Genomic DNA, 72,089 nt, shown 5'->3' with positions numbered 1-72,089 from the left:
AGCTCAAAATCAAATTGCATTTTCTGTCTTAAGCAGACATTTCGCTTGGAACTGATTAATTTTGTGACACCAGAGATCAGAAGCATGATTGGAAACCCAATAGAAAATATTGCTACTCTCATTTAGGCAAAACCATCTGTTTATGGAATAGGGCAATTTGTGATATATTAAACTTTGTTGCCATATTTTACAAACATTTTCTAGTACAATAAATATGGTATTCTTTTTTAAAATTTGCACACCACACGGTAAAACTCATTTTAATTTTTCAACATAGAAATAAGCAGCTGATAGAGTATTAAAAAAAACCACATGAAGTTGAAAGTAAAGCTAATTCTGTCTGGGTTCTAACTGTAATAATACCATCTTTCTGAAAGACATGTAATGAAAAGTCAGTGATGACTGAGAATATAAGACCAGATTCATCATTTACCTCCACATTATGTAGTCATTTACACCAGTGCAAAGTTAGTGTAAAAAGAACCAAATCCGAATTTCCCTTTCCCTTCTGCTGGTAGCAGTGTTTTAAACTTGAATAGGTGTAAAGGATAAGACAGTTGAGAATCAGGGGCCTATGATGTCTTATCAGACTTACAGTTACTTATTTTTGAATATTTAAATTAGGTGCTATTATTCTCAATATTACACTGAATAATGTCATAGAAGAAATTGTGCAGAAAGCCAATAGTACTACACCAAATCCCCTTTGCTGTGGTGTGACTACTTGTTTATATTTCTTCTTCATTCCCAGATGTGCTGATTTTTACCCCACCAACTGGTGGCAGAAATGTATGCCTTTATTTGATTATGTTCTTTGCCAAATTCACTTGCATATGTCATCAGACCTTGGAATAGCAAATTTGTTAAAGGAAAAATGCCGAAGAAGTATTTTGATACAGGACATTAGTTCTCAACACGGGCATTGGGTGTGTGTGTGTGTCACAAACAGGTCTCAGAGGGTTATGAGCATTCTATCCTTCTCACCTTGATAAATAGAAGGGAGTTCCTGGCTAGGCCTTTGATCCTGTACCATTCAAATCAATGGGAGGGCTTTTTAATTACTTGAATGGGAGCAGGATCAAGCCCTAGATGCAAAGAGGATCCTGATATAGAAAAGAGACTCATGATGTGGAAAAGGATGAGACCAATTTGCTTAATATGGCCCCAATCATGCAATTACTGCGGATTCTGCATAGGCACACTATTGCATCAACAGAGGACGCCGTTGAAGTCTGCAGGTCTCTATGCAGGTGCAGCACTGCATCTGCACACAATCTCTTGCCAGACTGGGGCCTATATTTGTCTAACCCATGAACAAAACTCAGGAGAATGTGGGCCAAAAATCTCTGGTTACTTCCAACTGTTTGCTTTTTGTAAGAAAGACAAAAATGAATAATTTTTAATCACTTTATTTCTTGTTCAAAATACATATGAAACAAATAGAATAAAATTATATTTCAAATGTGTTCTTTTCTTTTTCTTTTCTTTTTTTTATAAAATTATCACAAACTGTACACTTCATAACATCTTTTGAGGTTTCATTGTTACATATTTTTTCGGAACTGACAAATAGATTTACACTTTCTAGAGAATACATTGTAAAAATACTGAAATGTGTTACATCTCTTAAAGGCTAGTGCAAAAACATTTACTATCAGTAATACAATTATATGCTGTCAAGTTTCACAAATGGCTGTTTAGCGCATACAAAAAGCCAGTAACACGAGTTCCAAAAGGTTTTTATTTTCTTTCCCCTCTATAATGCAGAAGCCATAGATATTGACTCGAACAATGGCTGGGTACCAAATCACAAACTGCATTTAAAAAGTCACACCATGAACACTGAATAAAGGGTACCAAAACAGTCAAGTATTTAATTTTAGATCCCAGTCAACCCATACCACATAGCAAGAAGAGGCGAAAGCTTAGAAGAACTCTGCAGTTCTTCATAGGCTACATAGATTTGGCAAAAGTTGTGATCTAATTGTAAAGATTATTTTAAAGGTAGGCAGCTTATTAGAGTTTTGGCTATTTAGGGCCTAATCCAATGTCCACTGAAGTCAGTGGAAGGATGTCAATGGGCATTAGAATGGGCTCTTAATTTTAAAATATTTTAAATTCATTTTTTATTTTAGCCCTCAACTTTTCCACAGGCCAGGAACCCAATAGTAACTTCCTACCTTTCAAATCGTTCACTCTTGAAAGCGACTTCGCTATAAATAAACAAAATATTCTCTTGTGAAAAAAATAGAATCCCAAAGGTTAAATCCTGTTCACATCACCTCATTCACATGAGTAGTTCCACTGAAATCAATGGGCTGGAATATGATTTGTGTTATATACTCTCTCAAAGGAGTAAGAGGTATTAAGAACCCCCTTTAGCTCCTACACAAGCTAGTTGGGCTCTGATTTGGAGTGCACAGGATTAGGTGCCACTTAGTTGGAGGGTGAGGAGTAAGCAGAGATGGGTGGGGAATGGCTGGAAACTTGGCTCCACCTCCCACATCCTGGGTAGTGCAGCTGAGCTGGCATGAGGGCTGTTGTAATTTACGGCTAGTATAGGATAGCAGGAGGCTCTGATGCAGCACAGTCCATCTCTATTCAGCAAAGTACTTTAGCAGGTGCTTAACTTTAGGCACATGCCCAAGTCCCAATGACTTTAATGGAACTTAACTTTCATGTTTTTCTGTATAGGAATAGACTTAAGCATGTTCTTAAATCTCCTAAATTACCGTCCCCAGGTTAAAGTGGAAAGAGAGAAGGAGCTGGGAATTGGAGGGGGGTCTTCCTGGTCTACTCCTGAGGTGGTGTGAGTAGCTGCTACCCCTGGCTCAGGGCTGTGCCTATAAAGCCCCAGAGAGCCCATTGAGAGTGCTCATGTGAGCAAGGCGGGCAGTGTTTAGACCTACATTTGGAAGAAGAGAAGAAAAGAAACTATCTGCAATATATATCATTTCTTAAATTGATAAGTAGTTTTCTACTTGGTATCCTTAGCAAAAGTATATTTTATTTCCTATTTTTCATAGAAATATATATTGAAAATAAGTGCTCCGTGTTTGCTGTACAACGGGATTATCTAAGGATTACGCCGGAAAGATCTACTCTGTCCAGACACACGCTGAGCTTCACGACTAATATGCAACAGATGGAAAACTGTAGGCTACAATTAAAATAAAAGAGCCAATAAAGATATGTCTGACCTCCACACCAGGCTACAGACACCAGACATTTTTATTTACTGAATCAGGCCGTTAGGCTTACATTGCTTGCCAATGCTAGTAAAATCCACACACAAGACAGGCAATAGTTCATACCCTAGAGATGCACTGAAGACTTGAATATAATCTGAATTGGCAGCAAGCCACAAGCATCAACAGTGGACACTTCAGAATTCATTCTGCTTGCCGGATTCGTTTCATGACATTTTTACGTTACTTGTATATTTGATCATATGCAGCCTGGTCCAAAGCTCATTGAATTCAATGGGAATCTTTCCACTGACTTCAATGGGCTTTGGGTCAGGTCACTGGGACTGTGCTTCGGCACCTTGTCATCTGTCTTGGTGTCGCAATGAAATGACACACTAAAAAGAATAATAGAAAACTGGACACTGCCTGAACACTCATTTTACTGGGTACAAATAATGGCAGAGATGTAATATCTGACCTGGACATTTAAACAAAACCCCAAACCTCTCATTTTAATGAATATAAGAACAATTACTTCAAATACAGAAAGAACAGCAACTTACCTGCTTTAAAAACATCTTGGTTTGAAAGAATGTTACAATTTTTACTAAAATGGTAACAGATTTTAATAAGCTTCCTTTACCAAGGCAAAATATAAAAAAATGTGCATTATTTTAAAAAGTATATTCTTTTAAAAAAGCTAAATGGAATAACTTTGTGCTCTATTCTTTCAATAATTATTAAAGCTACAATATTGTGTTATTTTGTGGTTTTATTGGGTTGAGGCGGGTTTTTTTTTTTTTTTTGACAATGGAAAGGGCTGCAATTTTTTGTCCTACAAGTTTTTACCACTGAGAAGGCTTTCAAAGTACAGTGTACAGCTTTTTTCTTAGCATCTCATCAGAATAAATATTTTTGCTAACAGATTTTTAAATCTTTTTTTGCATTGTTATATTATGAATAGATCAATGGTATCACTTTTAATGCTGCTAGATAACAAAGTATCAAAGTTGTATCTCTTTTAGTTGCAACAGCAGAGACAGCAAATAAAGAAGTTCTAAAAGATGCCTTGAAATGGATTTGAATGAATCCCTTTTCTCTGTGTGGATCACTAACAACCCTCCTTGGGCGGGATTTTCATTTACTCCATTTGTGTATGGAGTGGTTTCAGAAACAGGCCTAAGGTCTTAAGAGGTTTCCCCACAGGCACTGCTTTAATGTACACCACCTGGCTATAATGCACAATGGGTGTCGGCCAGTGGTGCCAATTCAGATTTTTCCTATGGTAGGGTGGGGAGGGTTCCATTCCCCACCTTTCCCCCTACCTCCCAGAAGGGCCTCTGTTCTAGTTCCTGCTCCTCCCACATGGACCCCGGGTCTCCCTCGGACAAGGAGTCTCCCCTTTCTCTTATCCACACTGTGCATGAGTTGGTGGCACCAAGAGTCAAGCAGGCTCCCCAACCTCTGGGGTACAGGAATAGACTCCCCCATGTGCCAGATTGCTACACTGACAACTCACTGATATTTGGCCTGGCCTCCCATCTGTAGGGAGGAGCAGTTGGGTCAAATTTCAATGGCATTGTGACCATGCAGCTGGAGCGAGGCTCCAGACCACTTCAGCACCAGCTGTACTGATTCGGTACAAGACCACCACTTAAAAGTGGTCAGGCCATGCCCACCCTGGTTCCGTGGCCTATGGAACTTGAAGCAAGTGCAAAAACCCTGGGGCTGGGGGAGGCATTCACTCCCCCCAATCCCCAGCTGACACCACTGCCAGGTAAGAGTAGCCAGAGTGCAGTTGTGTGCCAGCCAAGGCCACTTTTACCCTCACCTGGAGCACAAAGGTCTACCAATATAGATTCAATTGCAGGACTGGGTCTTAAACATGGTGAAGCAGTATATTTCATATTCATCAGTCTGACTATACCCTGATAATAAACGTGTAATGATTTGGGGGGAACCTGCCAGATGAGAAGGTTAAAAGGTTCAACAAATTAGTCAAGCTTCTGTGCTAAGGGAATAATTCAAGTCATTAGACTCTCTTATCCTCTCTAAAGCTGAAAAGGAACAAAAAAAAAAAAAAAAAAAAAAAAAAACCAAACAAACAACCCAACATACCATAAAGTGCTCTTTGGAGGTTCATTCTAATCTCCTCCCTCATTTTCTGAGATAATCAAGGCTCCCTTCGGATAAAGAAGTCCACTCACACACACTCATGTGCTAAATACAATAAAATAATTACATTTGGCAATTCTATATCCCCTTTCATCCAAAGGTCCTCAGAGCTCTCCACAAACATTAATTAATTAAATCTCACAAAACCCCTGTAAAGTAATGGCTCTATTAGAATCACTTCACCTCTGCAGAAACACAGTCACTTCTGGGGTGAAACACGCACTGGTTAGCAGCAAACACTGCCATTTTGCAACTGTTTAGGACAAGAGAAGAAGAACTCAGTATGCAATTGAACTTGCATATGTAACTTTAGATAGGAAGAACAAAATTAGTTGGAGTTTGTCCTGGACAGCAATCCCATACCTCTATTCATACAGAAAGAGCCGTTGGATATTAAATGAGAAATACACTGTAATCAGGAATTCAGTTTTGTGAGTCCTCCTCAATAGGTGCAGGATGGCTATACCCATTATCTTCCTTCTTCAGGAAGCTGTCACAGAAAACCATTGATCCTTCTCCAGTGAATCATGGTCATCAGAGATGCAGTAAGCAGCATTACTCCCCCCCCTCCTTCCCTTCCAGCAGGCAGCAGGAGAGGGAAACACACTATCCCTGTGCTGCTACTTGCTGCTAGATTGAGTGGCATGGTGACCCCTACATTGTTCTATGGCATTAGTCTAGCCATTGTTCAGATTGAAGAATGGTATCTTCTGAATCATATCAGCACTTGCAATAAGTGTTTCCTAGTGGGTCTTCCATCCAAATACTGACCTGCTCTGTAGGGATTGGAAAATGTGCTGGGCTCATAGCATAGAAGGCTGGTCTGTTCTAATCTGTGCCAGCTGCCAATGCCATTAGAAGCCATTACAGCTGCAGGGGATCAGTGGGTCATGAGGAAGCCCTGGCGATGTCCCTTTTGCCCAAGGTATGCTGCAGGGAGCAGGGGGGAGGGTAGGCACCATTGTGACACCACTTCACCACCTTAGAATCCTCTTTGCAGGGGAGCTAGAACTGCTGGGTTTAGAGACACTGCTCTAGGAACAGGCAAAGTGCCTGCAGTATGGCTCAGGCCAGCTGGCACAAACACAAGGCCGTGGAGAATTAGACCCAAAATATTCACTTTTTTTATGGAAGTGGAGCTTGCTGCGTATACATTTTGTGACTCGGTCTGTACACTGTCACGTTACCCCTGCATTAACGTTGTCACTTTTTTTTTTTTTGGACAAGCTTTTATAAAAATCAAGTGCTCTTCAGAGGCTCAATTGGCTCTTCTCCCCTCTCACCATGAGTTATTGACTCAGATGCTAAAAAAGGGAGCTAAATGTCTTGTTAGGCTGTTAAATCCTTGTTTCCCTTTCTCCTTCATTTTCATGCAGCTCTCAGTCTGGACTCATCTGATTAACCAACCCAAGCCCCCACCTCCATAATCTCTCTCTCTCTCTCTCTGCTACTAAAGGAGCTTAGCTTTCCAGGTGAGGCATACCAAAAATATTACTCTTACATTTAAAAAAAAAATCTCTCTAAAATATTTCTACATTTTTATTATTGGGGGTAAAATATGTGCATCTACAACAGTGTGTTTGGGCAAAAACTTTTATTGGTGCTCATTTGGGATTGCCTGCATAATATATAGATGGCAAAGCTTCCTACAAGTGATGCAGCGGGGTTACAGGACTAACAGCAACTCTGTCCTCTTCCTGCACGCGCCCCCTCAGGCCTCCGGGCTTTACTTCTCCTGGGTGGAATTCCACAAATCCCCCATTCTTAGACCAGGCCCTGGGCTACAGTACTCTGTGTATTGACCATTCTTACCCTATATGTCTAAATGGGTTTAGTTACCTGTGGTTCTTCCCTTTGGGAGTCTGTGACCAGTAATGTAGATAATGACCAAATCGCCTTCATAAAACAAAAGGATTGTTTATTTTGGCAGAAGAAAGCATTTAGAGAAAAGAGATTTTAAGATGCCCACAATTTACACACACGTCTATTTTACCTAACTGTTTACCAGACCCTGAGGTAATCTAGGCAGGCCTAACTTCTTCAGACCCTTCCAGCAGGTGCCTGCACCTTAGTCTGGTTCCGATGAACAACTCTCCCATCTCCAGAGAGAGAGAGAGAGAGAGAGAGACCCTCACTGCTATAGTCCTTTTGTTTTTGTGTTCTCAGGCTGTGGGCTTTCTAAACAAAACTAGTTTTGCAGGTTGACTGGGGAGGAGGTAAAATCTTCAAAGATAACAGTTCAGACATTGTCCCTCAACAACCCTCAAGCATTTGAGGTGTGACATATCTTGAGCCATTCTTTGCTTTCCCTGCTTGCTTTTCCTCACAGCTCTCTATTAAACATCTCAACAACCATCTCAACATACAATATTCACGAATTATTATTTATTATTCAAAAGCAGCTCTACTGCTGTCATAGCAGCTGTCCAACCTCCTGCCGATTAAACCTTTATAGCACACCATCATGAAACAGCAGAGGTTCTTTAAATGTTAATTACTGAACAATGCCTAGCTCCTTTGTTAAATCAATTAATTTGTATTTTTATTTATTAATTCTATTTATTGTCTTATAAATTGTCAGTAAACAGGACCTTCAATGAAGCTTCCCCGGATGGTGATTTCATCAGATTTTACAAATGTTGGACTCGATTCTGCCGGGAGCTGAGCACTCTGCCTCGATCCAGCAAAGCACTAAAACTCGTGCTTAATGTTCACAGTGCGAGTACTCCCATTGGTGGTGTGGTATAAAGTCTTAATTGACAAGAGCAGCTGTGATGCTGTTTTAAACTTCTGATGTCTGGTGACCGCCTCGGTCCACTTAAGCCTAGAAGATTGAGCCCTGTGCAACATAAGGCTTGGTCTGTATTTGAATGGAAGGTAGTAGGTAGGTGTTCTCTAAGTCAGTAATGAAAAAGTGTCCCAGCAGCAGCATGCAATGTTGTTGGAGGTGCTGTTTATCAGGCAAGACATAAAACCAAGGCCCTGAGCACTTACTGTCTTTAAGAACCTTGTAGCACTTTTCACAAGATAGGAGGTATTAGTTCCATTTCCCCCTTTGGTATGTAAATCCCTCATGTAGTTTCATTTGGATAGATTATTGTCTTGGATTTCCAGCCCTTATTTTCCTGTGTGTTGCTGAACAGCTGCCAACTTCCAATCCAGAAATGAGAGAAGGCATTTCTGTATATAAGAATTAAGTTCATTTTATATAGTGCTTTGGGATGAAATGTACTATATTAATGTAAGGTATCATTTGTCATGAACATGACAAAAGACAGTTCAGCATCTCACTTCATTTCTATATTTGCTGCTCCTGTTTCCCCCCTGCCCAACCTTTCTAGGCTCCCTCTTTATCTCTGCCTCAATAGTGCATTCAGGCCCATCAAGAAGAATGAATGCACAGCATGAATACCACAAAGATTACCTGCTCTAAAGAAGCATTTTGTTCCACCGACTTTGCAGTTGTACCAAACAGTTGTGCACTTCTTATTATGATCTCATCCTGGTCATTATCCTATGTTTCCAATAGCTCTGTATTCCATCATGTTTGACAGTTTTACAATTTTCTGAAAGTTGAGTGCTTAGATTAGATTTTTGAATGATCCTCATAAGCCAACTGGAAGTGAGTTTGTGAACAAAAGGTCAAAACTGGGTCTTGTTTCATATAAGAGGAATGAGGAGCCAAGAACATTTTCTCTCTAAAATATTCAACAGCATCCCTGCCATAGAAAATATTCTACCCATCACTGGCTTATTTGACTGACTTTAAATCATCTCCGGTCCAAAAGCTGCCTCATAATCTACTTAGCAATGCATATTTAGGTCATAATTTATGCCAATAGAATTTTCAAGCCCATTCATTTGAATGCACAAAAAATGTGTACTTTGAGTCAGGGACTCTCTCTTCCTAAGTGTTTGTTCAGCATCTAGCACCAATGGAAGCCTATTTCTCATTGGATTTCTGAATCCTATTGCATTGTAAATGCTAAATAATCATTACATATATATTGTGTGTGTACTAGTGTATTTTCATACGTAGATTTTTGCATGCTCAGATAAATGCTTTCTCAAATTTTGCTGGCATATTTATTGAACTCCTTTGAAAATGTAGCTATTTTAAACACTAAAATAGTCCTGTTACATATGTAATGCTGCTATGGCTTCCCACATGGCAAGTTACTGTAGACCAAGCCATGCTCTGAGACTTTCAGTGCACTGTAGCAGCATCTACATGGGATATTACTCCATGGCAAACTGTAGAGTAACACCCTAGTTTGTTGGGCAGTAATTTGCCATGTAGATAAGTCCCTAGTGAGTGTTAATATAATTTCTCAAATTCTCCAACATTTATGCTCTTAAAAATGATTTAAAACGTTTATGTGTAAAGTATAAATCTACCAATGAAACTTATGCAGCATCATAGACCTTTTATATCCCATAAACCATCTAGGTACATATTTTGTTAATGGGTTAAAAAAGGATAAATCATGTGAAAGCTGGGAATTAGATCATCATCACCCTAGAAAGTGATAGTAATGGCTTCCAAATAGGTAAAATAAAAGCCACCAGAAAATAAATGAAAGTACAAAAGTAAGAGTAAAGGATGACTGGGTAAGGGTTCTCTGGAAACTGAACAAATTGCTGAGCCTTATGGGTAGAAGTGGTTAGGAATTTTTTTTTCCCCGAGGAAAACTTTGATGAAAATTGAAATTGCTTATTTTCATTGAAATGTTACTTCTGAATCTTTTGGTTTTAAACTGAACAATTTGGGGGTTGGTCACTGAAAACCAAAAGTATTTCAAGTTTTTGGATTTTTTTTTTTAATGAAAACCAGATAAGAATATAAAAATGGCCATAGTGGGTCCGACCAATGGTCCATCTAGCCCAGCATCATGTCTTGCGACAATGGCTGGTGTCAGATTTTTCAGAGGGAATGAACAAAACAGGGCAATTCATTGGGTGATGAACCTCCTGTTGCCAGTCCTAGCTTCTAGCAGCCAGATGTTTAGGGGCATCCAGAGCATAATTTTCAACAAACACAGACATTTTTGTGAAAAAAATTCCATTTAGTCAAAAAAGCCATTTTGATGGGAAATGTGTGACCTGATATACTTATGGGTTACTGCAGTCCCTGCCCTGCCACTCAGTCTAGCAAAATAGCTCAGTGGTTTGAGCATTGGCCTGCTAAACCCAGGGTTGTGAGTCCAATCCTTGAGGGGGCCACTTAGGGATCTGGGACAAAATCAGTACTTGGTCCTGCTAGGGAAGGCAGGGGACTGGACTTGATGACCTTTCAGGGTCCCTTCCAGTTCTATGAGATAGGTATATCTCCATATATTAACATCTAGCAGCACAGAGACAGTGCATTTCCCTCTCCGGCTGTGCGCTGGAAGGGAAGAAAGCGAGAGTAATGCTGCTTCCTGAACCTCTGATGATCATGATACACTGGAGAAAAGTCAGAGGCTTTCTATGGCAGCTTCCTGAAGAAGGAAAATAATGGGTGTAGCCATCCTGCACCTATTGAAGAGGAGCGAGAAGGGCTTTCATAGATTCTAAGGCCAGAAATCTTCTTGAGGCAGTGCAGAGGAAAGTAAGCGTCAGATCACTACTGCTTGAATACAAACCTGGTAGAGAAAAGGTTGTCGGAAAAAAGTGGCTAGGTGTTGGGATGATGGAAGGGAAGAGACAAATCAGTGGAGTTTTGCAGATCTACAGTCCTGTGAACTGCATCATCCCAGCTTCAATGACTATTTGTGAACATCTGCTTATGTTTGTTTGCAGCCCCACTAGAAACCCAAACCTACCCTGGTTTTCAAGTCCCACTCAAATTTTTTGCATAGACCTACTGACAGCTTCATCATTGTTCAAACTGTGTTTTACGATTTTTTTTTAACTTATTAGTATGGTGGAAAAACACTTAATTATTTACCCAAGAGACCGGAGTGGCTCATGGGAGAAATTTGCATTTGGGCTTTTCCATTTTAAAGTGTATTATTGTTAGTATATATAAGAGCTTGGAGCCACTTAATCCATCATGTAAATACAGTACATCGGTGGAGTTTGCTGTTCTAAAAGCATTAAAAATTCTGTAGTACAAAAAAAATTCTTATGAAAAATAATTACTGTGCCCAGCCAATTCAACGTAAATTCAGGCTTTTAGAAATATGAGTTTTTCAAATTGCCAGATGTTATTGGAATATATTTTACAAACACAACTTGCTAAATTTGATTGTGTTTAAATCAAAATAATATTTATGACGTTTTGAATATGCAAATATAGGCAATCAAAACATTTCTTCAATTTTTTTGCACCTTGTCTACAAATTAAGCACAATTATGTTTCTTAAAAGGTAGAAGGAAAAGTTATTTATTCATTCACTGAGACTTTCTTTGCTAAGTTTTCACTCTGGGTGAACTTTTCTGACCGAGGTGTATACTTCTAAACATGATGGTCTTCAGAAAAAATGGTATAGTCTAAGGCTCCAAATCCTGCAAGAAGCTACACACATGCATAACTTGTGAGAACTCCCCTTGAAAAGAATGAAATTGCTCACATGGTAAATGAAGCACAGGCTTAACTTTGCAGGATCAATACTCAAGGGATCAATGAAAAAATAAACCGCTTTACATTACTTAAATACATCACTGATAAGGGCACGATATGAGAAACCATCTATAATCTACAGCTAGACTTTTTTTGAAAGTTGGATGCCTAAATTTAAGCATTTCAATTCATATGTAGGCACCAATTAAGCAGCCTGTTTTTTCAGAGGGGCAGAGCACCCACAAATCAAGTTTGGAAACACAAGCCATTATTAATAATTTTCTGAACAAAACAAAAAAAAAAGAGGGCACAAACTGGATTATTATTCCTTTGGTTTTGGATAATAATTTAAATCCAAGAAAGTGATCATTTAAATACCTTGCCACTCATAATAAAACATACATGATATTAATAGAAAATGATGAAACTGTTATAAACAAGATGTTGTTCATTACTGAACACTAGTGCTACATTTGATTGTGAACTTGTTAGCTTTTTTTGGATATTAGATGCAAAAAAGTGCAAAGAATATTCAGTCAACTGTTACAGTACCACATTACAAAATAGTAACTTTTAGGGCACAAAACCCCATTTCCTATAATACTTTATATTAAGATAAATGTATACTCAAAATAGTTTTTGAATCTCCAGATATATAAGTATGTCTCTATATTAGCCTTGCAAAACTATCACGAAAATTTACAAGCCCAGGCACAAAATCTCATGATGATGATGGTGATGAAAACCAAATTACAGTTTACTCCCCTGTTTAAAAAATTTACTCGCCCAGGGCAAGTGGATGAGTAAAAATTTGCAAGGCTGTATGTATATATATTTATTTATTAAAATACAATCTTGAGGGTTAAAATACCATGGGACAAGAGGACCAAATCTCTAGAAGGAAACAGTTTCTATAGGATTCAGCAAAGATGACTTGCAAAGAAATTTTTCAAACATTGGTCCCTTTTTTTTGTTTTTGTTTTCAGTAATATATAAAGAAGGCCTGTGTGTTAATGTATGTAGTTATTTTATGTTTCGTTTTACTAGAATGTCAAGACTAGCTTTCCGTGGTTTTTCTGGAGGAAATGATAGACATCTCAGTCAGAGCATGTTTACTGGGAGCTATCACATCTTAATTAAAAAGCTGGAGGTGATGGATTTTTATAAATAAATCATTTATCCAAAATGTTAGTCACTGAAATAAAATAGGTATTAACAAAGCCAACCAAACCCAAAAGATTTTTTTAAGTCTGAGTAAAAATCCCCTCCTCTCAATTTTCATTCTCTTGACTCCTGTCATGTCAGAATTTGGTAGTTTTCCCATCATTACAGAGTTTTTCTGCATAAACAGGACATACATTTCTAATTTTAAAATGTTTTTGGATTGTTTTTAAACTAAAACCTTTCTGGCTTTCTTTATATGTCAAAAAGAAGCAAGCAAACAAACAAACAAAAAAAAGGGAACACCCCTAATTAATTTTCCTATTGCAGCTCACCTTTAAAAGCCCAGGGCCCAGTCCTGCAGCCTTTTCTCTGTCTCTACTTAGTACAAATTCTCTCACTGAGCTAAACTGGAGTTTTATTGAGACTTGGATCAATACTGCAAAGTAACGTGCTAGTATTTATTCAGTTTTTTAACCAACTAGCTTTAACTGATGCTCATTTTGTATTTTCTTTCCTTGAATATTGAGTTTACTAGCAGGAATGTTCTATGAAGTAGTAACATTTAAGTTTTTACCTCACTATATTGACAGAAGGCAAATTTCAAATTCATAGTCACAAGTATTTTCACTGGAAGCCTGATTCTAAGAAAAACACTCATCCAGTCATATTAAATTCATAGGAACAGAACAGAACCAATCCCATGCGAACAAGGCATCCGGTCAAAATAGCTTGGATATCAAATACTGCATAGTTGTCTCCATAATGTCAGTAGGATTGTTGTAAGGGTTCAATTGCATGCATTCATTTGCAGGATATGATCCATAGGACCTGAACTAAAACCAAATGAATTCAATAGGATCCTTTCCATTGACTTCAGTGGGCTCTGGTGCAGGCCTACAGTGAGCAAAGTAACATTCAAGACAATCATAGAGAAACTGGACATTATGTTGTTAGAATTATCTTTTTCTAGTACATCAAAAGCTGTAAAGGTTTTCTTTAATGGTCATATACGATTTAGTGCAAAATTTATAATTTAGAGGCAAGTTACAAAGTAAGTGCTGTATATGACAATTTTGCTACCTTAAAAGGAATAGCATCAGAAGCTCCATTTGTTTTCAAGTGCTAGTATATATGTATTTTTTTCTCTGATTTCCTTCCATCTGCAAAGAAATAGGTTGTATCAAAACAATCCTTTATGACAGAGAGAAAAATGAATATCTTTGCATAAGGAAGGAGTATTTTGGCTCAAGTGAAATTCATTCTTAAGAAATTATTATAAACTGTAATATAAGACTTAGAACAGGAAGAAAATCTATTTTAATACAAAAATATGGATACAGTTCATCTGAGGAAGCCAAACCTTCTGTTAATGTAGGTGTGATGGACATGGAGCTTGGACACTGGATGTGATGAATCCATTCTTGTGCCCTAGGGTGTAGGTGGTGGTTTTGGTGATGAACAAGACCCCTGGCTATCAAAACTGGTTGCCTGGCCAGGTAACTGAAAGAAAAGTTTTAGTTTTACAATCATCATCAGATCTCTCCACTCATCATGGTTATTTCTGAGGATGAGAGAGTCACAAGGACCCTCTCCAAAAGAAGGAGCTGAATTGTACCCCCAAATGAAAAGGACATTTTTAGAAAATGAAAACTTAATCTGAAGTAATTTTTATGCCTCAAGACACACCCTCCTGGAGAATTAACCATGGTAAGGAAACTTTTTTGGGGGGGACCCCATAAGGACTCTCCCTGAATCATTCCATTTGGGTGTGGTTTGCTTCACCATCTACTGAGCTGCAGTTCTGTTTCCAAACCGTGCATATGTGCTGGAGAATCCAGGAGGAGGCCAGGAACCTCTGTGCAGTGCCCTCTGAACTGTTCTGGCTCCAGCTTCCTCTCTCTCACACTCTCCCTGAGAATGTAGCTCCAGTAGACACTCCCCAGCTGCCACAGCCCTGGACGCTTCTTTAAGGGTGGTTCCCCACAGTAGAGGGAGCCATGAAATAGTCAGTGCTGCCTCAGGTTGCATCAGCTCTCAACTGGTTTATCTGCAAGGCTTGATTGAAGAAAAGGGGTGAACAACATTTGTCCCCCTGACCCCAATCCTGGCCTGCTGCCTAATGAACCCAGCCTGCACCCTCCCAGCCCTAAAGCCATGACTCCAATGGGTGTTATGCATCCGGCAGGATGTGGTCCTAAGACTCTGAAGGGGATCTTCTCAAAGTTCACAGTTACACACAGAATTTTCCCTGCATTAGGATTAGAGGGTTCAAATAAATGACTGTTTTAGCATCTCTGTATGCGGCTACTGGTGTGTAGCCTCAACTCAGCCTACTTAATGGAGAAATCTAAACTCAATATTTTAGTTACACAACTCTCTTTAATGCTTATCATTTCAAATAAGAAAATGATTGGCCTTGAAATATTTACATTTACCACTCCCAAGTAATTTTAAGCAATCCTTGGTAATCTCAAAATAAACAATAGGTAACCGCTAAAAAGATTTGAAAGAACTTTATATCAAAACCTTGAGAGCAGAGCAAGGCAACTTCTGAAGTGATACTTTCAGATCAAAAGTAAACCCCGAAATCAGAACCTCACTGATTAAAATAACAGCAAAAATCAATAAAAGCATTCGTTAGACGTGAACTGAGTCATAGATTTCTTTTGACTGTCCGCTATTTAGAGAAAATTCAGTCCACCAACGTAAGAAACTTCAGGTCCTATTGAAGTGGAGTGCAGGAAGGCTGAGGAAGTGAAATCCATCTCTGAAGCCCAGGGTCAATTTCTGACCCCTGGCCTGCCCCAAAGTGGATCTCCTTACCAGCCTTTGCAGGGCAGTGCAAAGTGCTTTTCTGCAGTATGTAAGGTATGCGCAGGCATCCCTGCTTGGCCATTCAACCCTCTCTCCCCCACCACACACAACTCTTAGGCAAGATTTAAGTGGAGGATCTTCCACAAGGTCCCCACCTTAGTGATGTCATGATTCTCAGAGGCTCTTGGAAATGAGTTATTAAAAGCAGAGAGATGTAGCAACAAGTTGGCTATAGAGATACTCTACTTCTTACCTCTACCAATGGATGCCAATGAGTAATAGGTTTACGGGGGTAAGCCAGCATTTCATTCCAGTGATCTCTTCCAAGTCCTTCAGCATCAAGTCCTGTCCTACACACCCCGATCACCTCATTGTGTCCTACTCTGAGGATTACAGAAGGGCAGAGAAAGCTTTTTTTAATGCAGATAGATTTATTAACATCTTTGAACCATAATGCAGTTGGATTGGTTTAGCGCAAAATGTTGAAGATGCCCAAAGTGTGCACATTATTGTTATTAATCATATATATTACAGGACGACTTAAAAATCCCAGTCAGGTTTGGGGCATCATTTTGTTAGGAGCTATAAAATCACCGATGAAGAAATTGGCCCTGCCCTGGAAAACTTACAATTAGAGTCCGGCAAATCTGAGGATATCCACTTTATATCTGCAGATATCTGCATCCATGGATGCAGATGCAGATATCCATGGACCATGTTCGCAGATTGACTTGATTGATTGATACAAACTTGGTATCTGTGCAGGGTTCTACTTACAATCCAAAAGAACAGGCAAAGAGTTGGAGACAGGGATAACATACAAATTATTGACCATGGTTTTGAGTATGCGGTGTTGTGGCTGTAGGTCCCAGTATATTAGAGACAAGGTGGGTGAGGTAATATCTTTTATTGGATCAACTTCTGTTGGTGAGAGAGACAAGCTTTTGAGCTTACACAGAGCTCTGCTTCAGGTCTGAGAAACTTACTTATTGTCACAGCTAAATACAAGGTGGAACAGATTGTTTAGCACCAGTAGTTAACACACATTTCAAGGGACCATTCAAGGTGAAGTAGCCCATTAACACCCCTCCAATCACTGGGATAAAGGAAGGCGGGGTGGAAGGGGAAGCAAAGCAATTGGGGATGTTGTTAGTGGGTTATAGATTGTTGTAATAAACCATAAATCCTATGTCTCTGTTCAGTCCATGATTTTTAGTGATAGCAGAGTTATGAATTTAAGCTCCCAGACTCATCTTTTGAAAGTGTTGTGCATGTTTCCTTTGAGGATGAGGACTGAGACGTTAGATATAGAGAGATCACTTTGTGAAAAGTGTTCACCCACAGGTGATAGAGTGTTTTTGTCTGTTATCATTTTCCTGCGTGAGTTCATTCAAGAGTGTAGTGATTGTCAGATTTCACCCACATAATTGTTATTGGGGCATTTAGTGCACTGGATGAGGTACACCACATGTTGTGATAGGCATGTGTAAGACCCCTGGATCTTGAAAGATATGTTGTGGGGGGTGTTGATCATTGTAGCACTGGAAATATGTCTGCGGGTTTTACATGTGTTGTTCTGGCAGGGTCTGTTGCCACTTTGAGTTGGTGTGTCCTGGTCTGCCGGGAGCTTGCTTGATAATGAGCTTGGAGAGGTTGGCAGGTTGTTTGATGGCCAGAAGTGGGGGTTCAGGAAAGATTTCTTTCAGGATGGGATCCCTATGGCATATGGGTTGTAGTTGTTTTATGATACCCTGTATGGGGTCCAGTGAGGTGGTAGGTGACAACTAGGGTTGTGGAGTCAGAGGGTGGGGGTTATTTCTGCATGGAGCAGGTTCCTTCAGAGTATTTGGGTGGCCCATTCCAACTTCTCTGGTGGAGTGTCCTTGTTTGGTGAAGTGTGTTAAGGTGTGTATCCCAAACTTTCTCCTTGGAGCATATTCTGTGGTATGTAAGTACCTGGTTGTAGCTAACTGATTTCTTGGTGTATTTGGGGTGGTTACCGGCTCTACAAAGCTGAGTGTGGTGATCCATGGATTTCTTGCATATAGTTGTCAGTAGGTTTTGAGTGTCACCGGTTAGTTAGTTACATGTTTTGCTGTTGTGTTTTAAATTGTGGGGAGAGGGATGATGAGTGGGAATTGGAGGAATCAGGGTTCATGCAGGACCCAAGAGTAGCTGGTGATCTTAAGGTATATTTTTAATCTTTAGTCTGTTATAATAATTAGAACCTCAGGTACAGAAACATAAAAGATAGATCTATGCTTCTTGTCAAGGCATTCAAGGTTGTAACCATGACAGGCAAAAATCTTAACACCAGCTAAATGCTTAATAGCTCTTACTCCAACATCGATCTATTGTGTGACCTTGACCGAGTCACTTCCTCACTCTTTCTTATTTCTTCCCTCTGTAAACAGGCGATGATACTCATCTTCCCCTTGACAAAGACTTTGAGATCGGCAAATGAAGAGTGCTATAGAAGGACTGATGGTGTATAACTCACTGCACCATTCTCTCCCTAAGCCCTTCACAGCCACTGTCTTAAGGTGAGGTAGGAACTAAAGGATGGGGAAAATTCACCACAGGTTTTATAACATTGACTCAGTTTTTACTGCTGATTCTCCCACCCCCACTCCCACCCCCCTATAATTCTGAATGTCTCTGGAGCTCATGAGTAATAGTAGGTGTGAGTGAAGTAGGCTCTGCTCAAGCACTGTTCTGTCAATCCATCTCTAACGTAACTTGCAACCCCCAGGCTATTTTAGCTATAGGGATGGAGTTGTCCCCTTTGTACTAGGAAACTGTCTGGGAAAGGATGGGAGGAGATGGCTCTCTGCCCATATCAGAACTTAAGTGGGCGTTGCGGTTGTGGGGTATTTCCCTCCTCTGTATGGAGACAGGAAGTAGGCAGGTTCAGGGTAATTGACCTGAAGTAATGAATCCCCTGGTTGAATTATCAGCAAGAATTTAACCAGTGTCTATAGAGCTAATAAAAAGAACAGGAGTACTTGTGGCACCTTAGAGACTAACAAATTTATTTGAGCATAAGCTTTCGTGGACTACAGCCCACTTCTTCGGATGCACACGAAAGCTTATGCTCAAATAAATTTGTTAGTCTCTAAGGTGCCACAAGTATTCCTGTTCCAGCAGACTAACACGGCTGCTACTCTGAAACCTATAGAGCTAACTTTTTCTCTACTGCTTGAGCTAAAGGAATAACTCCATTTGCTGGAAGTTTTACAGTCTTACAAACCCCTTACACGGTGCAGCCACAGGGTCGAGGGGTGAGGGGGAGATGGGGACGGGATGGACAAAGACTCACACTGTTAATGCGGGTTACATTTATGAGACAATTTTCAGTCATGTTTAATTTTCTTCTTACCATCATTAATGACACTGATAAACGGAAGTAAACGCTGAAAGCCATGGTAGCTTTGAATCCTCCGGATTCAAAAGTGTTATTTTAGTGACATTGAATTTACTTAAAACACCAGGCAGTTAAAATAATAAATCAATTGCAATAGTGAGGTAACCACTTGCTGAAGATTAATATTTTCAGGGAACAAATTGCACTTACCGATCGTAGTCCATCACAGCAATGGAGAGGCTGACCTGGTCCACATTCTCTGGAGGGATATCGAAGATGATAGCCTCATTATAAACTGGGTTAAGTGTGTTTTTCTTTGTAGTTGTTTTCCGCTTTTTTAGCCTTCGACCCTCACACATCAATGAGACTTTGACATACGGATCTGAGTAACAAGAAGTCATTTTCACACTGGTCTCAATGCAGTTGAAATGTAAAGCAAAAGAGCAGCAAATTCTTAGCAGGCTAACATTCATGAAAACCTAAGTTGTATAGGTATTAGTGACATAAGCAACCAGAGCTGTCTCTTCTGCAATTTCAATTTCCTGTCTACTCAAAAGAATGGTGCAAGCAAACAAAATAGATTCACCCACCCCCACATCACACACAGCCAGTATTTAGACCTCTCCACCTTAACCAGTTCTCTTGAAGTTTTCATGTAATAAACATATTCGTTACAAAATAAAAGGAGGAGATTTTCAAAAGTGCAAAGGGCAGTTAGGTACCTAATTCCAATTGAAAGTCAATGGGAGTTGTGTGCCTTTGAAAATCTCTCCCTGCATTTTTAATGTTTTATTTTCTTTTAATTATCTTCTGCTATTATTTTAAGAGTAATAGATAGAGTAATCCCCATTGTCCTACCCCTCCAGAAAACAAAGCAAAACTTAATTAAAAACAAACAAACAAGCCCCAAAAGTTTGTAGGTGAATATCAAAGTACAATTTAATGTCAACTAAATCAAAACTTTCCACTGGATGTAGAGATTTTTAATGTGCCACTAAAGGAGTGTCTTTTGAAGAGCAGTTCCATTCTGTAAAGTGTCTTTGGTACAACAAGACTGTGGATTTACATGTTTGTCTCGCACTGCTTTCTGTATCAAGTTTAAGTTTACAACTTTAAAAACAAAACAAAACAACCAACAGTCCTGCAAACTCAGCCTGAACTCTAACAGCTAACCAGTGTTTTATCTCACTCAGCTTCAAAATAATCAATGTTGGGGTGGCCAAATTATGCCCTCTCTTACACCTGCATAATCCCATTGTCTTCAGTGAATGCCCTCAATGGCTATTGCTTTCAATGGCTTTGCACAGAATTGTTTGGAACTTTGTAAACAATTTGGTTGATCGTGCAAAAGATGAAACAGAATCCTCATTTCACTCTTTCTGACCCATATTGTCTCTGCACAACTAATAAAAAGAAAAACCAGGAAAAAAAAAAACCCATATTTTTTCACAAAACTGAGCAGATATGACTCAGCATATTCAAAATACAGATATTTGTTGAGTACGAAGTTGTCGTTTTAATATAGCCACTTTTCAGACCAGAACTCCACGCTGCTAAATGAAAAGAAGCATACCTACCTGAAGCGCCAGTTACATCCATGGCTTTGAGATTTCTACATTTGATTACTGTTAATGTCATTCGCCCGGCAGTAGGTAAATAGCAAAGGGAAAACATGATTTCACCCAAATCTATGCTTTCCTGAAAAGGAAAAATATGGTTAGAATGTTGTACATTATGCAAATAGTCAAACAATCCAAAACTGTAGAAACATTCATAAAATGAGATTATAAATAAACTTTTCAAAAAAAAATTTGAAGTATAAAAAAATCATTAGAAATGGAAGAATATTTTGATGACCGGCTTTTGAGTTGCAGAAGGGGACTTAGTTCAGGAACAACCTCAGAACTCTCATGTTCTAGGCTGGTGGGACCAGAGCCTTGTTGCATTCAGAGTGAGGGACATGTAGGATCCTTGCATGCCATGGCTCCTTAGAAGTCATGGAGAGATACTAATGTCAGCTCCGGAAGGGACTCCGTGTTCTACCCTCCCAGCCAGGCAGTAAAGTGGTGAGGTATCAGCCTAATGTATATTCACATAAATTTAAGCCCATTCCACAAATGTATGAAAAATTTGTGTGGATGTGAAAATTTTGCCTCATTTTGTGAGCATTTAGAGAGGTCATTATACTTGTAAAAGTTATCAACATGAAGCTCTTTACCATTTCCTTCTTCTGTGTTCTATTGGTCAGATAGAAGGAAGGAAAGAGCAAAGTAGCATTCCCTACACTACCTCATTCCTTCCTGGGTGCAACATAACCTTTAGGAAGGTGATATACCAAACTGGGAAAGTCCAAATAAAATTTCTTCCTCTGGAACTTACTCATCATATTACATAGAGATATTATTTACATACAGGAGAGAGACACTGGCCAGAGATGGAACAAGGAAATAACGTGGCCCTGTTGTATAAATATGAAGCTTGAAAATTGAAGGATAAAAAGGTGATATGAATTATGGACCCTTTCTCCCACCCATGTGTACAGTAATTTCCTTACAAACTAAATATATTTGACAGCAGATATGGTAGATAGTGTTCAGGTATCTTTCTTCGGTGAAATCAACAAAAAAACAAACACTTTTTAAACCTTAAAAACACAAAAATAAAGTTGTATAGTAAGAACTAAAGGCTCAATCCAATACTAACTGAAGACAACAGAGGTCTTTCCATTGACTTCAAAGAGTTTTGGCTCAAGCATCAATACCTGTAGTTATATATGTATTGAGAAATTAATACATTTGCAGTTGGCTGATAAGTATATCTTGGTACGGGGCCATTTATGGTAAAACAGTTATGGTATGTGGAGGAGAATGGAAATATTTTACCATAATATGCCAGATTAATAATGCCTGTGTAGAAGGTGATATAGTATGTTGCTGATAATTATGGGCCAGACTGGGACTCTTCATTCACATTGGTGACAGTTACTCTCATGAGTAGTTTAATAGACCTCAATGGAATTTAAGTGCATGACTAAATTTAAATATATGCTTAAGTACAGTCTTTTGCAAAGGTAACCACATGCTTCATTGCTTTTCTGAATCCGGGCCTCTAGCTGTAGCTCTAAATTTGAGAATGTAAGTTTCAGAATAGCTTTAAATTCTTTCTTGTACCATTAATAAATACAAAGAACTGATTGCTCATGCTGTAAAGTCATGTGTGCAAAAAAGCCAAAAATAGCAGATAACTTAAAATTTGGATGGTACCTGCCGGTGAGTCCCAGTGATAATTCAACCTGGTGACTCAGACTTTCTGAGCACCATAGACATAGTGACAATCTTGGAAGCTTATTTAGATTGAATTTTGTGCAGGTCAGCTTATATCCCATTCACATGTAAAATAGTTTTCTTGGGGTTTTGTTTTGAAAATTAATAGGTTGATAGGCATGTGCCTATGCAATTTTCATTGCTTGACAAAGTTTCCAAATATTTCAAAATGCCTTTTGTTCATATTCAGTCCACATCAGATGGAATTGGCCACTTCACCTCTTCTCGTACCTCTTATTTTGTGACTCACTACTTTCAATTTTATAAATTACAATGCATTAAAAACACTTCTGGAAAATATGAATAAAACATAAACAAATGAAAAGTGACATTTTCCCACCCATTCACAAAAGGGGTGAAAAGCCTTAAATTACATTTAATAGTTTTGTCATATCTGCACTTTTATTCTAATACAGCCCTTTCAGTTATTAGTACTAATTTACGTACATGGGGCCAGATTATGACCCATGTATCCATATCCAGAAGGTACTATCTTTGCATGAATCCCACCCCATTACACATGGAAAGAGGGTGTAGCTATCTTCGTATCACCATCCCCTCCATGCTCCCTCCCCCCCCAACAAATACCCTACGGATGCTTCTTAACATAGTCTAAGGTCCATACTGGGGGAGGGGATAGAGATTAACTGTCCATAGTAAGGGAGTGGGCTGGCCAGAGGAAAGACAAGGGGGACACACATCATCCTTCCATCTAGTCCTGTGGTTATTAAGAGAAAGAGATAACATAGCTCAGCTGGTATTATCATTCCTAAATAGCCTTTAAAACCCATGACCACCTGGCTGACCTGAGGGCTACCATAGCCAAGTGGATGCTTTGAGAGAGTCTCTCTTTGGCTTTATCATGCATGTTAAGGTTTACAGCTATGATTTGCAATCTTAAATAGGAGATTTTATTTTAAATTAGATTTCCAAACACTTCTAATGGAAACAAATGGAACCACAGTTCCCAGAATACTCACGTAACCCAAAGTGTCAGAACGTTTGTATCATTTTTTTGCTAATGGTTATTTGTTTACTAAGCATGAGCATGGTGCTTGGCACCATATTCAAAGCACAAATCAGACACAGATTGTTCCTGAAGTGCTTGTACAATTACAGCTGGGCAAAAATTAATGAAAGAAATTGCAAATGTTTTTTCAAAACTTTTAATGAAAAGTTGTAAGCAAAATTTCAAATTTACTAAAGTATTTGACCACTCCATAAGCTAGTTTTAAAAACAGCAACATATTTTGGGGGGAAATTTTCAAAAAATAAAAATCACAACATATTTTTTGGACTTTTCAAAATTGAGAATTTTTCCCCCTGCAGTTCTACTTACAATCTAAAACTCAGATAAATATGGGGCAGGAAGATCCAGAGGATGATGGTAACTTAGATCTTTTAAAAACATTTCTTACAAATATTATAATTCAAATGAGAGTGACATGTTATGACTTCATGATGTCTAATCTTTGTTTCAGTAGGCGATTGGTAGAATTATTCATGCATTAAAAAGCTGGCATTGAAAGAGTGTGGAGATGTAAGTGATATTGTAATGCAAGGGTGAAGGTGATATAGCATTATAGCACAAATTATGTTATGTTTGGGGTGGACACATTGTGCCCAATTCTTCCCTCAGAAAGCCAGATGTGGAGGTAATTTGTTATACTTGAATGGAAAAGTTCTCATTGTATAGACTTGTAAATTCTTAGGATAGTTACTGCATTCTGCAGTGCTTAATAAATAGTAAATAAATAATAATTCATGGCTCTGGATCATCCCTTTTTATCCATTTAAATATTCCATATACAATGTAGATGGAAAATGACATTGAAAAATTACTATCCAAACACCAAGCATTTAACAATATGTTGGACATTGAAGAGAGTATGCAGGTTACCTTGAATGTAAAGGAAAACATTATCCCTAAATTTCCAAAGTATTTTCTGTTCCACATACTATTAAATATATCACAGAAGGAAAACTGGAAAGCACGGATATCGCAGGAAAAGTAGGGTATTTGGAATGACCTACACCAGTTGTACTAGTCTTATTCCATTGCAGTACATTTATATGGTAACTCTCTAAAGTGACCATCAGCTAGGAATAGATTGCAGCTTCTTTCAGCTATCGTACAGTAAATCCCTGTTCACCCAAGCCTCCATTAGCCAGCTTTCCATATTAACTGAACAACCAGCGCACACACTGAACAGTGGTTGATGAAGCAACTCCGTGATCGTGCAATGAAGAAGAGACCCTTTCATCTAAAACAACACAAACTGTTAGATTTTTTCCAGCCATTATCAACATGAGTGCTGCTGTACCTATCACTGTACTATATACAGTATTGTATTTTAATGTGATACTTTATGCATATTATGTATTGTTACTGTTGTTAGTTGTTACCATTAGTATTGCTGTTGTTGCAACTTAAAATGATAATTTCTGCATTTTTAAAAACTGGTACTGGTTACTAGAAGTAACAGTTCACGTATACTGAAAATAAAGAAGGGGGCTATGTTTTAATGCTTTTCCAGGAGGGATCAGCTAGTTTAAAAGCAACTCTGCGTCTTTAAAATAATGGATAGAAAGCTCTTAGCCCATTCTCTTGATTATGCAAATTTTGGATTATCTGATCTGACCCCAGTCCAAATTAGGTCAGATGAATGGGGTTCTGCTGTATTATAACTGCTCAGGTGGTTTCACCCATTACACTGACATTTGTGCTCTGATGGCTGCACTGCCAACCTATTGTAGAGCCAGTGTGCTTCAGATTCTTACTATTACTAAATCAGGCCCAAATGATGTGCTCAATGTCTGGGGCAGCAGAGGGGGGGAAATATTTCCATCCAGGATGCAGAGTGGCTGAAGAGCAGCTCCACAGAGGTTACTATGGCCCAGTGAGCCCTTTTATGGGATTTTCCGATCTCCACAGGCTGAAGACTGTGTTTATGCCTAGAAGCAAGGGTCTATATGTATATCCTCCAGAGCAACTGAACTGCATCCATGGAGCAGGAGGCAGGTGTTCCCCTTAATGACTAAATAACAGATAGTAGAATCAGTCAACCGGAGGGAAACTTATTGCCCTTTGTCTTGTGACAACAAATGAATTCTGAATAGACACCATTCCAAAGTATCTAATCTCATCTATGCCATTTATAATGTGTCCATCACTGTAGAATCAAGGTACCAGAATTGAAATGAAGGGTTTCACTGAGATAATCCATAGATTCCATCTCAAGGTCCTCTGTCACTGGGGACTGATACCATAGTGGTGTCTCGAGAGATCTGGTATGCACAGATTGCCACCAATGACTCAGAATTCTCTTGCTTTCTGGGTTCAGTATAAACCATTTTGATATCCTTTGGAGCAAGTCTCCTGACTTTCTATTTTTAATTTAATTGTGGTGGCACCATATGTGCTGGGCTGATATCTTTGTGAGAGGTATATTTTCGGTAAGTGTGGAATGGAGGTTACTAGTATTTTTGTTCTGTTCTTCTTTTATAGATCTGTTACGGCATGTGGCCCTGTTTCATATTTGTATTAATTATGTATATTTTGCTAAGGTATCCAGAAGCATATGGGAACAAAAACATTAAAATGTATTATTATAATATATATGCTGGGCAGGAATTCATACAGGTGAAATCCATCCTTGTGCAGAGGTGCAGCACAAAGCCTATGCACCTCCTATTTTGAGGGCTTGAATAGTGCATATGTAAATGACACTAGCAAAGTTTGAGTTTTTGTCCCCCTCTCGAAGCTGATACACTAAAGCTCTCAGCTACTAGACAGGGTTCTTTAGCTCAAGCAGTGGAGGTTCATACTTTTAGTGCTGAAAGTCCCATATTCAAACCCAGCTAATGGACCAAGCAAGGATGTAAACATACACACACACACACACACATACACACACACTACCATGAGATGTGAGTCTATATAGCTACGTCTACACTTGCAACTGTACACAGTTACATGTGCATTGTTATGCCAAAACCTCCTTATTGTCCACATCTGAAGCCCTAAAGCATGTCCCTGAAAGAGAGTAAAGGGCAAGAAAGCTAGTACACCTGAGGTGTGTGGGTAAGTGCATGCCTCTGCTGGGGCATAGCCTCATATTCTTTCTACAGTGTAGTGGAGATGTAGGTTAAGGGTGCGTACGAGGTCACAAGTATCAATAGTTTTCCAGGGCCATCCCTGCATTGAACCTTTTGCTGCCTCACCCTTGGGCAAAGGTCCCTGACCACCCTTGGCCAGCAGTAGTAGTGACACACACACAATGCTATGTCCCTTCGCAGTGGAGAGGTAACAAGCTTGAGGTGTTAATCTGAAAGTTCAGGGGAAAAAAAATGCACTTGCAGCACGACTCTGCATTTCCCTGTCCTTTTCCAATGCTGGTCGCTGGACATGGGCCTGAACTTTCTGGTGATGCAGGGAAGGTAAGGGGGTGGGTGGATGTTCTTTGTGGTTCTTTGTTCCTCTTCCATGGAACTTGGTCAACTAGCTTAAAATACAGTGAACTTCCTCTGGAATTGCCTCCCAGTTCTGTAAGCATAATTCAGCAAATGTTTGGTGTAGGAGAGATTGAAGCTGGTTTTTCAGGTTCAATGGCAAGGCAAATGTGCTTGGTCCACCTTTGTAGCTCTCCAAACCCCTCCACTCAGCAATATGTAGAGAGGTGACCTTCAGAAGAAACATTGCACTGGCATAGGAGGCCAGATCTCCTCCACGGGACTGGTAAACCACTGCTCTTTTCCATCCCAATACCTGGAAAACTGCTATGTTCTCCAAATGATGCCTGTCTTTTCAAGAACAAATAGATGCCTGGTAATGTACCCCCAAAAGGAACCAACCCCCACCCCAAATGGCTCCTTGATTCACTGTAAACATTACAACATTTTAATAACAGTACGGCAGGAACCTTACCATTATTTGCCTCAGCTCCTTCCTTGGGGGCTGCAAAAGTTGTCTGAGAAGGAAGGATGCTGTAAACAGTTGCATTCCTGCGATATTAAAAAGTATCAACATTGTGGCCTTCAGGAGCACAGTTAAGTTGTGTGTGTGTGTTGGGGAGAGGGTGTTCTTAGATTCCTTCAAAGGAGAAATTAAATATAACGCTACCCTTGTGTTTGACTCAGCAGTATGTTCTGATGCCAACAGGGTACCTATTTTTCCAGGAGAGCAGGAGCAGGAGCAGCACTACAGAGACAGCAGAGGCAGGCAGACAGACCTGGAGCATTTGCTCATTGGCATACATAAGAGAAGTCAGGAACAGTTTTGCTTTCTTTGGGCATGTGACAATCAGGCTCTTAGGCAGGGTGGGGCACTGATGAACCAGTTCCTGAATCTAGAGTCATACCACAGGGAATGGGAGTATGTCCAGTGGGCAGAGTATCATGAACTCATGCAGTCACTAGTACAACTGGTGGTGGAAAGCTTTTGGTTCCCACCTGCTGCTGGTGACACTGCTCTTGTCTGGGAACAGGCAACACCTCCTTCTCCAGGTGCCTCGCAGGCTGCTGCTGATCCAACACTAACATGCTAGTCTCCTGGCACAACATCCTTCACTGGCACCCAAATGCCCTTGCAGGAGAACCTTCCTCCTCTTCCCCCAAAGCATACAGGTGTGGAACAATGAGCTGAGCCATGCCTTGTAGCCCAGCCAGTATTCATCCTTCAAACTCCATGCAGAAGATGTCCCCTCATCTCCCTCACATAATTTTTCTCAGCTACTCCCCCCTTGTCAGGGGAAGGGGAAGGACAAGGAGACAGGTCCACTGAAAGTAATGTTTGCACATGGCTTAGGGAATTTGATCCAGTTTTTGATTCATACGCAGTTCTGGTTAAAAACCATTTTTGTTCTATGTTCCATAGACCTTTTAAATAAAAGTTATTGTTCACTTCACTTATGTGTGCACCTTGCTTTCCAAATATCATCAATGGGATATTTCCCACATGTTTGGGATGGATCAGCAGGATGCACAGCAAATGACTATCAGTTCTGTAACTTTCTAATGCAGTGATGCCATAGAAAGGCACTGAATTTTCTGTCCCTCCCACAACTCCTTCCGCCCTGCCGCTATGAATTTCCCAATGTTTAACAAAAAGAGAGAGAGAGAGCACGCAGGGTTTATGACAATGAACAAAGCTCTGAGAAAAAAACTGTTACTGTCCAATGCACCGGAACGAAAATCAGAGAAGTTTACTTAAAATGTCTTTATGCCTTTGTCAATAATTTAACTGACAATACAGAAAGGAAACAAAACTAAATTAACACTGACGATATCTGATGCTGAGCAGTGCTTTTACGATCCTTCCTCCTTCACCCCGTCAAACAGCCACGACATGCAACCAGAGGAGTACTCCTGCATAGCGGCTGATCAGTGCTGTGATCACTAGTTGCAGAAAACATTGTGAGGAAGGAATGAGTGAAGCCCCTGCAAAAAACCTTACTGAACTGTTTTTCAGTTACTTTCAGAATGATTAAGTACTCCCCAGAGAGCACCACGAAACAGAGTTGTTAACATATAACAAAAAGATTGCTCAGTGCTGGCACTGAAGTGCTTATACACCCTCGAAACCAAAACCACAGCCAAATGTATTGACCTTGAGGAACAACCCTCACATAATGGTCTGCTTTCATTTGGTACATTAAGATGAGCTGCTGGGATCAAAACCCACCAATGGATGCCACAACACAACTATATAGCAATGCTCTGTTGAGCTTTTACAGCAGCACTGTAGCATCCCATAGTGTCCTTTGGTGTCTCTTGGTACAGTCTAAAGTTACCTTCTGGCTCCCCACTGTTCCATGGTGTGCAAGCAAATAGCACCACAAATTTCCCTTGCCCTCTAGGAGCTGTGTACACATGTTTGGGATCTGGCTGCCTGTCCTGTGCCCGCTCAGTCCAGAAGTATCCCCCCTTATCCTCACATACGTTGGGCAAGGCACAGCATACCACGATTATGCAAAATGCATAGGGTACATTGGTATCCAGGGTCCGTCAGTATCACCAACAAGTTTTCAGCCTTCCAAACACACACTCCACCATCATTCTGCAGCTACACAGTCTGTAGCTGAATTCTTTTTTTCTTGGATCAGCAATGTTGGGATACAACTTCATGAGCCAAGTTAGGAATGGGTCTGTGGGGTGGTCCAAAATAAATGTCAGGACAGAAACACTGTATATAACCACATCATTTCTGGGGAATAAAGTCCCTTCTTTCCCCCTGCAATACAATCCCAATCCCCTGAGCACCCTGGCATCATGGACTTTTCCCATGTCCCCAACATTAGTGATCATGCACCAACCACTGTGGTCCACTAAGACATGGAGAATGAATGAATTGTAACTTTTTGGTTCACATACTCATTTGCCCCTTTTGGTAGGCAAAGTATTGGGATGTGTGGTCCATTGATGGCCCCTGAACAGTTCAGAAACCCCTTCCTCTGAAATCCAGCTATAATTACAGGGACCTGGGTTATGGCAATCACTTGTGGGTAGATCTCAGTATTGATAGCCTGGCAAACCTATACAGCCACCGCCCTGTCAGGTTGACTTCCCAACCTCAAACTGATTTGCAACTTACCAGTAGCTGTCAGGTGTTGTAGCCACCTCCTGTCCTGTTATGGGTTTCTGAAATTGAGTGGCATGGCACTGGAGGGTTGGTGCAAGCTCCTCACACAACTCCATGAAGGTATGTTTCCTGATTTGGAAGTCCTGCAGCTACTGGTCACCCTTCCAGGTTTCCCAGACAATGTGGCCTGACCATGTTGTGCTGGTTTTCCGCAACCAGAAGTGGCAGTCCAGGCATGGGCATACCACTGCAATCGCAGAATTCAACATATCTGTTCCATGATATATGTTCCACTATAGTGGATTTTCATTCATCTCTCGGTCAGCTCTCTTCAGCATCTCAACTATTTCTGGACCAATTCCATCCAGTATCAGGGAATGAACCTGCATGAACATTTGTCCTGCAAGCAGGAGCAGAAGCAGAACCATATCATCATGGACTTGGCTCTATGTCTTCCACACAGTTTGGTAGAAAGGAGAGGTGAGTGAGAGGTGCCATCACCAAATGTGTGAAGGTGGCATCTAGTACCAGCAACACAAAGCCAGGCGATTCCCATAGTGTCTCCTGTGACACACAGGTCCCTGGGATACTGTCCCTGCAATGGTAGTGCTGCCATCCTGTACCAAAAATGGGGCAGCATGGATGCAGGTATATGCCTGTGCACAGTGTCTAGCTGTGCCGAGCACTGCATATGTAGACACTTGGCACTGGTATGGGTTCCATGTATTAGCAATACATGGAAAAGTACGTGGGGTGTACATAAGGATAGACAGCTTGTATATTTTATACACCCATCCATAGTATTCTTTTCTAATAGTCTGGGTCTCTTTGGGAAACAGTTTTGAAGGTGCCTAAATGACATAGTAGCCAAAGTCCCATTGACTTTGAATAAGTTGTAGGCACCTAAATCACTTAGGTGCTCTTGAAAATTTTACCCTATATCACTTTATGTCACACCAGTTCACTAAGTTATACCTCAGCCACCTGACCAGAATATCTCAGTGCTATCAGACTTCATAAAGCCAAGGTGTAGATTGTCTGCAAAGTTCACTTTTGAATCTCCAACCCACTTGTTTATATGACCTCTGACTCAAGAGATAGAAGCACAAAGAATTACAGTCCAAAGTTAATCAGATAAATATTTATTTAACTATAACATCAAGAATTAAGCTTACCAGAGTTTATTTTAGAAGCAGACTTTTATCCTGAATGTTTTATTTTATTTTTATGTTATTCATAATGGCTACAGGGTTTTTTTTGTTTTTTTGTTTTTAAGGCAACTCCAGTGAAGTTTCCTGAATTTCATTAGTGTGTTGTGAGTTTTTCCTCTTCTTAAATTAAATTAAGGTTTCAGTTAAGAGCTAATCTTACTGACAGATACTGCTTTACTTTCAGATCCACACTGCTCATAATGATTCACTGCCAAAGGCTTGCAATAATTTGTACAAAAAAAAAAAAAAAAAAAAAAGCCACACTGAGCACAGATACAATAAAACATCCACTTGGTGTTGAGTATCTTTTATCTATTTGTTTCCTTGTTGTGAACACAAGCCATTACACAGAACCATGGAACTGAAACAATGGTAAGCACTATACCAGCTTACATTTATTTTGATTGCTCCCTGTTTACATGACGAGCCAATACATTTCTGTCAAGGTGAGGCAAGAAAGAAATACAAAAATAGGAGAAACAAAATTCAAAATAAAGGTGTCAACTATTCATATCAACTCTATTATTTAATTTTAGAATATAGATTCCTTAGACAGCATTAAATTCTTATCCTTCACTTAGGGACCAACTCTACGACCACTCCTAAGTGACACTGAACATGTAAAACTCCTATTAGGTTTAATGGGAGTTTTGTGTGCTCACTGTCTGTCAGTTGGGGGCTTGATCCTGGGGCCACTGAAATCAATGGATAGACTACCATTGTTCTGTTATCATTGTCATCTGGGCCACTGGAGAGAACTAAAGCTCTGCCCATTCTCTACTACTACCTACCTGTGTGGGGGAAGTAGCAGCAATTCTGCAAATGCTGCTATGCATGATGCTGGTAACCAGGCAGAGGTGTAAGGAGGTGTCTCATATGCCCTTGCTTCCCAGTGGAGTGCACAGGATGGTCCACGACGTGGCCCTTAGGACTTTAGTTGCTGGATAAAGCTTCACTCTTTCCCACCCAGACACAGACTTATGGGTTTTCCCAGTTGTTCTCAATGGTTTCCATATCAAATGTTTTCAGTACACAATTAAAAACACAGTTCTATAGCTGCAAGCCCTGCAAACTCAACTGGGGATCAAGCAACGTTCATTCTTACTCCGATACCATCATCAGACATTCTAATCCAACTGAGGCATGTTGGTGATGTAGCTAACCTGAAGCCTGGATGCCTCCAGGGAAAGATATTGCAATAAGAATTTAGTAATTCTGTTGATGGGAGAGCTGGGACAGATTCCATCTCACTTTCCAATAGCTTTGTGGGTTCTACAGTGCTAACAGGAACAAAAAGCAAACAGGGAGCAGATCTGTGAAGTAAGAAGGTGTCATTTTTACATTATCATTTTTCTGACCATAACTGCAGTCTAAGCAGTTACCGTATTGTCACATAGTTATTCCCGCTCTGATTTTTCAAACTTCCCAGCTAACTCAAATTAACTCCTTCAGCAGCATTTCTCAGTTCACTACTGCCATGGGCTAGTTAGATGTTACAAAGGCTTGGAACTTTATATTGTTTTATTCATGCGAGTTGGTGATTAATTGCTAGTATTAAAATAATAATGATCCATTTAATTAATACTGAATTACAATGGACATCCCCTAGAATACTGTTGATGACATTAATACCATTCAGATTATTATGATGAAAACCAAAGGAATTAATAATCATTTAGGCTATTATTAATTAATATTTAGTCACTTTACCAGAACTTTCCTATTAAGTAGAATGTAAATGCTTTTTTAATACTAGATATCGTGTGACAATAAAATAGAAAAAATATTTGTGGGCACCATTTTCTACTTTTATATGCCATTATCTAGATTTCTAGCAAACCGTTCTACACATCTTCGTTATCACCACTTTTTGGTTCACTTTCCAAATGAATCTAATTTAAGCTATTATTTTATTAAATAGTGGGTCTTTTCTTCAGTTCCACAAGATGACATTAAAAATACCTACAACATTTTTGTCTCCCTCATACACATACTTCAGCAGCATCAGTTAGCTCTAATACACAGTCTCTAAGTGTTACATTATAAGATGCTATTTTGAAAACCCAAATTATTTAGGACCCTATTCTGCCACTTTTACTCACATTGAACAGTACCTTACTCTGGAATACTAACATTAATTTCAACAGAAAGCTGGCAGAATCAGGTCCTGAGATAGTTTGAAATGACAGGAAAGAACAAAGAAAATATTTTCTGATTTTTAGGGACATTTGAATGTTCCTGGTTTCCACCAAAAAACGTCCAAATGAGTTTTAACCTACAGAATAATTGCATGTTCCAATATCCTATCAGGGACTAAATAAAATAATGTTGACAAATCAGATTATTTTGTTGGTTGGTTGGAAATTAAAGAGCCAGATAGAATTGCTCTGAAAATTATGTTACAAAAATCATAACTGCACTAGAGGAACCAGTGTCATGTCAATGAAAGACTACATAGGACCCAAACTGACAATTGTGATGTTTGTCTGGCTGTGTATTATGAGCTCATCAGTGTGGTATTTACCTTGTAAAAATTACATGAAATCACATGGGCTTTTCAAAAATGCCTCAGGCAGATAGGAGCACTAATCCTATTGACTTTCAATGGGATTTATTCTTTTCAAAACACCAACCCCGATGATATTTTGTTCTCTTCACTTATTCCAGGCACATGAATTTCGCTTTTTTCCAATTCCCAACTATTGACTTAGTTATTCTGCTGGGAGATTAGTGTTATTGAGGGAATCTAGGCCAAGGAGATGGGTCTTACATTTTGACCTGAAGGCAGTGATTGCTGGTATTAAAAGCTGCTAATAGCTCAAACAACATCAGCATGTCCAATTAGCCTCTGTCCATAACTACAAGAATAGCATCTGAAGCCTGAATAGGTCTAGAGTGAGGTCTATGTGATTTTTTAAAAAATGTGGTTCGCAAACACTTACACCCTATTCAGTAATACTTTCCACTTATTCATCTTCAAAGTGCTTTACAGACAATAATTAATCCCATATTACTGCTTTAGCACTTGGATTTAACCTTCACTCACAATACTGTGTCTCTAAGGATGCATATCTTGCACCATTACTATCTCCAATTTACCTGTGAGTAAACTTTGACACAGAGATGTTAGTGACTTATCCAAGAACACAGAAGTCATTAAAAAGAACAGGAGTACTTGTGGCACCTTAGAGACTAACAAATTTATTAGAGCATAAGCTTTCGTGGGTTACAACCCACTTCTTCGGATGCATATAGAGTGAAACATATATTGAGGAGATATATATACACACATACAGAGAGCATGAACAGGTGGGAGTTGTCTTACCAACTCTGAGAGGCCAATTAAGTAAGAGAAAAAAAACTTTTGAAGTGATAATCAAGATAGCTCAGTACAGACAGTTTGATAAGAAGCAAGTGTGAGAATACTTACAAGGGGAGATAGATTCAATGTTTGTAATGGCTCAGGCATTCCCAGTCCTTATTTAATCCTGAGTTGATTGTGTCTAGTTTGCATATCAATTCCAGCTCAGCAGTCTCTCGTTGGAGTCTGTTTTTGAAGTTTTTCTGTTTTAAGATAGCCACCCGCAGGTCTGTCATAGAATGGCCAGACAGGTTAAAGTGTTCTCCCACTGGTTTTTGTGTATTATGATTCCTGATGTCAGATTTGTGTCCATTAATTCTTTTGCGTAGAGACTGTCTGGTTTGGCCAATGTACATGGCAGAGGGGCATTGCTGGCACATGCTGGCATATATCACATTGGTAGATGTGCAGGTGAACGAGCCCCTGATGGTATGGCTGATGTGATTAGGCCCTATGATGATGTCACTTGAATAGATATGTGGACAGTGTTGGCATCAGGCTTTGTTACAAGGATAGGTTCCTGGGTCAGTGTTTTTGTTCAGTGATGTGTGGTTACTGGTGAGTATTTGCTTTAGGTTGGGGGGTTGTCTGTAAGCGAGGACAGGTCTGTCTCCCAAGATCTGTGAGAGTAAAGGATCATCTTTCAGGATAGGTTGTAGATCTCTGATGATGCGCTGGAGAAGTTTTAGTTGGGGGCTGAAGGTGACAGCTAGTGGTGTTCTGTTATTTTCTTTGTTGGCTCTGTCTTGTAGGAGGTGACTTCTGGGTACTCATCTGGCTCTGTCAATCTGTTTTTTCACTTCAGCAGGTGGGTATTGTAGTTTTAAGAATGCTTGATAGAGATCTTGTAGGTGCTTGTCTCTATCTGAGGGATTAGAGCAAATGCGGTTATATCTTAGAGCTTGGTTGTAGACAATGGACCGTGTGGTGTGTCCTGGATGGAAGCTGGAGGCATGTAGGTAAGTGTAGCGGTCAGTAGGTTTCCGGTATAGGGTGGTATTTATGTGACCATCGCTTATTAGCACAGTAGTGTCCAGGAAATGGACTGCTTGTGTGGATTGATCTAGGCTGAGGTTGATGGTGGGATGGAAATTATTGAAATCATGGTGGAATTCCTCAAGGGCTTCTTTTCCATGGGTCCAGATGCTGAAGATGTCATCAATGTAGCGCAAGTAGAGTACGGGCGTTAGGGGACGAGAGCTAAGGAAGCGTTGTTCTAAGTCAGCCATAAAAATGTTGGCATACGGTGAGGCCATGCGGGTACCCATAGCAGTGCCGCTGACTTGAGGGTATATATTGTCCCCAAATGTGAAATAGTTGTGGGTGAGGACAAAGTCACAGAGTTCAGCCACCAGGTTAGCTGATAGAGACAAGCACCTACAAGACAAACCCCCAACCTAAAGCAAATACTCACCAGTAACCACACATCACTGAACAAAAACACTGACCCAGGAACCTATCCTTGTAACAAAGCCCGATGCCAACACTGTCCACATATCTATTCAAGTGACATCATCATAGGGCCTAATCACATCAGCCATACCATCAGGGGCTCGTTCACCTGCACATCTACCAATGTGATATATGCCAGCATGTGCCAGCAATGCCCCTCTGCCATGTACATTGGCCAAACCGGACAGTCTCTACGCAAAAGAATTAATGGACACAAATCTGACATCAGGAATCATAATACTCAAAAACCAGTGGGAGAACACTTTAACCTGTCTGGCCATTCTATGACAGACCTGCGGGTGGCTATCTTAAAACAGAAAAACTTCAAAAACAGACTCCAACGAGAGACTGCTGAGCTGGAATTGATATACAAACTAGACACAATCAACTCAGGATTAAATAAGGACTGGGAATGCCTGAGCCATTACAAACACTGAATCTATCTCCCCATGTAAGTATTCTCACACTTGCTTCTTATCAAACTGTCTGTACTGAGCTATCTTGATTATCACTTCAAAGTTTTTTTTCTCTTACTTAATTGGCCTCTCAGAGTTGGTAAGACAACTCCCACCTGTTCATGCTCTCTGTATGTGTGTATATATATCTCCTCAATATATGTTTCACTCTATATGCATCCGAAGAAGTGGGTTGTAACCCACGAAAGCTTATGCTCTAATAAATTGGTTAATCTCTAAGGTGCCACAAGTACTCCTGTTCTTCTTTTTGCAGATACAGACTAACACGGCTGTTACCCTGAAACAGAAGTCATTGTCATAGCGTGGTCTAGGAGTCAAGAGTTTCTTGCTCCAAGTCCTTTAATGAGACCACTATATAGCATACCTCTACCTATTGGTAGTTTGGTATCCAAATGTGCAGAGGCACACAAAAGATTAACCTGAACAGATTCTAAATTTATATAAATAAAAACCAGAGGCTTTATCTGTACTTATATAGCACCCAGTACACTGAGGTGCCCATCCTCATGGAGGCCTTAGGATCCTACTGTAATGTAAATGTAAATAGTATCAGCTATCACTAATGGGGGTGGCATATGGATTAGATTTTGAAAGTATCAGAGGATGGAAGGTTATACAAGAATACTTAACCCCTTCCAGCCCTGTTCAGGTAGGCTATTCACTGCATAGGCTGCACCTGAAGGAAGAGCCAGGGAGCAGGGACTTAATTGCAAGCAGGCTCAGCTGGGCAGGAAGAGATGGCGCCTATAAAGCCAGGAAGCTGGCAACAGATTGAGGCAGCAGTCACTCCCTGGGAAGAGGGAGGAGGGTTTGGAGATGCTACTCCCAGAAAAAGGGGGAAGCCAGGAGTGGTAGGAAGCAGTCCAGGGAAGAAGCAATGGGGGCTGGGAGAGTAAAGCCCAGAACTGCTTAAGGGTCCCTGGACTGGAACCCAGAGTACAGGGCAAGCCAGGGTTCCCGTACCAGCCATTAAAGGATTAGCGCCTGAGGCAGTGAATGGGAAGACTGCCCAGGACTGCTGAAAGAAAGACTTTGATAAACACCGGAAGGGGGAGGCACAGATAGTGACCTGGCCAGAGGGACAAGTCACGAAGAAAACCCTGTGGTTTCTGGGATGAGAGAGGAGCTGCAGACATAAGAGAGAGACAGTGTGACATCGCGTGACCACATGAAGAAGTGTGGATCTTGAGAGCCAGAGTGACCAAGAGGAGGCTCCAGACCAGCAGTGAGTGGAGCACCCCATGACAGATTTAGAAATATAAGAGTCCAAACCAGCAAGGACTTCACATGCCAAATTCTTATTGAAGATGGAGTAGACTATTTCTTTGACGGGGGTTCTTTGCATATTTCTTTATATTAAAAACCATCAAAGTGCAGCTGGAAGGATTCATTTATTTCTTTATTGACTGCCTTTCATTTTTTAAAATCAGTGGATACAATGAGCATGTTTTGTGTGCATACTGGTTTCATTTTCTTGAACCCTGTTACAACAGATTGAGTGAAGTCTATGACTCCAACCTTGGAAAAGGGATGGCAATACACTTAGGCACTCTAAGGGAGCCTAATGTGACCATATATGGACACTCTTAAAAGCTTTGAATAAGAATCAGGTTCCATGGATCTATAACATAAGATGCTCCTAGAGCTTCCATATATCTGCAGCCCCTCCTAAGGAGGCCAAGAATGCATCATTATCCTGGATATCCTCAGCACATTTTACTCTTTCTATCAAATGATATATTTTGATATCATTGGGCATACTAAGAAATTTTACATAAAATCTTTGAAATTCTCCATCTCTAAATTGACAACTATGTGTACATATACTTATGCTTGCAAAATGCATTGAATTTCTTATAGATTTCATTTAATAAAAATACTACATTTCTATGTGTAGTAAATATTAACTAGGTGTGTCTGTTGTATATAACTAATTTCTACTGTGTATGGTAAGAGAAAATGACATAATAAAATCAATATTTTCTGTAATATAATTAATGCAAGTGTTCAAAAAAAAATTCTGTACATAACATATTGATAGTTAGACATCTGTTATAAAATTTCTGTGACTGGCTGAAGATTCCAACTCACACATTATTTTTTCTCAAAGGAATATGTCCGTAATAGTTGGGGGGAATGGGAGAGTCAGTGAGTGGTCTACACAATGAGACAGGAAAACTACATTAAAGTTAATTTTAGAACGAAGATTAATAGATTTCATGCTTTTGACCAGAAACTCCTGGTTGAACTACAGCATAGCTCTTGGAAAGACATCCAATCTTGATTTAAAGACTTTGAGTTATGGAGAATCTCTCATATTGCTATGTATATTGTTCCAATGGTTAATTACCCTCACTATTAAAATGTTCACTTTATTTCTGGTCTTAATTTGTCTAGCTTCAGTTTCCAGCAGTGGATACCATTATGCCATTGTCTGCTAGAACCAAGAGCCCTCTGCCACCAGAAATCTTATCCCCATGCAGGTGTCTTAATGTAGAAAAAGGGACTAAGGGAATTCTTAGCCATACTCTATTTGCAGAACAGGACATGAATATTTGAATAATGTCTGTGGGAGGGAGGTGGTCCTGGGAGGCTTGAAAGTCTGAGGAGATGCCACTCTCCCTTTATTTGGTGAGTGTTGCACGAGTCCCCAGATCCAGACCTAGAGTTGGCTCCCAGTTACCTACAGTGTCAGTAAATCTCTAGGTATGCTTCCTGTGTACTGGGAAGCAGGCCCGGACCCATTGGCCAGAGGTAATAAACCCCACAAAACAAACAAACCTGTCCAAAACATGGGGAAGATGGGAGTGAGGTGAGGGGGGAAGAAGTATCAGAGATATATGTTTATGGGTGTCTCGTTCCCCAAGCACTGGAGTAGTATGAGCTGAGTAAGGTCCTTACTCCTGCTCCAAACATTCAATTTTTAAAATGATCTGCTGATCACTAATACAGGAAGGCCAGCTTGTGGTGAAATCCATTTCCACTAAAGCACATTCACCTACCCAAGCATGGCTTTTCTCATTCCACATTCATGGCACTAAAGGAAGCAGAAAAGTGCATAAGTAAAAATAACCTGTTCAGGGTGTAAAGTTTACTCTCAATGTCTGCTGAGTCAATTTGAGCACCTACTTCTCAAGACATGACCCAAATCCTATGGACTTGACTGGCCTGATCCAAAACCTTTTGGCATCTTACCATTGACTTCACTAGACTTTTGAATAGGTTCTTAGAGCATAAATTCCTCATCTCACCCACTGAGGCATTGCTTAACCCAGTGCAGAATTGGCCCCTCAGTCTTACAGTTTCTGCAATGTCAGAATTGGAAATCGTTAACACTAACCTGATTTTCATGAATATAAAATAGCTAAAATAAACTCCAAAACAATCCAAAACACAAGTTCATGGTAGCACATTCCAGCTTATCTATGTTAGTGATTTATAATAGTATGGTTTTATTTTGCCAGTAAAAATAATACAGTCAACTACTGAAAAAATGTTAATTCAAAGATTCAAAAAGTCTATGAAGTCACAATATGGTTATACATAACTACAAGTTACTTTAATTTTCACGTGTTCACTGGTAGTGGTTTTTAAGTGGTAGCCACTTAGAAAACAGGCTATTTGCACTAGTACAATACTGTTCATAAAGTTGTGCTTACAGTTATAAGCTCCTTGCTGAATGACTGAAGCTCAGAACACAGCTGTTACTTCCTAAACTGCACACTTATGATTTGAAATTGTAAAATAGTGGTTCATTAATACCAAACAAGATACTACCACATTAAACTAAGCACTATAATTAGGTGGTTTTGTCTCTCAATGCTGCGGAGAGTTGTACTAATGTCAGCAGCCAAGAACAGCAATAATTCTCAGCCACATGCATATTAGCATGTCTCTCCCAGAAGCACCATTTGGTACGACATTCTAGTCTGCTCAAAAAGATGTCCAAGAAGTTTAGAATGATGAGATCATTTTGGTTTATCAAGTAAAAGGTTTGCATTTTTGCCTGGTCTAAAGGACCAATGAACATTTAAATATAACATCTCTCAAAACCCACCAGAATTAATAATAATAAAAAAGCAACGCCATTGGGCTTCATTTCAGCAAAGAACTTAAAGCACTCATTGAAGTCAAAGCATGTGAAAGTTAAATACATACTTAAGTACTTTGCTAGATCAGGGCCTATGCCAATGGAAAGCTGGGATTTTAAGTTTTAAGCCCTGAATGTTCATTGGGAATGTAAAGGGATGTTAATATTTGTACCTCAGCTGTCATTTCAATTAAAGTCTAAAAGACCATTTGAGTCCCATTTGCTGCTGACATCATGAATATTTGCTGTTTCCACATTCAAGAGGAAGATGTTTGACTTATTCAGATATTATAGTATGATATTTTCTCTACTTAGTCTGATCTGCTTGTGAAATCATCAGCAGTATGAGTCTGAAATGGCCTATTAGACTTAGCTAGATAGGGTGACCAGATGTCCCGATTTTATAGGGTCAGTCTCAATTTTGGGGTCTTTTTCTTATATAGGCTCCTGTTACCTCCCATCCCCTGTCCCGATTTTTCACACTTGCTCTCTGGTCACCCTATAGCTAGAAGATGGAGCCAGCTGGTTTTTCTTTACCTTTTGTATGACTAACTGAATTTTCAGATCTTTAATATACTAAAACAAATGTATTAGCTAGTTGACACTCATGCTTTTTTATCACCTATAGGTAGGGCCTTACCAAATTCATGGCCATGAAAAATGCATCAGGGACCGTGAAATGTGGTCTTTTGTGTGCTTTTACCATACAGTTTTCATGGGCGAGACCAGTGTTTCTCAAATTGGGGGTCCTGACCCAAAAGGGAGCTGCGGGAGTGGGGGCCCTCACAAGATTATTTTAGGGGGGTCGCGGTATTACCATCCTTACTTCTGCGCTGCCTTCAGAGTTGAGCAGCCAGAGAGTGGTGGCCACTGACTGAGGCAGCGCAGAAGTAAGGGTAGCAATACCATACCAGGCCACCCTTACTTCTATGCCAGCAGCCCCAGCTCTCCAGCCGCCCAGCTCTGAAGTCAGCACTGCCACCAGCACCAGCACAGAAGTAGGGGTAGCAGTACCCGCAACCCCCCTACAATAATCTTGCAATGCCCTGCACAACTCCTTTTTGGGTCAGGACCTCTAAAATTACAACAACATGAAATTTCAGATTTAAATATAGCTGAAATAATGAAATTTACCATTTTTAAAATCCTATGACTGTGAAATTGACCAACATGGCCTGTGGATTTGTCAGGGCCTTATCTGTAGGTAGATGTCTATACTGCAATTAAACACCAGTGGCTGGTCTGTGTCAACAGACTCGAGCTGGGGCTGCAGGGCTGTTAAATTGCAGTGTAGACGTTTGGGCTTGGACTGGAGCTCAGGCCCTGAGACTCTTCTCCCACCCCCCGGCAGGGTCTCGGAACTCGGGCTCCAGCAAAGCCTGAACATCTACACTGCAGTTTTAAAGCCAAATAGCCCAAGTCAGCTGACACGGGCCAGCCACAGGGGTTTAATTGCAGGGTAGATATACCCTTAGTTACTCAAATGGCACCCGTTACCATCGCATCTGATTGCCTCACAATCTTTAAAGCATTTGTCCTCAGAACACTCCTGGGCTGTACTATCATTTCAATTTTGCAGAATGAGGAACTGAGACAGAGACAGACTAAGCGCAACATCATTCAAGAAGCTTGCAGAAGAGCAGGGAATTGAACCCAGGTCCAAGGCTAGCATTCTGAATCATTCTTTCCATGTTTAAGAGCCGCTGTTTCATGTACTTGCCAGGCCAAAGAAATATTTTGGCAGCTTGTTAACTCTTCTAAGGCATTGGTACTGGACCTATGATCAGAAAGAGAGTAGGTTCCTGTATCCTACCCATATCTGCACCACTCAGCTGCACCCAGAAGCTAGAATCTCCAAAGCACTACCATCCACTTGAATCTAAGGGTACGTCTATACTTACTTCCTGGTCCGGATGTAAGCGATCGATCTTCTGGGATCAATCCCGGAAGTGCTCGCCGTCGACGCCGGTACTCCAGCTCGGCCAGAGGAGTACGCGGCATCGACGGGGGAGCCTGCCTGCCGCGTCTGGACCCGCGGTAAGTTCGGACTAAGGTACTTCAAATTCAGCTACGTTATTAATGTAGCTGAATTTGCGTACCTTAGTCCGAAGTGGGGGGTTAGTGTGGACCAGGCCTAACAGTACAGTACCCAGTGCCACTACTTCTGATATGCCTGCCCTGAGGGTGGAGAGAGGGGTTTGTCAGGGGTGAAAGAAAAGAGGAGTTGTCTGCCCACATTAAAGAGGAGGCATGCCTGCGGTAGCCTGTGGTCTGTAATTCGGCCAATCCACTCTAAGAAAATTGCATGAGATCACCACCATATCCCAGCTCTTGCTTAGACTTTCAGTCAAGCTGATCACTTTGTTCAGGAGGAAATAATTAAAATGCATATGAGTGTTTTTTTATTTTATTTAATTTTTAACTCCACTGGTTATTGTACAGGAGATGGAGCCAACAGAACAAACCATCCTAAACTTGTACAATTCATTAATGAATGTTTAGAAAACCCTTCAAGATCCTTGGAGGAAAGGTGCTATACAATGCAAAGCATTATCATCATCATGAAACAGACTGCTCAAGAGGACTAAGAAAATGATGAAAAAAAACCCAATTTCATATTCAGCCAAGAAATATTTTAATGTTACCTATGAAGCTTTAAAGTCTACACAATGTAGCAACCAGGGCTGATGCCAGAGATAGGGTGACCCGATGTCCCGATTTTATAGGGACAGTCACAATTTTGGGGTCTTTTTCTTATATAGGCTCTTATTATCCCCCACCCTCTGTCCCGATTTTTCACATTTGCTGTCTGGTCACCCTAGCTAGAGAGGACAGTGGAGGTAGCTGAGACAGTTGTTCCAGTCCTGTGCATGAGATGCTGATGCTCATTGGTACCTCTAGTGGTGGGTCAGTGCTGATGCACTGCTCTATAGAGCAACACAGGGTCTCACTAAGTGCAACAGCGACAGGAGGCTGAGGTGGCAATGCCATTAGCAGCAGCAGCTGTAGAAGAGAGCCAGCAGCAGGTGACTGCCAAGGAGGTGCCAGGCAGCATGAAGAGAGCCTGAAATGCAGCCCTGAACAGCCCCTGGCTATTCTGAGATCCTGGAAAAGGCGCAAAATGGAAGGCAGACTGGGAATGGGGAAAAACAGGAGCACAGGGGACACAAATGATGAGAGATGTGAAAAGATGAAGGGAGGTGAAAAAAAAGGGCAGAGAGACAAGGGAGTGTGTGAGAAAAGGGCAGAAATAGAGGGCAGAGAAAAGGGGGGAAACAGAAAATGGAAGGAGGGAGCCAAGGCCATCAATGCGAAGGGGGAAGGAGGAAAATAATAAATGGGGGACAGAGACAAGGTAAGAGGGTGAGTCCTCTGGGAGAAAGGGGGAAAACAGAGAGGATGGCGTAGAGCTCCCACCTGTGAGGGAGCAGCCCTGCTTGTATTTCGTCTCCTCAAACCCAGTAAATCTTGGGTGCAGCGCTGGCAACAGCCCACCTCCTACTGAAAAAGCATGGATAAGGAAGGCATATGGCTCAGAGCAACGTAGATACCCCCAGTACAGCAAGATAACAGGAAGTTTCCTTATGAACAGTGTAGTATTTTAGAGAAAACTGATTTGTTTTCTGAAACAATCTATCTGATTCCAAGTGGAAAAGATGAGTTTGGCCTTCTGACTGGTAAAGATAAGGTTGGGAGGTAGTGTTTGTTAGTAGTTGCAGTAAGTCACCTATTTGCTTCTGTTCACAGATGAATTTTATAGGCTACAGTTCTCACTTGAAAAAGTAAACCAATTCTCTCTGTTTCCAAATGCTCCCCCATATGTCCTTCTGCTCTCCATCAATATTGAGTGTCTATCTTAGACATGAGCAACAAAGAATATGTAGATATTTCATGTAGGATACCCTGTGCATGGGACAGCTGTTAGAAATCATTTTAGACACTGGATCATCTTAACCTCCATCTCTTTTTTCATTTAGATTCCAATATGTGAAAGATGGTTAATAATACTAAGGTGGTTTCATGGCATATTAGTACATGAACATTTTGAAGGACAATGTGGAAATGTACATATGTTCTCCTAACAGGAAAATATTAACTGTTCCCGTTAAACAGTGACACTTAGGGGTTTGATTTAATTAATCAATCTAATTTCCATTTGTATAGTGTGTCATGAGGGTAACTCTATGTTCCCAGAAGAGTTTTTTTTAAATTACATTTCATGGCTTCCCAATCATCTTATTTTCCATGCTCAAAGGAAAACACCGGCAACTCTTTTTTTCAATCTGTGCTGATAGATAGTCTATGCTTTCCGTAAAATACAAAGGAGAAATGAAAATATCATCAATTTGAACACTTTTGGGACACATTACTTACTGTGGTGGCACAGTGGATGTCTTTCCACACAGTGGCTTCCCTGGAGAGATCAGAGACTTCAAAAAAGTTATCAAGAATAACTTCCCCAATCATGTCATGTCTAGAAAATCTGTCAAAATCATATACACTGAAATGCAATTTCCTGTTGCTGAGCTGATCATAGGCTACAGGAAACTGAAAGGTTTCATCAAAGACAGGATTTAAAGTCTTTCTGTGAACCCGTGTCTGAAACTTCTTTTTCCTGTCTGGGAGAAGGTAAATCTTAACGTACGGATCTGAGGTTCCTGTAAAGTCTTTAGCAGGTAGATCTAAGGCTTTGACAATGGTAACAACAAGGAGTTCATTTTCATAATCATACCGGAGAGCAAAGTTAAGTTTCCCACAGATTTTCACATCTTCTTGCTTGTCTTCTGAATCAACAGACTTCTGTTTATAGAGTTCTGGTTTTATTCGCCCAATGCTGGTTGTTGTCTCACCCCGTTGTAAAATCGGATCTGTCCCCATGTTAAAATCAACACTGGACACTTGCATCTGCCTTGGCAAGTGCCTCCTGAAAGAATTATGCCTGCACACACAAAAAATTACCTTGGATTATCTCCATGAAAATGTATGGGTTTTCCCAAATAAAAATATGAACAAAAATTCTAAACAAATCAAAGCTTAGGTTTAAAAACAATGACATTGCTGTGCAAATCCAGTCTTGAACTATGAATTACCATTAACACCATACAACATAATTTTACATGAAAATGGAATTTCTTATCCCAAAGGACACCCAATTTCCTAGCAATACAACACATACCTTGTTTTGAAAAATGTTTACCTGAAACTGCAGTAGAAATTATACGACTCCCCAAACTTCAGTAAGGCTAAAACATCACGGTAAATTAATACCTTCATTTTTATGGTAAGTGCCATGTGATTTTTTTTTAATAATCAGAATTGGTCAGGACTTCAGTTTTATATCTCATAAAATAGGAACTCTAACACTGATCCCTAGCACCAGGCTGGGGTATTAGTACACTGTTGTTACACAGGAAAAAGTACCGCCTGCCACTCATCATCAACACTTCCTGTAACTCTTGGGCATGCCTTGGAGGTTTTCCATCTAAGTATTTAACAGGCTCAACACTTCTCAACTTGCGAGATCTGAAAAGACCATAAGGAACTAGGCCTGCAGATAAAAGTCTAGCATTTAACCAGTAGAGGCCCTAATCCTGTAAAGATTTATAAATATGCTTAAATCTTTTCAGGATTGGGGTTATAGCTGGGTTCCGATTTGTGTTTTAACATTTAACATTGAATTCTAGCTGTTCTATAGTTTAAAAGTTTATTAGACATTTTTATGTTCCACTTTTTCCTGCTTTCCTATTCACCCTACAGTGTGTCAGAAGATGAATTCACTTAACGAAACCAGAAGAAATTATTTTTAATTCCTCCTAATTTGGATTGCAGTATAGTACATTCATGATACTTAAGGCCTTATGCGGTCTACAATAACAGTGGGAATTTTGCCATTGCCTTCAAAAAGAGTAGGATCTGGCCTAGTATGTGTTTTATAGTAGTATAAAATGTAGGATAATATACTTGCTATATTTAATCTGGTGAAGACTTTGTGTAACCTAGATGTCCATTCAATTTTTCTGCCATTATAAAATTTCCCTGGCATATTACCACCCTTGTAAGCTGTGCTGTAACAAACTCAGATGGCTCCTATGACTACACTTATACTTAGCTGCCATTAAAAACCAATTTAATTGTCAGAATTTCCTCTCTTTTGCACAATCTATTACTTATTAATGCCAGATGTAAATGTGCATTATTGCTCAGTTCCCCCACAGTTCAGCAAGAGGAGTCACAGCTGTATGTTTATTGCTTTAAACCAGGAAGACAAATTCTCCATTTGAAAATGATTGTGAGTAATTTCATGGAAAATATTCTTATTTATGCTGTATGGGAGAGGCTGCACAATGAACAAAACTGCTGTGGATCCTCTGAGTGCTGCACCAAGGGGGCAATCTGCAGCCATTAAATAATAAACAAGAACATTTTCCATTCTGGATGCCTTAGGGGTGTTGAGTGCAGGGAACAGTCCTCTCAACACAGCCATAATTTGGATTTGAACTGGTTCTAAGAAATCTAAGTATTTCAAACCTGAAAGTTAGATGAATAAAACACACTTCTGATTGCACACATTTCTGCATCAGAGAGAAACTCTCAAACTGAACTCTAATCAAATTTAAAAAAATAAGTTAAATATAAGTTCAGGTGCCACAAATGTCCTCGACTCTGCCTGCAAATTTGGAGGGATTTATAATCACAGATTTTTTAAAAAAATGTTTTTCTCCTCCATGTTGTATGAAAAAATCTACACAAACAGGAGAATCTGACTATGCAGTGGGAACTGTGAAACAAACTGCTGTCAGAGGAACAAAGTAAGCAAACTGGAAACATATAAAAAAGGTTCTTTGATCTCTTGCATTGATAATAATCTGAGGTATCATTTGTAAAAATAGTAGGTAACATTTTTCAAACAAATGTAATTTCTAAGTTGCAAGAGTCCTTTCAAAATTAAAAATGTTTACATACACACGCACCGTAATATCCTCCAATGAAACTAGTCACTATTTGTAAGTGTCACTTGATAAAACGGTACAGCTGTAGGATTGCTCTCTGTGGGAACCAAGGCTCAGTAGCACTTTTACTCTACTAAGCCAATGCCCTAATTACACAGTACCTAGTGAATGTTCTGAGTCACAACTTTTCAACAAGACAGCTAATTACTCTTTTAATTATTAAGGTGCTTCACTGTTGTCATGGCAACATAGTTATGTTCCTTTTTTCTGCAATAACAAAGGGATTAATGACTGTTATACTGAAGTGCAAGGATCTCAGCCAATCACATTGTGGAGATGCCATATAGTTACAGACTCACACCTCTACCAGGGCTTTCAGTGACAAGAGAGTGCAGGTCCATGCACTCTGATTCACTACTGCCCCTAAAAGCATCATCATAAATAATAATATCTAGCTCTTATATAAGATTTTTCATCAGTAGATTTGAAAGTTCTTAAGACTGGCCTCCACATCCCCCAAACAAGCATGATTTCCTCAGCTCAGATAAGAAAAACTTTGTGTCATAAATGTTTACTCCCTAGAGATTCTCCAGTAATGATAATAATAGTAATTATATAACAATGAGTAACATGACAGTGCTTTCTGTTAACCGAGTAAGAACCACACCCAAAGAAATAAGATCAGATGGATGATACTATGATTAAGGCACTGGACTGGAAGTCAGGATATATGAGTTCAATTATTAGCTCTTTCACAGACTCCCTATCTGACCTTGGGCAAATCACTTAGTCGGCTGTTTAGCCAAACATATAAGTACATGCTTAACTTTAAACGTGCTTAAATTAATCCCTAGAATGGAACATAAGCACATGCTTAAGTACTTTGCTGAGTATGTATGGACCTAAGGATGTGCTTAAGTACTTTGCTTTAAGACAAAGGTGGGCAAACTATGGCCCGCGGGCCACATCTGGTCCGCGGGACCCTCCTGCCCGGCCCCTAAGCTCCTGCCCCGGGAGGCTAGCCCCCAGCCCCTCCCCTGCTGTTCCCCCTCCCCTGCAGCCTCAGCTCGCTCTACCACGGGTGCAATGCTCTGGGCAGTGGGGCTGCGAGCTCTTTCTGGACAGTGCAGCTGCAGAGCCGCGGCCTGACCCGGTGCTCTGTGATGTGCGGTGGTGTGGCTGGCTCCAGCCGGGTGCTGCGGCTGCCTGTCCTGGTGCTCTGGGTGGTGTGGCTGTTGCGCCGCCAGCCACTGGTGCTCCAGACAGCGTGGTAAGGGGGCAGGGAGCAGGGGGAGTTGGATACAGGGCAGGGGAGTTCGGGGTGGTGGTCAGGGGGCGGGGGTCTGGATAAGAGTCAGGGTGGACAGAGGGCAGGGAACAGGGGGGTTGAATGGGGGCAGGGATTCCCAGGATTCAGTCAGGAAGGAGAGGGGGGTTGGATGGGGCAGCGGGGGGCAGTCAGGGGCAGGGGTTCTGGGGGATGTCAGGGGACAGGGAACAGGGGGGTTGGATGGGGCAGGAGTCCCAGGGGGGCCGTCAGGGGGCGAGAAGCAGGAGGGGTCCAATAGGGGGCAGGGCCGAGCCACGCCTGGCTGTTTGGGGAGGCACAGCCTCTGCTAACTGGCCCTCCATACAATTTTGGAAACCTGATGCAGCCCTCAGGTCAAAAAGTTTGCCTTCCCCTGCTTTAAGATCATGGTGACTCAGTTCCTCATCTGTAAAATGGGGGTTGTGTTGTGTTTTGATAATACTTCTTTTCTCCCAAACTTTATCTATCTTGTCCAGTTAGATTGTAAGCTTTTCAGGGCCTCTTTGTATAATGGGGCTGCATTTTCAGTTGGGGCCTCTAGGCATTACTGTAGTACAAATAATAAAGAGTAATAATTTGGCCTTTGGCCTTAGAGTTTACTTAACCCAATATAGGATTATTAACTTGCACAGAGAAAGCACATTCACGTTATAAACTAATTATAAAAAAATGAATCGAGCAGACAGTTTGGACACTCTTATTTCTCCTTTTGTATAATACAAGGATATGGGGACTTGCAATGAAATTGTAAGGCAGTAAGTTAGTCTGTTAGTGGTTGCTCCAGCCATTAAGCATAAGGTTTTCTCTCTCTTATTTTTAATCATATAATATAACTATGATGTTCTAATTATCTAAATAAATGTCTAGTCCTTTTTTCAATCCTAGACTCCTAGTCTGAATCCTACTGTGGTAATTAGTTCCATAGGTCAATTTTGCCCTGCATTTTTTTCCCATTCGATCAGCTTTTAATTTCTTGCCTTTCAGTTTTGTTGAAAGTTCCCTTGGTCTTGTATTATAAGCAAGGGTAAATAGATGCATCCAATTTACCATGAATTATTTTGTGTACTTCTATTATCTCCCCTCTTATTCCTCTCCTCTCTAAACTGAACTGTCCCAGTCTTTTCAATATCTCCTCATAGCAAAGTCTCTCCATGCCATGAAAGATTTTCATTTCTGCCTTTGGAATTCTTCTATTTTTGCTATCTCTGTTGACTATAGTAGGAGTTTTGAGCTCAACACCTCTGAAAATCTGTTTGTACGCACGTCAACTTGGGCACCCGAAAATGGAAGCATCCAAAGTTAGAAGCTACCTTTGCAGATTTGGCCTTAGGGACTTTCCAGAGCTCACACAGTGAGTTAGTGGCAGAGTTAAAAATGGAATCTGAGACTCCTCATAGTCTTGCATTCACCCCACTAGGCAGTAGCTGCCTCCTGCAGATTTCAGCTACCCCCTTCCTTTCTCTAGTTTGATAAATTTAAAGTAGCTTTTGCAGGAGAGATTATTTGCTTTTTAAGAAATTAAACTCCTATTTAGTTAATCTCAGCGGATGAGCTGGAGGAAGGAAAGAAGAGGAAAGAAAGAAGCTGGGCTGAAGGAATTGATTTGGGAGTGTCACAGAGTAGGAAAGAGGAACTTAATATTTTCCACCATGAGACCAACTTCTCTTTTAGCGATGCTATGGATTGTACTTCTTGATAGTTTCAATTCTCACCTTCTGTTATAGCGAATTAAATCAAGGGCTGTTTAATAAACCCAGTTTAGATTTTTCAGTAGTTAAACTAAAGTTGCAAATGGCCAGAGGGCCACAAACTGCTTTTGAAAGGACTTCTGGTATCCTGGGGAAGAAAGAGACCAAACAATTCAAGAACTTTTTTAAAAGATAAAGTTAGATGAAATTTGTTAGAAAACAAATGTAGGTAAGGGTAACTTTGTAACTTACGCCCCACTAAGAACTCCAGAATGGATGGCTATGTTACAATAAATAGCTCAAAATTATTTTTAAAAAGTTATTGTTTCCTTTCTGAAAATGTAAATGATCAGTAATCATTTACATAACATATGTGTTCCTGGGCCTCTAGTGAGCGTAGTTCTCAAGTGAATGAAGGTACAAAGCCAAAATGTACCCAAGAGGTGCAACAGTGGTGCAGAAATGTTCACCCTGTTATAGTTTACTGCTTAATTGGGACCAAGATACTGAAGAATGACTTTTTTTAATAAGCCAACCTTCTTCATATTATTACAAACTATGACAATGATATAAAATGTTCCAGTTAAGCTGAGAAACATTGTTTTCCTGAACATGTCTCTGTGTTAAAAATACTATCCATAAATTGTGATCAGACACATTGTTAGGTTTTGAATAATTTATTATACAATTATAGTTATAATCAGTTAATATCATGCAGTTTGTTTTATTAACAATTAACTAATGCAAGAAGACCAAAAATGTATCTCATTTGCATGACAGACTCCTGTCCAGATCTTCTGCTCTAAATCTAAGTTCAGCATAGGTAATGGGGGATATTAAGGGTTGGTTACACTCCCTAATTCTCTGCTCCAGTACAGGTTAGAGAAGCCTAGGAGCTACTCTAACTTTAGCCACCTGGCAAACTTTACTGATTGGCTATGCTCAGCTGGCAGATGGTCTGAGTGCAATGCATTCTGGTCATTTTCTGTTGTGACATGCCTTTGCTGAATAGTGCTTCTGCTGAGAGTGGTGTAGAAGCCAGCTACACCACTTCTATATCTGCTAGGGACTCTCCTACCACTACAGGTATCCTAACAAGGAAGCTGTAGCCAGATTCTCAAAGTGACACAAAAGGGACTGAGCAATCCAGAGAATTGACCTTTGTGTCTGCTCTCCTGATATATAAAGTTTTGAATCATGATAATTACACTACTGAGCGTGGGAGGTTCAAGGAGCAGTAGGCAAACAGCTATATGAAACAAGTATAGGTATGGGGAAAAGGTATTTGTAAATACAGAAAGGACCATGTGGAACGCTACTGTGAAACTTTTATGGGGGATCTGATTCTAAAAATACACAAGAAAGTATTTTGTATGATAGAAACTCAGCTTTGAGGGGAACCCTAAAAGGGCTATGTCTCCAAAGATCCTACTGTCAAATGGCAGCTCCAAAGCCAGGAGAGCTGAAAGGCCAATCTGAGTGAACTTTTCCCCTTGATAATCTGGAATGAGCAGAGAGAAAGACCCCCTGGAAATACTACCAGCTGATACCAGTGAGAAGAGGAGAAATCACTGCTTATACTCCTTAAGATTGTCCCCAGCGCCAAAACTTTTTATGGTTTTAGGGTCTGATCCAACGCCCATTAGAAATCTACAGGAATACTTCCATGGACTTGAATGGGCTTTGGATCAGGATCGTAGGAGCTGTTTCCTTTCCTATATGATACCACACATAGTACTTGGGTTTGTTGTGTAGCTAGAGGTTTCTTCTATTCATTGACTGATGTTTCTTGGAGGTTTACACAACCTGATGGAAATTTTGGGGCATGAAAAGTGATGGTATGGACAAGAACCTTCCACTTAATATCAAACTATTCTATGTAATATTCTCGTCATGTTAAATAGTACCAATTTTGGTCACTTTCTGGCCAGAATGACAGTTATGATTTCATGGATGTCTCTCCAGCATTTTAAAAATGTTTCATGTAACAAGTCAGATTCTGTGCTCCGCCTCTTAGGAAGTGGAGCACTGGACTTGGAGCCCAGACAATATGGGAGAAAAAGATGGCTTTAAGCCATCTGTGCACCTTCCTAATTCAAGGATGTTTAAGAGGATTGTGCAGTTCCTGGTGTGAATGAGACCTTCCCCCAGGAATGTTTTGATTTATGACAACCTTACATGGCTGCTTCACAGACTGGAACAGTAGCAGAAGAAAGCACTCCAGCCACTCACCATCCCATTCACAATATTCCCCCAGCAAATCCCTATGCACAAGAGGTCAATAGAAGGTTGTCTATGTACATATATACTGGGCCACTGTGGGGCCCAGAATCTGTCTCAAGATGTCATCTTCAACATTTGCCTGAAACGTTCATGTATTTTTGCTTCAGTTTCAAGTGTACATAGTACAAATCATTTATTGAGCAAAAATGAAATACTTTATATTTAGCATTTATTGGTTTCATTTATGTCATGATTCACAGCATCTCTCTTCCCCAGCTTCATTTTCCCTGAGTCTAAAAAGCATTGCTAAATTATTTCAGATGTAGTGAGTGATGTTGTATTTCACTGTTTACATGTCTGATGTGCATTAAATACTTAAGTCACAAAAAATTCATTGATACTACAGGTACTGCTACATGTCACAGTATATCTTTAGTTCACCACATATTGACATAATCCAGTACCTAAAATGGACAAACAGTTGGTATTCTCTAAATTGTACCAGGGCTTTCGGAGCTGCTTCAGATATATTAAAAAACCCCTCTGTATTATAAGTGTAATGTATTAGGAATATTCCACAAAGAGATATATTTTGCTGAGTGTGGAATTTTTAATCCTTTTAAAATGTCAATCCACATCTTAAAGAAATGTGCATCAACCACATGTTTGTAATTTATTTTATGAGTCAAATTTTCAGTTGATGGAGCTGTAAAAATATGCATACCGATTGTACCTGAAAGCTGGAGATGTCCTATAAGCTTGCCTGGCTCTGGCAAATTGCCCTAAAAGATCCTCCTTAATAAAAGTTTGTATGGAAATGTGTCACATGTACAAATACATATTTAAGTACAATAGCGACAGACAGACTTGATCTTTGCATTTATAAACAATGAAATAATTTAATTTAAATATTCATTTTTGAGAGCGCGTTCATTATGGCTGTTTACTGAAAACTTTGCAGAAATGTTGATGCTTTGGCTTAATATGACTGTTTTACTGAAAACTTGTAAGCACTGGACTGAGAACGCTCCGATTTTGAGGCCTTAATTCACAACAAAATGCTCTGGCTCGTAACTATACTCTATAAATTGCCATAAAATTGTGTTTTCCTTACCTTGATGAGGATGCAGGCTCAGTGATCTGTCTCTGCATGCGTGCATGTTTAATTAGATGTTCTTTCAATGCATTCTGGACTTCTGCTGGAATATCAGGTGAAGTGTGGCTAATTTTCATTGCAGCCTCAAGTACCTTCACTGAAGGTTTCCCATTTTCTTTAATTTCCTTTTTCTCGTTGGTTTCAAAAACCTCAGCGGGAGCACTACAGGTGCTTTGAGGGATATTACTGGTATTAGAAATAAGAGGTTTGCTTCTCCAGCATGGCCAACACAACTTCCAAAAGACAAATAGCGAGACTACCAGCAAGGCGAGCCCACAGAAGCTGACGACTACTGCTAGCAGACTGACTGAGATGTCTGCAAACAATCAAAAACAAAGATCATCAAGACAGTCAAATACAGAGAAAAAGAAACATGACACAAGTAAGGAAGCAGAAGATTTTAGACATTTCTCTTGTGTAGAGCTTTCAGGATATGACAGATTAACATTTTCACTCTTGCAGATATCTAAAAAAATATACATTTTAAAAGTTTTATCCACTAATAACAATTTAACTAAAATTCTATTAATTATTGCTTTGTTTCCAAGCCAATGGCCAGTTTCGGCCAGTCTTACTCACACTAAAATGAATGGGTGTACATGAGGAATAAAGTGCTAATCATTGAGAGGAAGCGTAGCCTGTCTTTCCATTGATTTTAGTGGGCTTTGGGTTAGGGCTTTGGGTTAGGCCCTGGCAAGAACTTCAGTGGAGTAAAACCAAGAATGTAGCTGACTCAAAAAATTAAAATCACAGAAGTCATCTTCTATGAGTAAACATTAATATAGATCATCATATGCACCCTGGCAGAGATATACAGTTGTTCAGCATCTTCCAAACTTTAGTCACATTAGGAAATGTGCATTGGATGCATTGGAAACATGTCAGAAGCCCAAAGGCAACACATACTTTGCATAAAATAGAACAGAATACAGTTGCTCTCTTTTTTAACAAATATGGAGGTACGACCAGCACAGATCAAGATGGCATTTATTGTGCTGTTACCTGGCGTCTCCATGGGCAATCCCTCTGTATTGAAAATGAGGCTCACCACAGAGCACATTGTAGACCGTGTTCTGCACTTTAGCTACCCCTGCTATCCTGCCTTTGATTTGGCCTGCCACCATGGGTGAACATGTCCAATGACATTACCAAAGTAAAGAAAACAGATTTCATCTCTCTCAACTTCGTGAACAAATTCAGATTTCAGGGGAAGACTGACCTTTCGTAGTGCCAGTAGGAGTCCTGATTAGGAGAGTTATTATATGAGACACATTTCAGTTTGATTTTTTTCAGTACCATGTTATATTATAAAATATAGACTTAAATACTCAAACCCCTTTTCTTTTGAAAAGGGCCTTTCACATGTTTTAAAATTATTCAGTCGGCCCCAATTAAAGCTTGTGGAGAATTCTTGTCCTGTAAGCAATTGATGCTACTACTTGTTATAACAAGGGTTGACAGATCTACAGCTAATACTTTGCATCCAAAGCTTCAGGCTCCATGCAGCTAAAATGAACCAGCTGAGAAGCACATTGAGCACTTTAAATACAAGTTTGCTAAAAAAAAAATCACATAAAGAAAAAAATCCTTGAACTACACAGTGGTTCTATGAAGTGGTATGTAGCTCACTCTTCCCTTAGGGGGATTAGAAGTACAATTGAAATTTGAGAAGTTTGTTTTTTTAAACATTACAGTTATGATTACCAGATACATATCTTTCAATAATAAATATTGAACTCAATCTCCATATACCATGAAAAGGGATAACAGTAATAAAAGAAAAAAAGAAAGGTTTAGAGCCTTGAGAAAATTGGAAAACCTTGGGGTTTAAACTGAGCCAAATCAAGATAAAAAAGGTACTTAAAAATAAAAAAGCAGAACATTCTTTTGTGTAGAGACTCTATGGTTTGGCCAATGTACATGGGAGAGGGGCATTTCTGGCACATGATGGCATATATCACATTGGTAGAACGCAAAAGAATAAATGGATACAAATCAGACATCAAGAATTGTAACATTGAAAAACCAGTAGGAGAGCACTTCAATCTCCCTAGACACTCGATAACAGACTTAGAAGTGGCCATTCTTCAACAAAAAAACTTCAAAAACAGACTTCAATGAAAAACTGTAGAACTGGAATTAATTTGCAAACTGGACACCATCAAATTAGGCCCGAATAAAGACTGGGAGTGGCTGGGTCACAACAAAAAGTAATTTTCCCTCTGTTGATACTCACACCTTCTTGTCAACTCTTGGGAATGGGCCACGTCCACCCTCGTTAGCACTACAAAAAGTAATTTTCCCTCTGTTGATATTCACCCCTTCTTGTCAACTGTTGGGAATAGGCTACATCCACCCTGTTTGAATTGGCCTAATTAGCACTGACCCCCTACTTGGTAAGATAACTCCCATCTTTTCATGTGCTGTAATATATATACCTGCCTACTGTATTTTTCACTCCACACATCTGATGAAGTGGGTTTTAGCCCACAAAAGCTTATGCCCAAATAAATTTGTTTGTCTCTAAGGTGCCACAAAGACACCTTGTTGTTTTTGCTGATATAGACTAACATGGCTACCACTCTGAAATTTTAATGAGAATCATTCATTCTAAGGCCAGAAGGGAGCATTAGATCCTCTGTCTAGTCTGATCTCTGGTATTTCAAAGGCCATTCAGTTTCAGTAACTAATTTGAATTTGTCTGGCTTCAGCTTCCAGCCATAGGTTCTTGTTATGCCTTTCTCCACTAGAGTAAAGAGACCTTTAGTATCCATCATTTTCTATCCTGAAAGTGGCTATACACTGTAATCAAGTCGTTTCACAATCTTTTTGAAAAACTAAACAGATTGAGTTTTATGTAGAGAGGGGTGGGAGATGATTCCCCATCCCAGACTGTTTTGAACCCACCCCAAAATTTGCATTAGCCTTCCCTCCATAACAACCCCTCCCACTGCAAAGGTCAAATGTTACAGACAAGTAAGGGTGGCATGGGATGCTAAGTCTGCTGTAAAAAGTGATATTTGCATGTTTGTTAATATCACTTTTCACAGCCTCCCAGCTAGCTAACAAGTTTGCTGCAAAAAGTGATATTGACAAAGTTTCTTTGCAACATCCCTCCTGTCTTAAACAATAATTATTAAAAAAAAATCTGTTTATAACATTAATTTGATAAAATGTGTTTTGGTCTTAATTTAAAAGCAACGAGAAAATGTAAATTCATTTTAAACAGTAGAGTTATAAATGTAGAATTTAAAATAGGGTTAATATAAAAATGTGTTTTAGTTTATAAGGGGGAGGAAGGGTCACACTCAAAGGCTTGTGGTGGGAAAGAGGTTGCCAATACAAAAAGTTTGAGAACCACTGATCTAGCTAATAGTTAGTCCTACCTCAGTGCAAGTGGACTAGATGACCTATTGAGGTCCCTTCCAGTACTACATTATTATAATTCTAGGCTACTGTAGGTATGGCCTCTTGATGTATGATCCTTTCCCCCTTGATGTATGATCTTGCATTTGGCTGTACACATTTTGTTTGAAAATATCCAGATTACAAGGAGATCCAGGTGGCTCTGTATGGCTGTCCTGTCCTCATCACTATTTACACCTCTACCCTGATATAACTCTGTCCTTGGGAGCCAAAAAATCTTACCGCGATATAGGTGAAACCGTGTTATATCAAACTTGCTTTGATCCGCTGGAGTGCACAGCCCCCACCCCGGAGCACTGCTTTACTGCGTTATATCCTAATTTGTGTTATATCAGGTCGCATTATATCGGGGTAGAGGTGTACCACTCCACTAGTCTGTGCCATCCCCAAATTTTATCAGCCCATTATATTTATTTCCAAATCATTGATAAAAATGTTGAATACTGTCAAGCCTAAGCCCAGCAGAATCTCTCTAGAAACACCAACATTCAATGAAGATTCCCCAGTAACTACTTTTTTGAGTTCCCTTATTAGGAACATGAGGAAGTTTAGTTATTTGAATAGGTGGGGGCTGAGTCTCAAATAAAAAGCAGTCATAGAATTGCACAACTCCTTTCCTTTGAGGCTCTTGATAAAATCCAACACATGTGAGTTATTGGTCTTAGCCAGAGGCAGTGGCTTTTCTAATACTTCAACTTTTCTGTGAAGGAAAACACCTTTCTTAAAATCAAGGCTCCCACTCACAACTTAGTACACCTCTACCTCGATAGAATGCCGTCCTCGGGAGCCAAAAAAAAATCTTACCGCGTTATAGGTGAAACTGCGTTATATCGAAATTGCTTTGATCCACTGGAGTACGCAGCCCTGCCTCCCCCCGGAGCACTGCTTTATCGTGTTATATCCGAATTCGTGTTATATGGGGTCGCGTTATATCGAGGTAGTGGTGTACTATCCTCTTTAGTTTTAACAGCTTTAAATTGTAAATATTTTAAATGGTTTTCTCATCGGTTTCAGATTTTATCTAATTCTAATAACTTTACAGGAAATATATCCAATCACGTTAACCCAAAAGAATCAAATCAGACTTTTAAACCCTCAATAATAAGAAAAAAATTATATGAGAGGTAATTTTAGGAGTATTTGACATATATTCAACAGCTTCACATGCTGTAATTGTACCATAACATATTTTAATTAATAACAATGCAGTTTTGCATTTGCTAGGAAGTTGAGCAGCAAATTCATTCCCCAAATACTGAAATTATTGCTATAAATCTAAATATCATAGCAGATAACAAAAAGTACAGATACTATTAGCTCATTTCCTCAGTTCTGATGGTCACTCAACTAAGCAATTATTAAAAATTACCCTGCTGTCATATTAAGCCAGAATTCATTCAAGCCCATCTGTGGAATAGTATTAAACCTGAGCTTTCCAAATCCTGTGTATCAGACTGGAAATGTCGCCTATAATGTCTTTTTCACAGAAAGTTTGATTTAATAAGAGAAAATATCAAGAGACATTTCTTCAGACAGGAGTCTCTTTGCATGCCCATCAAGAAAGTTTAGTACTTAAGGCTAAATCTGTCAACAGGAATGGATTGCATTCCCTATATGTCAATAGTGTGCTATTTGTCCCTAACTAAGACTTAAAGCTAGGGACAAATTAAGAGTCTAATTTAATTTTTTGGATGCAGATGGATGTACATTAATTCTGTTATGGAAAAAGTCATGGGTGTCTGTATTCTGAGATGGCTGCTCTAACCTGCTCTGGGTTTGAAGATGGGTCAGGAAATCAGGGACCTGTAACCAGCTCCCTGACAGTCCTCTCCCCCCCAGTTGCATTCAGCCATTTATCTTCAATGGTATCTAGAATAGGACATCTCAAGTTTTGTTCTTATGCTTCACAATATCTTATAAGTGCTGTGGATTGCATTTAGCATTCCTGTCCTCATGTTGTGCTGTATTAAAACTATGGGTGAAAACATGTCCAGATTGAAGTCAATCACAAATTTCCTATTGACTTCAGGATAGGTCCAGGATTTCACGTAGGGTATTTTTTGTACAGCATCCAATCATTTGCCATGATTTCATCTCCACAAGCTAATAAGAGTTTATTATTGCAAGTACCTGTCATTTTCTGTTGGTTTTCCAATTAAAATGACTCCTTTAAGCTGTTGTATCATTGGGCCATTTTGTATTTCTCATTGAGTTTGTCACATTTATTTTTGGAAATGCAAAGTGCCTGAGTAGTATTTACTTCAAATTCTTCTTCCTGTAGCTCTTGGCTTTCGCTGTTTATAGGCACCCTTGAAAATACACCCACTATGAAAAGTTCATTATCAGCCAGTATTTCACATTAAACAAGTACTCTAGAAATTTCATGATCATTTTCTGGATTCTAGGCAATGCTTTGCACAATAATTTCTGTAATAGAGCATATAACAATTTATGGTCCATATTGAGTTCAGTTGATTTCAGCTCACATCCAAAAGTGAAAACACTCTTACATTTAGAAATCTAGACAAGATCTCCTCGGCTGTTCTCATACACGAACACTCACATTTGATGGCCTTATTCAAATCTTTTGACTCTGTTCAAACTTGCTTGTTTTTTATTCCAGTGGCCATACTGTTAACCCACTCTGTTGGCATCTGAATTTGCATAAGTACTTTTATGTTATTGTTCACTGCTAATGGACCTGATGGTTGCACATATTTTTGGTGGCACACTGGGATATGTATGAATGTGTGATTCATTATCTCTTGAGAGAATAACAATCCAGTCATCAAATATATTTCATTCTGAGCAGCAGACAAGTTCCATATCCATTTGATCATTGGTATTTTCAGACTGCCCTTCAACCCAAGCACCCACAAGACTTTCCTTTTTCACTGTTTCAGACTCTACTTAACAGTGTGTCTTTATACAGTGTAGTCTATAGTAATTGGGTAATGGCCTATTAAATAGTTTGTGAGTCCTCTAGGGTATGTCTACATAGGGATAAAAAAAACCCATGGCTGGCCTGGGTCAGCTGACTCAGGCTTGTGGGGCTCGGGCTCTGGGGCTAAAAAATTGCTGTGTAGACATTCAGGCTTGGGCTGGACCCCCGAGCCCTGGAATCCGGCAAGAGTGGAGGGTCCTGGGCTCAATCCTTCAGCACATAATACTCATGTGCACGGATGTACATACTGCTGTTTAAATATTCTGTATTCAAGTATTTAGATATTTAAATATGTTAACAGTGTTAATATTTTAACAACAAATGTGTGTTTGCATTACTTTTCTGGTGTCAGTAAATATTAAATTATGTTTGCTAACAGGGGTTTAATTAGTGAGATTGTTTTAAATTTAATCTGAGTGTAAATGCAGTTGATGAGCATCATCTGATGGCAATGGTTTGAAGAGGAAGAAGTGTTTGCAAATAAATGCAAATGCTCCTTCAAGAATCAGTCATTAATTGAAATTCACATTCATGTTCTAGTTTAGAGAGAAAATATTATCTCAATAAAATTGCATGGTCAAATGCAATAATTGAAGAGAGACCACCACAGACCATTGATTTTCAAGTATAATAGCATACATAATATGGACATTTAATATAGGTTTTAGTTTGTATGGTCATTCATAAAAGGCACTCGCTGTATTAAACAAAAGAAAGGTAAAAGCTCAGATTGTGCAAGCAATGTCCTGTATCACCAAATGATGTCTTGCACTGCTAATGAATATAACTACTCTGTCTGTAGAGACATGGTTACTTTCAAACACAAATTAACTTATAGTATAATTGATAGTAATCTTAATGAACACTGATACGTGTAGGAGGAGGAAATCACTTTTTCATTCATCTCTCTTTGGAGTAGACTGCCTACTACTCCATATTTGGGGTGGTTCATTGATGTGATTTTACCAATATGAGCCAACTAATATGATCTCTTAAGCATCCTATGTGACACTCTAATAATTTTGGACTAGATTCTGCCACCCTTACTCATGTTGAGTAGTACCTTATTTGGCAAGTAGTCCCATTGATATCAGTGGGACTATTTACTAGTACTACTCTCCAAATATGGTACTATATGACAAGAGTGGCAGAACTTAGGTATGACTATCTAACTTTTGGCCTGATCCTGCTGCCTTTCTTCAAATGAAACTCTTCTGTGATTCTGGGGAGATTGTGAACCCCTTACAGTAATGAGCAGCCTCTCACAAAGTAATCCCAATGACTTTAATAGCACTACTCATGGAGCAACTGTTCACCACTGAGAGTTAGGGGTTTGCAGTCCAGTACCCAGTGAGTTCAATGGAAGTTTTGTCTGAAGAAGAAATGCTGGATCACGTCTTTTATCAGTGCATTAGTGGTCTCATTTAATGTAAGGAACAGTTTAAAAATTTTAATGAATTTTAAAACACACATCCACATATTTATGAGAAATGAAGAAAATGTCATACTACAGAAAAGAATGCCTTTATTTTAAAACACGCGTTATGGTTTTTCATGTGAAGATGCCCTCAGATTCTATAGCTTATTAAAATGATGTAGATACACTCAAGACAATGTATTTGCTGAAGATAAGTTAAAATTTTAGCAAGCATTCATCAAATGGAAGACATATAATCTAATATCCTTATAATTTAGAAAATACATCCTCTAGCATTATTTTTATGTAAGATGTGTTTCTAGGAATCTTCTGAACAAGCACTTTTATATTCTCACCTCAGCCACTTTTACTTCATGACAAATTGTTATTGCCGCAGAATACAAAATGTAAAATCCCAGGTCTTTTGGCAGTTGCAAGTTGCTTAAGTGTTATGAATTTAAAATACTGATAAGATTGTTGGTTTTGAAGAAATGCTAAAAATTAAGGTATGCAATCTAATATCAAACCAGGTGCTGAATTTAAATTTCTAAACGTAATCATTTGCCTTATCAGTACCTTGGAGAGCACCTTTGTATCTTTCATATCTTATTCCTTTATATTACATTTACGTTTATTAATTTTATTATAACAATGACCCTCAAAAATGAATATACAATGCACAAGGTGCTCTTTTACTATAAGTAAAGCAACTCTACTGGAAGATTTTGAAGCTCAACACCAACTACATCTCCATTTGATATGATTCAATCTGGATCAAGGTAATTAACATATGCTTGATTATAGCAAATATGCTAAAATATACTATATTTAATTAAAAACGCTAGTAGGAATACTGTGTAGTTCAACCAAATGAAAAATAATCAATCACATCCACCAGCAACGCTTCTGCATACACAATCTATTAATCTGTCCACCCATTTATAGCGTGTAATATATTGTATGTATTCCGCCCGCACACCGACATATTGAAATATACACAAACCACCCCCCAATCGATGCAGATAAACTTCCTGATGGATTCTGTTCCTACTGAAAACTTTGGGACTTTTGCCACCACTCCAGTAGCAGCAGAATCACTTCGTTTGTTCTTGGCTCAGGTAAATAACCACATAAAATGATCCAGAGGCGCCAGCTAGCGTTAACTTGGTCAGGGAGATTTCATTATGGATCCCTATATTCAAGCTGTGTAAATGCACCTTAGAATAAAACTTGGCACAAGGTGCTTTAGCCTATGAGAAAGAACTGGAAGGGTGGTGGTTGTTATGGTGGTTTTGTTTTTGTCAACAGGAGTTGGAAATAAATTAGATCCTCATTCCTCTCTCTTTTTAAGTGAGGAGTTGCTCTGTTCTAAGGTGGGATTGTTGAGTGCTATAAAACTCCACCCACTGCACTAAAGACTTAGGGCATTAAAAGAAAAACAAACACACACAGGTGGGACATTTATACTACTGTTATTGATTTTCATATGGATTGTTAAACTACATGTTTATTATTTTTCTCTGTTGTTCAGGTCTCGCCTGCGAGCGCACAAGAATAAAGCACCAAAAATGAGTTAATTTTTAAAGGCTCCCTTTAAAAACATTGCCATAGAAAAGGCAACGGAATCATGTACTATGACAAAGTAAGGTGAAAGAGGCGAACTGAGCCAGAAAGCCCGAGACAATTCAGAAATGAATCCGAAACGCATTCCCTAACCTTGATGTGCCTAGGTACAAACAGTAAGTGACCAAATATGGTACCACTTGAGCTGCGTTAACTAGGCAAAACGAGACAATTTCACCTTTGATAGATTATCTTGCTTCTGGGGATTTAAATCAGTCTTTTATTTTCTTCAAGTCTTCCCTGATGGGTCCTAGAACAGATCTGATCCCAAAGCACTACACTGAATCTACAGGTTTCCATTTGTACATGTTCATCAAACCTAGCCAACGTAAAATACACATCCTTAACAACCATCTCCCCCTTAAACGGGGACTCATCCTATGGGACAAATGGAGACTATCTTATTAAAATAACTGTTCCGTTCATTCATAAAACGCCTTGGTGTTGCCAGGCTTTATGGCAGCAGTACTTTGCATCATCATTAAGAGATCGCTGTAACAGCGGGTCATCAAGAAAGAGCCGAAAGTGCACACAAAGGTATATCGATGGATTGGTTTGAGGTCCCCCAGGATATTTTTCTCCCATAACTGTAACACGATATACCTTTTTCATAGTTAAAACTTCAACAACAAAAATCGGGTATACACATTAAAAAGCACCTAAACACCATGTCTCTGCTCTGGGAATACGGTTCCTGTCCATTCCTCCCCCCCCCCCCCCAAATCTTGAGCAATGTTATATAGAACAAGTCTTCATTTGAAGCGCTTCCGATTCATACAACCTGTTGACTTGGTGGCTGCCTGACTGAAACCCTGTGCTCGAAATATCGCAAGGAAAAATAAGGGCCACTGGGGAGAACAGAGAAGGGGAGACGTGGGGTAAATCACACACGTACAATAACACTTCCTTTCCCCGGAACATACATTACTAACCAATGTTTATAACATTAAACCAGCAGCCTCTTCCCCCTCCCTACATCGGTGCAACAGGAGAAAATAGTTTTCCAGTCTTAAGAAAGGAAAAATTCGTTGCAGAACAATGGAAGTTCAAATGTGTGTGTGTGTGTGTGGGGGGGGAATGGAAGGGGGGGACTAGCACGAGAAAGAGGGGGAAGGAGAAGGGATACAAGGCGGGATATTTCCTGTTGCACAAATCCAACCAACTGTTGGACTTTCACTTTGGGGTGATTCTCTCTCTCTTTCCTCCACTCCCTGTTCCCCGATCCAAGGTCTTGACCCCCCCCCTCAGCATTTCCCTTTCCTTTGTACTTATTGTCCTCACGCCCACGCTACAGCAGCAGCCCCTCCAGACAGCATCGGAACCTTCCCGGGGCTCTGCTTTATAATCATCACCATACGTAGCAAAGGAGGCTATTGGGCACCAGCGTTTGCTGTGCTTGTGCTGAGTGCGGTCCTAAGCACTCGAAGAAAAACTGCTTAAGGTTATTGTTATTTTAACGTGGATTCTCTCTCGCCCCCCCTCCCCCAACTCCATAGGCAAAGCAAAGAAAAAGTTCAACTTTCCGAACGCCCACACAACCTGCTGCCGCTGCTATTAGTAGATAACCGTCCCACACGCGCGTTCCCCCCTCTTTGCACTAAGGAAGCGAAGTAGAGGCAAGGAGCAGAGTGAGGGGGACAGGGGGGAAAAGAGGATGGTGGAAAGAAGTGTGTGTGTGTGGGGGGGGGGGAAGCAGCAGAAGACTAGAGACGAGCAGGAGAGGCGAGCTCTGCAGAGAGTCCACTGTACCTGTGCTGCCTATACCTTGCTTGGTGGTCTCCAAGGGGAAGAAGATGCCTGAACATTTCTCCCGCTCCACCTGGCCCCCCAGGCACAGCTCTGAGATGATCTGCAGCGCCTTGTGACACAGGCTCCCCACACCATCCTCCTTGTGGAAACTCATCTTCTCCTTCTCCTTCTTCTTCTCCTCCTGCCTCCTTCCCTCTCCTCTAAGCCATTGCTTGCCTGGGAAGGGTTTTCTGGATGTCACTAAAAAGCTTCTCAGCTACCAAGTCACCATCCCCGGAAGAAAAAAAAAAAAGGAAAGGGGAGAGGAAGAGCAGAGAGCGAACCAGTGCAATTGACACGTTGCAAGTGAACCAAGGCTCTCATCAGCAAGGGGGGTGGGAGGGAAAAAGAAAAGGAGGGAAACAAAATAAGCATCCACTTAGCAACGCCTTTTGTGCCTAGCAGGCTTCGGTAGGCAGCTGTGTCCAATGGCAGCAGAGCGCGGGCGCTTGCCTTGGGAGGGATACAGGTGGCAGCAGCGCCGGGCGGGATGGCGAGGTCCCGGGTGAGTCAGTGTCCCGGCGTGTTCCCAGGGGCGGGCGGGCGGGGAAGACGGGAGGAGCAGCCTGGCTCGCGGAGCTTGGAGGGGCGCCTCTCTCCAAGGACACGTCTTGCCTCTGTGCCGGCCTGCCCTGGCCCCTCGCTGGCACATCCCAGTCCCCTCCGGGTTTCACCCGCTTTCCTTCCCCCCACCCAAACAGGAGCTGGGGAGGCCGGGCGGGGGGGGATTGAAATATGATACTCCCCTTCTTTACTGGGGGGCGGGAGGGACCCCTTATAGGCACAGTCTGAGCTCAGGCATGCAGCACCCGCAGAAGGGATGTTGGCTGGCAGAGGGGCAGACGCAGGCTCCCCCTTGCTCCCAGCTATCAGGGTAGGGCACTGCCACTCCAACAGAAGAGCACACGCTCCAGTTTGGAGACGATTCACTGGCATGAATCAATTCAGCGTTAGCTCTGGCATGGCCTGGGGACGGCAGATCACACAAGTGGCAATCGGGACTTGGTAACTCGAGCCAGGCTTATTAATATTGTGTGTCATTTTGGGGACGTTACAAAAGCACACACACACACACACACACACAAAAAGTAGCTATAAAGGGACAGGACCTGCTCTAAAGCCCACTGCAGTCAATGGGAACCTTCCCGTTGATTGCAGTGGGATTTGGATCAGACTATGGATTGGGGGGGGGGACAACCTGGTTGCTTATCTCATTAATACTGCTGCTCCTTTAGTCTATGAAAGGCAACCTTTGACATTCAACAGAGGACTACGGTGAATGCACAACCTAGCAAGAACAGAAAGGAAATGATTTTTTCGCGTTTTGTTTGATATGAAACTCCTTGATTTTCAATTCACACTTGGTGGAACATGCTGAGATTATTTTTTAAACACACTTGTTAATTTGGTAGACTCTTCATTTGCTCAAATGGCATGGACAGTATAACCTTGCATAACGTATCATGCACAGCAGTATCAAAGGACTTCACTAACCAAATGATCACAGTAGCTCTGGTTTTGTAAGTCTCTCAAAAAGAGAGACTTTAACTTGTAAAGATATTAGGCTTGAAACTGTCCAGTTACTAAACAAGTTAATTTCTTACAGGTGCTTCATCACAGATTTAGATGTTCTTAATACTTTGTGCATACTTGATACTTTTTAAGAAGTCCCACACAGTTTCATTCTCAGTTCAGAGGGTTCAATCGTTTTAAATAAAGAATCCACTGTTTAGGGGAATTAAGGCTTTATACTATTACATTAATAAACTCCTTAAAACCCACAAAGCATCTTCTATCGTGATGAAATATGTTCTATTCCATGACTTGTGTCTATTTTTCAATGCTATTAATTAGGCACAGGTTGAAAATAATTTTGGTAGCAGTTTGCTTAGTTAAACAGCCACTAGTCTGCTCTAGTTTGCTACTTGGATTCTTGTGCTTCATGAACAAGAACAGTTAACTTGTTCATTATTGAACTTTTTTCCAGTATGGAATTTTTAATCTCTCACTGTCAAGTTAATTTATAGTTGATTTCTAATAAAATGCAAAAACAGATAGTGTTCCTCCTGCAATGTTTTTATGAATAGACAAGAACATAAATTGTTTAAATATTATACACTATTTCTATTTTCCATTCTGAATGTTATGTATTTTGAATATAGAGGATATTAATGAGTGTGTAAAAAGAAGTTGTTTGTTATATGAAGGCATATACATTTATGCATATTAATTCATATACATTTACTTTTTCTGTTTCTTTAGCAAACTTGTGTAGGACTTAGCACACTGCAATACAAGAAAAAATGTCAGGTTTTCTATAATTTCTTTACTTTTCTATGTCCAGATAATTTTCTGGGAACTACATACAGTGTTAAGATTTCTAGCATAGCACATCTGGTCAAAGAACTGTACGATCTTAGATGAAGCTCCATTTAATATTTATACAGACAAATATATATGATTAATTAAAATATATTTTAGGGATACAAACTTTATGTACATCTTTCATTAAGACTGAAGGAAACTATACCCTTCAGATTTGAAAATACGAATAATTATTCTTTGTTAGATTTAGAGCTCAGTACTCAAAATATCATCACACATCACTGGTTAATAATTAAGGAGTCTGTTCACCTCTAAGGATATACCTACGCTGCAATGGAAGCCCAGGTTTGTGGGACTGGAACCCACAGGCTTAGTGTTTGCAAGCCTGCGTTTGAATGTCCACCCTGAATATTGACCCTAAGGTTAGAATTTCTGGACCTGGATCTCACACTCACATGTCCACACTGCACTACATAAACTTGAGTCAAACCAGCCTATCCCAGGCTTCCTAGCGCCCTCTCCAGCTGTAGCCACTTTAGCCATTGGTGTGGGACAACTTGACTGTCCATCCTGTGGCACTTTATAGGAATTGGTCACAGCCTGCCAACACATCCAACTGAACCTGTCTGTTGGGTCTTTATGCTCCAAGCAACCAGAGCCAGCAACATGGAGGCAATACCATTTGAAAAACTTGTCCTGCTTGTGCTTTCACTCATGTCAGGAAATTGGTATAGCAGGCATGAGACTGTGATGGACATTTTGACTGCATTTTCTAACCTACCAATGGCAGCTGTCAGAAGAGGACAAGGATGATGACAAAACAAACATAGCAGACTTAACTGGCTGATGCTGCTCAAGATTCTTAGTATAGCTGCTGGTGCCCCTGATGAAGACCGGTCCTTCTGGAGCAGGGTCACAAGCACAGACTAGTGGGATCATATCACCATGAGGACCTGGGATGAGCAGCAATGGTTACAGAACTTTTGCACGAAGGAAGTGACATTTATGGAGTTTTGTGAGCAGCTTGCCCTGATCCTCCAGTGGGAGGACACTCTCACGAAGGTGGCCATGCTGGTCTAGAAATGGGTTGCTATAACAATTTGGAAGCTGCCTACCCCAGACTGCCACAGGTCCGTTGCTAAACAGTTTGGTGTTAGCAAGTCAGCTGTGGTGGTGGAGATTTCTGAGGTGTGCGCTTTACCCAAAGGTTGGGGGCATAAACAATGTCCCTGAAGTCACTGCTGGTTTTGAGAGAATGGGGTTTCCTAACTGCACCAGGGCCACTGATGGGACCCATGTTCCCATTGTCTATCCTCCTTAAGGAGCACATGAGTACATAAACTGTAAGTGATACTATACTCCATTGTTAGGCAGGACCTTGTTGACCACAGAGGCCAGTTTTTGGATGCCAGAATGGGCTGAACTGAAAAATTCATGATGCCAGGGTTCTCTGCTGATTAGGAGTATCCATTCATAGACAGACTGAGACACTATCGCCACCAAATGACATGGTCATAAACAGGGCCGCCGAGAGCAGGTGAAAAAAAATTTTCGGGCCCCCCAGCAAGGGCGGACCAGCTAAACAGGGCCGATGAGAGGGGGGGAAGCTGGGGAAGCCGGGCCCCCTTCCGGATTGCCAGGCCATGGTAATTTGTACAGGCTTCACCCCCCACCCCGCTCGTTGGCCCTGGTCATAAATGGAGTTACTATCCCCACCATTGTGCTGGGGGACCCCGGGTACACCCTTTTGCTTATGAAAGCGTACTCTGTCAGAAGATTTAATCACATTTTCAGTAGGTGTAGAATAGTGGTTGTGCTTTTGTCAGATTGAAAGCCTGCTGGTACTGTCGATGGAACGGTTTGGATTCCCTTGCCATCAATGTTGTCTGCATTATTGTGACTTGCTGCAGTCTTCACAATTTTTGTGACTCCAAAGGTGAGCCATTTGCCCTTGAGTGGGCCTGTGACAGTCATGGAGTGCTGAACTGTACACTCAGCCAAAAAGTGCCTCTGTCATAGAATCAGGAGGCTTTGTACACCCACATTCTGGCCCTGCGTGAACAATGGAAGAGGAAGAATGGTACGTTGCTGAGTCTATTTGTACAGCAATGAAGTACTGTCTGTGTAATGTGGGGGGAGGGAATGCGATTGTCATGAATTTTTAGTCATGGTTTAGATGATTGCTTGTGTAATGTGGGGGGGAACATTACCTTGTGTGACATGAACTGTGGTTTTTCATTAAACTGTAAGTGATACTATACAGGGGGTAGGTTTAGCGGATAGGGGGTAGGTTTAGCGGATAAAATAAAAAAAGAACAAGTTAAACATCACTTAGAAAAGTTAGATGCCTGCAAGTCACCCGGGCCTGATGAAATGCATCCTAGAATACTCAAGGAGCTAATAGAGGAGGTATCTGAGCCTCTAGCTATTATCTTTGGAAAGTCATGGGAGACGGGAGAGATTCCAGAAGACTGGAAAAGGGCAAATATAGTGCCCATCTATAAAAAGGGAAATAAAAACAACCCAGGTAACTACAGACCAGTTAGTTTAACTTCTGTGCCAGGGAAGATAATGGAGCAAGTAATTAAGGAAATCGTCTGCCAACACTTGGAAGGTGGTAAGGTGATAGGGAATAGCCAGCATGGATTTGTGAAGAACAAATCATGTCAAACCAATCTGATAGCTTTCTTTGATAGGATAACGAGCCTTGTGGATAAGGGTGAAGCGGTGGATGTGGTATACCTAGACTTTAGTAAGGCATTTGATACGGTCTCGCATGATATTCTTATCGATAAACTAGGCAAATACAAATTAGATGGGGCTACTATAAGGTGGGTGCATAACTGGCTGGATAATCGTACTCAGAGAGTTGTTATTAATGGTTCCCAATCCTGCTGGAAAGGCGTAACGAGTGGGGTACCGCAGGGGTCTGTTTTGGGACCGGCTCTGTTCAATATCTTCATCAACGACTTAGATATTGGCATAGAAAGTACGCTTATTAAGTTTGCGGATGATACCAAACTGGGAGGGATTGCAACTACTTTGGAGGACAGGGTCATAATTCAAAATGATCTGGACAAATTGGAGAAATGGTCTGAGTTAAACAGGATGAAGTTTAACAAAGACAAATGCAAAGTGCTCCACTTAGGAAGGAAAAATCAATTTCACACATACAGAATGGGAAAAGACTGTCTAGGAAGGAGTACGGCAGAAAGGGATCTAGGGGTTATAGTGGACCACAAGCTAAATATGAGTCAACAGTGTGATGCTGTTGCAAAAAAAGCAAACATGATTCTGGGATGCATTAACAGGTGTGTTGTGAGCAAGACACGAGAAGTCCTTCTTCCGCTCTACTCTGCTCTGGTTAGGCCTCAGCTGGAGTATTGTGTCCAGTTCTGGGCGCCGCATTTTAAAAAAGATGTGGAGAAACTGGAAAGGGTCCAAAGAAGAGCAACAAGAATGATTAAAGGTCTTGAGAACATGACCTATGAAGGAAGGCTGAAAGAATTGGGTTTGTTTAGTTTGGAAAAGAGAAGACTGAGAGGGGACATGATAGCAGTTTTCAGGTATATAAAAGGGTGTCATAAGGAGGAGGGAGAGAACTTGTTCACCTTAGCCTCTAAGGATAGAACCAGAAACAATGGGTTTAAACTGCAGCAAGGGAGGTCTAGATTGGACATTAGGAAAAAGTTCCTAACTGTCAGGGTGGTTAAACACTGGAACAAATTGCCTAGGGAGGTTGTGGAATCTCCGTCTCTGGAGATATTTAAGAGTAGGTTAGATAAATGTCTATTAGGGATGGTCTAGGCAGTATTTGGTCCTGCCATGCGGGCAGGGGACTGGACTCGATGACCTCTCGAGGTCCCTTCCAGTCCTAGAATCTATGAATCTATGAATCTATTATGGATTGATCTGAAAAGATGTATTGAGAAATTGTGTTTGGATACAACTTTCTAGATGTGCCTTATTATGTATATCTTTATTCTTTCAATACACATAGTATATATGATAGGAATCAGTGACGGTAATTAACTTTCTTAATGACAAATGTTAACATGGCTGTATTACAAAAAATGAAGAAAATGAAACATTAAAGAATTGTTAGGCAGGCCAGCTGCCATTAAAACACCAAAACTAGTAATGAAACAAAGCACATAAATACTAAGCAGTGCAAAACAGTGTAATTAATGCAAACAAATAAATCCCCTACTTCTGCATGTCTCCTGGCCCCATTCTACGTTCCCTTTCTACCATGTTTAGCATGCACTTGGCACTAAATGAGAGTGGAAGACTGCAGGGGATATGCGTGCCCTGTCCAATTAGCATTCAATCCCGCTTTTAGGGGCCATCCAACCATAGTATTCGCCAATGCATTCCTGGCCTGTGGAGAGGAACTGTGGAGGGGACTCAGGGTGTGGTGCAGGAGCCTGACCATGACCATTAGAGCAGAAAGACATGTTTGCTGCTTGCACTATCTTCCTCCTTCAGTTACCATTCCT

At 40.3% G+C, this 72,089-nt stretch overlaps 1 protein-coding gene across 1 annotated transcript; it reads right to left on the bottom strand.

Annotated features, from left to right (window-relative positions):
* Positions 1–14,499: 14,499 nt before the first annotated feature.
* On the bottom strand, positions 14,500–65,380 carry SYT10 (synaptotagmin 10). The gene is made up of 7 exons (XM_054016284.1): positions 65,227–65,380; positions 54,026–54,383; positions 45,116–45,680; positions 20,827–20,947; positions 19,460–19,631; positions 16,139–16,268; positions 14,500–14,571 (listed from the first exon to the last, which is right to left on the bottom strand). The coding sequence occupies exons 1-7, from the start codon at positions 65,378–65,380 to the stop codon at positions 14,500–14,502; spliced, it is 1,572 nt and encodes a 523-aa protein (XP_053872259.1).
* Between the last annotated feature and the right edge of the window lie 6,709 nt (positions 65,381–72,089).

The sequence above is a fragment of the Malaclemys terrapin genome, chromosome 1, assembly GCF_027887155.1.
Source record: "Malaclemys terrapin pileata isolate rMalTer1 chromosome 1, rMalTer1.hap1, whole genome shotgun sequence".
Classification (NCBI taxonomy): domain Eukaryota; kingdom Metazoa; phylum Chordata; order Testudines; family Emydidae; genus Malaclemys; species Malaclemys terrapin.
This window is presented reverse-complemented; position numbering and strand designations above follow the sequence as displayed.

Coding starts and splice junctions, on each gene's coding strand:
- SYT10 (XM_054016284.1), bottom strand. CDS start 65,380: ATGAGTTTCCACAAGGAGGATGGTGTGGGGAGCCTGTGTCACAAGGCG. Junction 45,681..54,025: donor GAGCCTGCATCCTCATCAAG/GTAAGGAAAACA, acceptor TTGTGTGTGCAG/GCATAATTCTTTCAGGAGGC. Junction 19,632..20,826: donor GGATGTAACTGGCGCTTCAG/GTAGGTATGCTT, acceptor CTTGTTACTCAG/ATCCGTATGTCAAAGTCTCA.